The 72089-nt window shown below is 36.9% G+C and overlaps 2 protein-coding genes and 2 long non-coding RNA genes across 5 annotated transcripts; 2 read left to right on the forward strand and 2 right to left on the reverse strand.

Moving 5' to 3' along the window:
- Positions 1-17808: 17808 nt before the first annotated feature.
- On the forward strand, positions 17809-24600 carry LOC149950970 (intersectin-2-like). Its single transcript, XM_090169338.1, has 6 exons — positions 17809-18174; positions 20106-20294; positions 21121-21300; positions 21357-21557; positions 24254-24433; positions 24523-24600. Exons 1-6 carry the CDS (start codon positions 17836-17838, stop codon positions 24532-24534), a joined length of 1101 nt encoding a protein of 366 aa, XP_090025464.1. The 5' UTR covers positions 17809-17835; the 3' UTR covers positions 24535-24600.
- A 2031-nt stretch (positions 24601-26631) lies between these two features.
- LOC149950971 (uncharacterized) lies at positions 26632-37035 on the forward strand. Of its 2 annotated transcripts, none has more exons than XM_090169384.1 (13): positions 26632-26738; positions 29110-29202; positions 29442-29528; positions 29892-29951; positions 30012-30101; positions 30910-30987; positions 31050-31253; positions 32039-32233; positions 32632-32829; positions 34641-34832; positions 35451-35560; positions 36738-36848; positions 36910-37035. In XM_090169384.1, the coding sequence occupies exons 1-13, from the start codon at positions 26646-26648 to the stop codon at positions 36953-36955; spliced, it is 1557 nt and encodes a 518-aa protein (XP_090025510.1). In that variant the 5' UTR covers positions 26632-26645; the 3' UTR covers positions 36956-37035. The 2 variants fall into 2 exon arrangements, with proteins under 2 accessions (XP_090025510.1, XP_090025511.1); XM_090169385.1 differs by having other exon boundaries at positions 32632-32814.
- A 2377-nt stretch (positions 37036-39412) lies between these two features.
- LOC149950972 (uncharacterized) lies at positions 39413-40752 on the reverse strand. The gene is made up of 2 exons (XR_016479979.1): positions 40483-40752; positions 39413-39563 (listed from the first exon to the last, which is right to left on the reverse strand). It is a non-coding gene; the product is annotated as an uncharacterized LOC149950972 (long non-coding RNA).
- Positions 40753-66575: 25823 nt separating this feature from the next.
- On the reverse strand, positions 66576-69344 carry LOC149950973 (uncharacterized). The gene is made up of 2 exons (XR_016479980.1): positions 69097-69344; positions 66576-66726 (listed from the first exon to the last, which is right to left on the reverse strand). It is a non-coding gene; the product is annotated as an uncharacterized LOC149950973 (long non-coding RNA).
- Between the last annotated feature and the right edge of the window lie 2745 nt (positions 69345-72089).

A 72089-nucleotide genomic window follows, 5' to 3' on the forward strand; every position in this document is an offset into this window, starting at 1 on the left:
CTCAAGTCTGGCGGGAGGTCCTGTTCCTGTGCAACCGGTGAGGACGAAAGGAGTAGTCCGTCCTGACGAGCGTTTAACCACAACTCGAGATCCATGTTTCCGCTGTGGTCGACAGAATCACCAGTCGGACGATTGCTTCGCATAAAATAAGGAGTGCAGTAATTGCGGCAAGACCGGACACTATGCAAGTGTGTGCCGATCTGCTACCTCTTCACAAGGGTCTAAGCAACCACGATACAAGCGTGGTCACAAATCCAAATCAGACAGGACGGTGGAGACAACTGATGACAAAGGGATACCGATGCTTCTTTTAGACATTACACCGAGCCGCCTATCCTGTTGCGTAGCAAGACAAACAACGTCGAAATGGAGATGGAGTTGGATACCGGAGCAGGAGTCTCGGTGATGTCATCAAAAGATTTCCACCGGCACTTCAAATGTCAGTTGCAGCCAACCAGTGTGACCTTACATCCTTGCAAATATAAGGTCAACATACATCCACTGGGAGCATTCACCACTCGACTAACGTATTTATCGGTTTCCCGCGATCATGAATTCTTCGTGGTCAAGGGAGACGAGCCATCACTGTTGGGACGTACGTTCTTCCGCCAGTTTCATCTCAAATTCGAAGACGTACTTACCTTGTCCCAAGTGGTCGGTTCCGATAAACTTACGTTACAGCAAGTATTAGACAAGCATTCAGCGATATTCACGGACCAATTGGGATACGTCAAAGGCAAGCTCGCTAAATTAACCCTACGTCCGGAGGCAAAACCGGTTTTCAAGAAACCGCGACCAATGTCCAGTCGAACGAGAACTTAAGCGGCTACAGAAAGAAGGTACTTTGGTTCCAGTCCCAGTATCCGACTGGGCCTCAACTATTGTTCCAGTCCTGAAGCCGAACGGTGAAGTTCGGATCTGAGCGGACTACAGCGTAACACTCAACCCAAATCTAATGGTTGAGCAATATCCATTACCAACGGGTCCTGAGTTATTCAGCAAGCTCTATGCCCAAATCAAGCTTGATGAGGAGTCACAACATATGTGCACCATCAGCATGCACGTGGGACTCTTCAGGGTGACTCGCCTGATGTATGGCGTTGCTTCCACACCAGCTAATTTCCAGCGAATTATGGAGGAAGTCCTGGCTGGAATTCCAGGGTGTATTTCATTCCTGGATGAGACCTTGCTGGCGGCTAAAACCGATGATGATCACCTAAGGACACTGGATAACGTCCTGGGCATCGTGGAGGATGCCGGGTTCCAATTAGGCCAGAATAAATGTTCGTTCTTACTGCCTGAAGTCCGGTACCTGGGCCAAAAGATCTCTAAAGATGGTGTCCAGCCAACGGATGAGAAGGTGGAAGGTATTGTCAACGCACAACCTCCCAAAGATCAAACGCAGCTTCGAGCGTTCCTGGGTGCTCTGAACTTTTACGGCAAGTTTCTACCGAATCTGTCCACAGTTCTAGCTCCAGTTCACAGTCTTCTTCATGACGAAGTTCCTTGGAAGTGGACCTCGAAGTGCCAAGCATCGTTTGATGAAGCCAAGAAACTTCTCAGTTCCGCACCAGTTCTTGCACATTACGATCCGAAGTTACCAATTTAACTGTTTTGCGATGCGTCAAGCTACGATATCGGTGGTGTCCTGGTACAACTGACCCAGGGAGATGTGAAACGGCCGATTGCTTTCGCTTCCAAAACGTTGTCTACGGCTGAAGCTAAGTACGCCCAGATCGACAAAGAAGCGCTGGCCATAATTTTTGCGGTGAAGAAATTCCATCAGTATCTCTTTGACCATCATCTCACGCTCTGGACGAATCACCGACCGTTGGTTACTCTCCAAACCAAATGCATCATTACCATCGACTCTATCACTACGGATGCAGCGTTGGGTATTGTTCCTGACTGGGTATCAATATACCATCGCATTTATCAAATCGACGGATAATGTCATTGCGGATATGTTGTCTCGTCTGCCTTGCAGCGACAATAAGCAAACTTCCAATGACGTCGATTTCCACCAGGTAAAGATCTTTAATACCCTGCCAGTAACATCCGAAACCATTGCTCAAAGTACCCGAAGAGATCCAATACTATCAAGGGTGCTCAAGTGGACTAGCGAGGGTTGGCCTGATGTCAATCCAGATTCCGACCTACGGCCATACTTTCAGAAAAGGACCGAGCTGACGTTTATGTCAGATTGCCTACTATGGGGTGCTCGAGTAATCATCCCTCAAGCCTTACGTGAGCAGTTGCTGGAAGAGTTACATTCCGGACATCCTGGTATCGGCCCGATGAAAAACCTAGCACGCCAGAACGTCTGGTGGCCAAGTATGGACCAGGCAATTGAGGAATGCATCCGAAGCTGTGGTACCTGTCACGAGATCAAATCTAATCCACTACATCCATGGGACTGGCCAGACAAGCCTTGGGTCCGCATTCATGCAGATTTTGCGGGACCTATCAACGGATCGATTTTCCTGTTAATCCTCGACGCACATTCCAAATGGCCGGAGATCTTCCGGATGAAATCCACAACATCCGAAGACACCATTTGGGCGTCCCGATCTGTTTTTTCCCGTCTTGGTCTGCCAGAACACCTGGTAACGGACAACGGTTCTCAGTTCAAGTCTGACGAGTTCAAGGCCTCTACCAAGTCCTGTTTCATTCTACATACCTTTTCGGCACCGTACCATCCAGCGACTAATGGGGCAGCTGAAAACTTCGTGGGCACGTTCTAGAAGGGCCTGAAAGCCGGAGTGAGAGACGGTCATTCCCTGGACGAATCACTCATTCGCTTCGTGGGTTCCTATCGTTACATTCCCCATACGATGACTGGAGTAACACCGGCGGAGTTATTACAGGGTCGAAAGTTCTGTACTCGACTAGCTCTGTTACATCCTTCAACGGCACGCCGGGTGTATGCGAAACAACAACCACAAGTGAACCGCTATGGAGGGCACAACCGAGAGTTCCATGTCGGCGATTCAGTCTCCGTGAAAGATCTAGCTACGCCGAGGCCAGACATGGATGCCTTCTACAGTAGTCAGTCGTGACAGCGGCGCACGTAACCAATACTGGCGGTGACATGTCGAACAACTATGGTGACATAAACCAAAACCGATGTTCCAGGGGTTCCTGTGCCAACGGCTGAACCACAACCAACGACACCAACTAAAGAGCAGGATATACCAGTTCCGGAGCTGAGAGTCCGCACCAAGATCCAGAACCACGACGATCCACCAGACTCCGGAAACCACCGGACAGACTTCAGTACCAACTAAATTTAATTAATCAAATAGTCTTCCCCGATATCTAATTGTTTATTATGGTTTTTTGATACATTTGTTTTTTATCCAGAACTATATAACCTGTTTTAATTAAATAAACTAAGCACTCGTTTACTCGCAATCACTGAGTCGTGTTCATTATTTATCTCGGCAATGATACGCTATTCCAGAAGCTACCTTGGCTAGGGCGGAAGACTACGATACCACAAAGGTGAAGAGAGAAAATGTGTTCGTAGTGCACGGCCAATTTACTATAAACTATTATGTTCTGAAAATGTGATTGTAGTTTATAGAATCAATTGTTATCTTTTTATTTTGAGAAATGAAATTTCCATAGAAAATTAATTTACGTGAGTGCCTCTTACATATTAAAACGTTTTCCTGCTCAGATTTTTCCAATCTGAATTTGAAGGTATTTTCAATAGCTTATGACATAAGACTAGAACAAATAACTCATCATTAGTTTACTTTCATGCTACTTAATAAATTGAGAGTTTCATAAAAATCACTTCCATCGCGGTAAACGACTTTCAGTGGGGTATTATTCAAAATATTGTGAATTTGTTTTTAAGTATTTTTCACCCACAAATTTTTCAATCTCGTTTTTATATGCATATATGCATTTAAACAAGTGTGCAAAATTTTATAAGAATCCGCCGACAAACGGTGGTTTGACAAACATTTTAGTAAAACAATTGATAATTTCACAAATTATTTCACATGACCACTAGCGCCCGTAAAGACTCGTGTTTAGAATGCTCTTTTTTTTAAACAGCTGAATTAATTATTTAATTGCTGAACGAACCTTGGCATTTTTCTGGCATATTAGACGATCTGCTCCAGATAATCTCATTTTATCTAACTAACGAAGCATTATTCGCCGGGTTCAGCTAATTTGCATTTTCCAGAATGAGTCCCATTTGGAATGCTTTGTATTTTAGGGCAAATCACATCTTCAAAGGAAAAATGATGTTGTAAACTAGGGTTTATTTTAAGCTGCAATTCAACTATAAGGCCGAACGTAGTCAGTCGGGAATTAACTGCGAATGCCAGAGAGGGGGCTGTTCATAACTTGGTCTGTAACATTAACTATAGCTTGTAAAAACCTTTCCTCCATACTTAGTGCGTTACGTCATTTGTGAACGGGACTAAAGCTGTATTAGCAGACAACCATTTTACCGTTTTTACCAAACCTTCATCGAAAATGCTTCGATTTCGTTCACATAACGTGCATCTCTTCTACGTCTTGTTCAACAACTATGTTGTGTAAATCTACGACAATTCTAACGGTACGCAGATATGAGGGCAAATGTTTTCTACCATGCAAGCATACGTAACATAATTACTCATAAGTATGCCACTGTACCTTTATTCCAATCAAAAATCTTCACTATTTGTTTCACCACGAACCAGTAAAAAAAGGTGTACTTTAGATTTTAACCTTTTTATTCATCCAAGTAATTTTGTGAATCACACTATTGGCTACTAGCATATGTATTTAAGCCAATGGAAAACCTCTAAATTGAGAAGCAATTTTTTGTGTCGGAATTTTAGTCAACTCAATTAAGCTTTATTGAAATTTATAAACTCGCTCGGTTTGTGCGGATGAAGTTAAATAATGAGTCGTTTAGAAAAAGAAAAGGTTGTGGAAAATGACCAATACGGTTCGGTTCAGTGATCGCTTTCCGAAAATGGAACAAGTCGTCCAAGTGGGATATTAAACCAGCGTTATTAAAACCCATACCAAGCCTAGAAGAGATAGGCCTAGGCTCAAAATAATCTGCAAAACCTTGTAGATGACCCAGAACAGTTCAAACTGAATTTCAACTACTTTTTCCAATAAACCTGCTTCTTTTATTTGACAATGCAAATTTATTTTAGAACCTGAGTTTCCAAAAACTGCATAATTTGCATATTAATTGCAATAACAGCACTTGACAGTATATTGTAGTTCATTTTAGCTCCTAAGCCTTGGTTGTTCAAACAGGTTTGTTTACTTAAATAATGGCCGTTGGTTTATCAGACGTTGAGCTAATTGTGGGACGGCATTATTAATCGGCATTTGAGATTCGATGACGTCCCATATGACATAAAATATGACGTTAAATATTTAGTAGTGTACGAATGACGCATTATCTGTGAAAGTAACAAATTGTTATCGAAGAAATTATGTTACATATGATGCAAGTAATAAACGCTAGGAACCGATCAGAAATTATATAACGCAGTAAGAGGCAATGAGAGTTTACTGAGAGTGATCAATGTTACAATGGGGGATAGAGGGCCTGGCTAAAATGTTACGTCACATATCATAACTCTATACCAGAAGTAAATGAACCGAAGTTATCGAAATAGCGCTCAGAATTGGAGAGCGTTTACCTTACGAAAATGATGAGAAAATCGAGTCAAATAAAAGCTTATTTCCATCCCCGTCTTTTGAAGCGATAAATTGCACTTGGGAATTGTGGGTATAGCTATTTTCTATGTATAAAAAATGGTTTCATAAAAACAAAAACGTTCTTTTTCCGCCTAGGAGCGCTCAAAATTTCAAATTCGAAGTCAAAATGTAAATTCATAAGGAAAACGCCTCCAACATGGGTAGTATAACAGTCTGATAACTTCGGTTTATTTACTTCTGCCTATACTGGAATCTAAATTATCAACTATTTGAAGCTACACTGATAATTTAATACTATTATATTTTAGTTGGAAAACAATACATAAAATTTTAATTCAGTGGGGTTTAGTATTCGTCAGGTAATTGAAAGTAAAGGGTATTACCAATTGTTACTCTTCGTGACGAGGGATCGTGGTGTCGAAAGCTGTGAACAACCCCTTAACGCGATTTACCTCCAAATATCCCACTCCCTTCAAAAAAGTGAAGCTTTTTCCGTGGCTGCATTGAGCTCCCGCTAGGACGTCCTATCAACGAACATTGTTCCGGGCTGCGTTCAGTAAGAAACCGAGAAGAAAAGGTTTCATGAAAAACATTTTTTGAGACCGTTGCCATATATTCAATCTTGCTTAAATCTTATTTTGGCTTTTGCAAATTTTTGTAAAATGTCGCCTACCTGAGGCTACCTCGTGTGTGCAAAAACTAATTTTTCCACATATTGAATAAAGCATTTAGACAAAATATTCTAAATTTTCTTAATTATTTGGGTTATTCGTAAATATTTTGTTTATTCTTCGTAAACTTATTTATTTTATCTTAAAGGGGAACGGCCAAGCTTTTCCGTATCAAAATATTAACAAGACGTTCAATATACTAACACGTACCTTTTTTTGTCTTGAAAAAATAGCTTTTGGCCCAAAAAGTTGAAACGAAAAATAACGGCAAGTGTTTGGGTTTGAATTTTCGCCGCCATCTTAGGGGCTGCGCCCCGTTTGAGCGATTTGCGAACTAGCATAACTTTTGAAATCGCTCAATTTAGGCTTAGGTCTCTTATAACTGTAAAGCTCCGCGCGTGCAATTTTAAAAAAAACCCTGAAACCTTTCGCATATACAGCACCGCGAGCTTTTTTTTATCAATTTTAATCGAGCCGGGAGCGTCTCACCGCGCTTTTCAATTTCCCGAAATTTCTTTATTTTATTAAAAATTAACCACTCAATATTTTTTGATGCGGTTTTTGCCATAAATTTTAGTTTTCAATGGGCTATAGGGCTATCTAACTGGTTAAAGCTTGACCGTTTCCCTTTAAATATATTGTTGTTTAGTTGTGCAACCGTTGAGTAGCCTTTGAGCACCCGTTGAGCATAGGGACGTCGAAACCGCTTATTCCACTGAACTTAGCACTGGGAATCCAGCCAAGAAATCCCTCCTAACTTTGATTAGTGACTCGTTTCTTCCAGCACAGTTATACTAGCTCACTATGCCAATTGCCTGTCAAAATAACTTAAACCTCTTTGAGACGAACCTTGGCATATTCCCAGATCTTCACTCCAGATTCCATGAGTTGTGCAGATTGCGCTTGAGTTTCCTTTCAACACTGTGTCCTCGTTGCACGTGACGTAACATTTTATTTCGCCTTCCCTCCGCAGACCGCACGCGGAGCAAGCACGCGCGGGGAACAGAGCGCTGTTAAAGCCTGTTATAGCGCGAACAGCGCGTGATTAAAGTCCTAAAACGTCACCCCGAAACAAAAAATGGCAGATCGCTTGGCGGTATATTTCGCTCGTTTAAAAATTAATTTCTCGTCATTAAAAAAAGATACAATTTTGCGACTGATATTTTTGAGTTTATTTAAACATGATCTTTCAAATATACCCAAGTTTTACGAAACCTGGACTTTTCCTTTAATGGTACTTTTTCTGAACTTTCCAAATTTGGACAAAATATTCATTTAAAAACATAGTGCTTTCGTAGAAATACTAAACGACAAATTAGATGAAACTATAAATTAGGGGGAAATTATCGAAGGACGTTCGATGCTCTCGCAAAGAATTTCACGCTTTTGCCACTAGGAGAACTGATTAACTTTGCGGGTGAAACGCTTATAGGAGCTTCTATTCCTTATACCATATGTAACATAATTACTCATAAGTATGCCACTAGCTCTATTTCTTCACTAACGGTTTGTTTCACAGATATTGCGTCATCCGTACTCTACGTAATATTTGACCACGGTTGAGGATCGACTCACCTCTCCTCTGCTCTACCAGACTAATGGCGTTTTCCATTGGGACTGCTCCGAGCGTGATCCGGATTTGCCTTCTACGTCATCGCTCTACCACGGAGAACTCTGCTAGGTGCTCGGAGGACTAGACTTCCAGCCCTCCCAATGGAATACGAATTTTTCTCGGAGTCACTTTGCTTAAAAATTGCTCTTTTTTGGTTGCCCCGTCCCTCGAGTTGGGGCAGCTCGGATCAATCCGCGAGGGAGCAACAGTGCCAATGGAAGACGTGCCTCCTTTTTGGAGTTGCCCTTTTTGTCCCAATGGAACATGTTTTATATTTAGGAGCGCTCCAGGAGCGCTCAGAGGACTCCAATGGAAAACGCCATACGACACAAGACGAAATCCAATCCCTTCGTCGTCTGCTCGAAGGTTTGCAAGAAGACGTTAACGATCTCAAGCGCCGCAGAAAGTTTAGCCCTTCACAGCACTGCAATATCTGTGCACGAGACGACGATCGCTCTTCCATCGTAACTAATTTAATTGTATTTTATTTAATTTTTGTTTTGTTTTTATCAAGTGCCGGGCCGGCTCTTTCTTAGTCACGCGTAACTAAGGATAGGTAGACGGACCCACCAAGCATCATCGATAAGACGTACACTTTATAGTCCGTTATAACAAAGGGGCCGAAGGTCACCGGCCACTATAAAAGGCCGGGTCTCTCCGCAGTCAGGGCGACGATTCTCGGTGAAGGCCGAAGAGGAGAGACATGAGTCGAATAGGCTGAGCCTTCTCTGACGGGACGACTGGACCGCCTGCTGCAAAAGCTCGCCCCAGTCGTCTGGGTAATAGCGAGAGGACTAACGCTGAACAAGCGCAGCCTCTCGTGAAAAGCCTCCTACGGCGGGGATTCCGACTCCCTCGGCTGACCCTTCGTCGGTCGGCCCGTCTACCAGTTCACGCTTCACGCTATTTTGGTATTTTTATAAATTAAGTATATTTTGTATTGAATAAATTGTTGTCGTCTCATCCTACCGTAACAATATTTTCCAATTATTTATGAAGTGTGATTTTTACGCGCTAAAAGGGTGTAAAAGGGGAAACTGAATACAGGCGCTTCTCCACAAATACAATTTATAATAAGATAAAAAAATGAAAATACTCAATACAAGATATTAAATAGTACTTAAAAGAATACACAAAAAATTAATAAAAAAATTACAAAAATGAAATAACAATACAACAAAATGAAATACAAATACAATAAGAAATTCATAATATTATATACAAAATATTATCAGAAGAAAATAGGGGAAGTACGTATCTGTAGCTTTGAGCCATAGAAGTCGTCGTGTGACCCACGAAAATGCCTTTTTACGCATAATAAACCAAACTGAAAAAGTAGTTCCACTTTTGTTTTGATTCAACTCGGCTATAAACGACGAAAGCAAATACGCCTTAGCTCAATTAGCAGAGAATGAGAAGGACATTATGTTACAATTGTTCTATTTAAGAAAAATTGATTTTTTAAACGATGTATTCATCCGCGATTTCCCGCCAAACCGTTTTGGCGCGAAAATTCGTGAACTGGAAGACAGCCCAAAACGTCAGAATTCTGTTACTCCGAGTGCGACAGAAGTAACTTAAACAAGTCGGCCCAGGCCGTCATATTAGTTCCACATCAGTGTATTCGAGTGGGCAAACCCAAACCCATACAGGTAGGCAAACTAATACAAAAGCTGTTGAGGCTACGTGATTTCTTATCGTTTGATATATAAATTGCCATCCTAAGTTAAAGAGTGGATGCCGCCCACCATCAGGAGACCCGGGTGGGCAAACTAATATAAAAGCTGTTGAGCCCATGTGATTTCCTATTGTTTGATATATAATTTACCATCCTATGTTAAAGAGTGGGCACCGCCCACCCTCTGGATACTTTTGTGGGCAAACCAATACAAAAGCTGTTGAGGCCATGTGATTTCCTATCGTTAGATATATAAAATTCCATGATTTCCATCCTAAGTTCAAGGATTAAAACTTGGGCGCCAACCACCCTCAGGATACGTGGGTGGGCAAAGCAATACAAAAGCTGTTGAGGCCATGTGATTTCCTATCGTTTGATATATCATTTACCATCCTATGTTAAAGAGTGGCCACCGCCCACCCTCAGGATACCCGGGTGGGCAAACCAAATTAACCAATACAAAAGCTGTTGAGGCCATGTGATTTCCTATCGTTAGATAGACGGAAAGTATCAAAGGTGAAATAGGTAAGCAAAACACGACGAACATAATTCTTTTAAATTATTGAAATTATTGGAAATATGATATAAAGAAATTCTTAAACTGGGATTAAAATGGGTTTATTTTAGGAAATTTTTATCAAACATTTGGGTAGTTTAGGCACCAAAAGTCATGTAAATAAGCAAATTCATAAAAAAATACCCATGAATTTAATAATTTTTCGATCACGCTCCCTTTAAGGGGGTTGGTCGGAGGGGGTGGAAATTAACGGCACTGCGTGCGCGTCAAAGAGTTCTATCGAATGAAACCAACTGTTTTTTTTCGGTCACTCTCCCTTTAAGGGGGTTGGTCGGAGGGGGCGGAAATTAACGGCACTGCCTGCGCGTCAAAAGGTTCTATCGAATGAGACCAACTTGTTTTTTTCGGTCACTCTCCCTTTAACGGCACTGCGCGTTCTATCGTTTGATATAAAAAGTACCATTCTAAAGGCCTTTCACACGAGCCAACTTTTTGATCCAACTAGATAAGTCAACTTGAGTTGAGTCAACTAGTTGGTTCGTGTGAATAAAAGTTCGATGAGTTGATCCACCAAAAAAGTACGCGAGAAAAAAATGGATCACTGATCCATTTTTGCTGACTCAGCATTTTGATTTGAAAAGTTGGCTCCTGTGAAAAGGTCTTTAGTTAAAGAGTTAACTTTAACGTATTAAAGGGGGGGGGGTCGAAATTGTGCTCCCTGTTTACCTGACAGACCTGAAACTGCCCATTGGTAAAAGTTGTGTAGCCAAACACTGTAATTCAAACTTCCCACCACGCCCGTGTCACCCGTCGTGAAAATTCACTGGGTGGGGGGAGAGGCGAGGTTTGAGGTTCACTTGACCTTAAACGCCGTAAATATACGTAAAATAACGCGGTAAAAGGAACGACAATTGTGACAACGTAACTAGCCAAATACCCCCGCGTCGCTAAACACGACTAGAAGTTTCGAGTATAATTTGTAGAGAACGGCGTAGCTCGGTTGGTAAATTGGTTGGTATTCAAGTTTATGCGGCCAGCGGCTATCTGGGTTTGAATCCCGGTGTCGCCAATAATATAATGTATTAAAATTATTTTTCGCAGCTCCATCTACCATGTCGTCGCTTTTCCACGCCAAACAAACTACAACATCCATAGCAATAGTCTAATAGTGGAACTAAAAATGAGAATAATTTTGACTAAAAGAGTGCGCGATCAAGTCGCGTTGAAACTCCTGTTAACTAAACTTAAGAAAGTACCCCTCGCCTGAAACCCTCGCGCAATGTCACGAACGAATATCTCATCGCCAACCACCCAGAGGACATGCATCCAGGACATTCCGATCAGAAAATGATGGTCAAAGCAGCAGTGAATCGACGAAAAGCAACGTCTTCTCCATCCTCACCGATTATTTAGCAGTTGCTAGAGAACAAAACCAAATGAAACAGATCGATTCCCACCTCGTCTAGCCCGTAGAATTTCGTGGTCGTCATCAGGGCATCCGTACTGTAATCCGGTCCGATTCATTCCGTAATTTGGGAATCCGTTCTGTAAACCGAGACGGGCTGTCATTTCGAATCCAGAAACCCCCTCAGTTGGAAACGCGTGTGAGTGTACCTTGGGAAATCTGGGATTCCGTAAGAAAAGAGCAACATTGAAGAAGAATCTATTATTTGGGTGTAAGAAACTATAATTCCATAGATTTCACGGAAGCGAAAATATTAATCAGTTTAAAAAAATTGTTCAAAACTCTAAGGCAGTAATAAAATTATTGTAGCATATACATTCAGAACGAAAAACAATGTTACATGTATGGTATTGAAAATAACCGATCGGGCTCGAAGCACTGTATCAGAGCTGCAGCCTGTTAGTCTTATTAAGTAGAAGGAAAGTAAGGGCGAGACGCCACTCCCGGGTTCGGGTTTGGGTTCGGGATCGAAATCCGGGATTTAAGGGATGAAATGGGGGTAAAATCGTCGAAACGTCAATGTATTTAGGGTATTTCTCGCGACGATTGGTTTTCTCATATATCAACATATTGTGTCCAGGCCAACTTGTTCATTTATCTACGCTTATCTCGAAAGATACTTGAACGTATATCTTATCAAGTTTTATCGTACGGAATAAGTTGAAATGATGTAAAAATTGATAACCTAGGCGACGCGTGCGCAGATTACCCCGGGGGACGCGGTTAATTTGAATTTAAGAGTGTTTTGACGTCATGGAATATTCGTTGTTAAAGTAGAATGGAAATATTTTTAAACTTCATTTTAATAACATTATCACGTAAGTGGTACTTAAATATGCTTGGCACTTGAACCTATCTCACGAGTATTTCTTAAAACGAATATCTCGATCGCGTTTTATCGTACGAAATAAGTGGAAATTATGTAAGTTGTATGATACTTGATAACCTAGGCAGGAAGATAGCGCGCGCGTGCGTGGATTACCTGGGAGGCGCGGATTGCCCGGGCACGCGGTTAATTTGAATTTAAAACATGGATTCCCTCTCCGAAATAATTCATGTACCCAAAATTGGACCGCAAGTTTTTTTCTTTTTAGGGGAATCTCTATGGGAGTTTAACATTACAATAAAGCTAATAGGTCCAGTTTGAGGTACTTTTGGTCCGAAATGGGGTACATAGGGCCGAAAATGGTGACTTTGGTCGTTTTAAGGGTACTTTTGGTCTATTTTGGTCCATTTTTGGGTACATCAGAAAAGCAGTTGGAAAAACGACGAGCCTTATTTTTTTTCCACCCATCTCCAAACTCCAAAAATTTATTGCTATAATTTATTTATCCCTTCCGTAGGTATAAAATAAGATAAAAACCACTTACCTATATTTTAATTACGGTAAATTAAAAATACTTAATTAGTGTACTAAGTTACGTTTAAAAGAACCTTTTGTAACAATTCCAATATGTAAATATAGGTATAAGGATTGAAAAAATACTTAAAGTGGTTTCACTGATAAACTCTAAAGGAATTTAACTTTAAAGGTATCTTAGATTATTGTTTTTAATTTTATTCAAGTTGAAAACGTATTAAGAGTCCTTCAAAGTACTATAAAAGGATTTTATTTACGAACTTAATTCATATTTTCTTCAAACTTTCAATTCGCTTTTATTACTATTTAAATACGGTAAAATATAATTCTTATACACAAATATAGTCAGAAAGATACTATAAAACATTAAAATTAAAATTAAATTAAATTTGTGTGGATAAGATTTGTAAATATCATTTTGAAACTAATAACTTTCACGCTTTATTTAAGTCAAGCCAATAAAAACAATTACCTATATTTTAAATTCGGTAAAATATAAATACATTTCCGATATGTAAATAGGTAGAATAACACTATGAAAAGTTCCTTTTTCTTCTTTTAATACGACAACACACAACTCTGATACGCAAATATATAAAGAAAATATAAAAAAAAATTTACTCTACGTTCGATACGTTAAAATACATTTCCGATACACAAATATAGATAAAGAAATACTATAAAATGTAAAAAGGTAGAAAAATACTACACATTAACCATTATGAATTTAAGCTTACAACATCCTTCACGTATAGAGCATAACATATATGTTCAGAGTTAACTTGTTTCCTCGTTATCTTTATCGCATGTGTTTTAAGTTAAGAATGTACTGAAATGGTGTATGTTTAAACCTCGTAGAATAAAGAGTAAAACATATGTTCAGAGTCGGCTTGATTACTAAAGCGAATAACACAGAGACGTTTCCGGTGTAGTCCCGTAGGAAGAAAAATACTACTATACTCTACATTCAACACGTTAAAATATACTTCCGAAATGCCAATATAGGTAGTAAATACTACAAAATCTCTATACTCTACCTTCAATACGTTAAATTACATTACATATATATATATATATATATATATATATATATATATATATATATATATATAAAACCGTGATAAATAGTAAAACCCACTTATTTTTCAATTAATACATTTCAGATACACAAATTAATTAAATAAAAGTATTTAAATAAGAATTGCTTCACTAAATTATGCATTTGTACTTTAAATAATACCTGATTTTGAAATTATATTAGAATAATTATATTGTTAAACTTCTTTCATTTTTTAAAAATGTAGTAGAAAATGAAAGATATTTTAATTCAAACATTTCTTAATTTCTTTATTACCTAAAAATATTTACAATATTTACAAATTTTTATATTGTTTAACTTCTTTCATTTTTAAAAATGTAATTGCTTGACTTAAATAAAGCGTGAAAATTATTAGTTTCAAATGATATTTACAAATCTTATCAACTCTAAAGTCTGTTTGTTTTATTTAAAAAATAGGCTTGTTCACTTTCGATTATTTAAACATTTAACAATTTTTATTTAACTATTGGTTATTTAAATAAATACCACTTTTATTCAAATAAATGCTTGGTTGGGTAAAAAACACAATTAAATAAGTTAAAATGATATTCTTTTTACCAACGTTTTTTAAATAAATCGGAAAATTTGTGGATAAAAATTAATCGACTGCCGAACACTAGAAGCAATTCTAATTTAAATGCGTATATTTAAATAGGAAAAAATTAACGATTCGATCGGAGGCATATCATTAATTTAACGTATTGAACGTAGAGTAAGAGGCTTTTGTAGTAATTACTACCTATATTTGCATTTCAGAAATCTATTTTAACATATTGAACGCCAAGAAAAGAGGCTTTTGTAGTATTTACTACCTATTTTTGCATTTCAGAAATCTATTTTAACATATTGAACGCCAAGAAAAGAGGCTTTTGTAGTATTTACTACCTATATTTACATATTGGAATGTAATTTAACGTATTGAAGGTAGAGTATAGAGATTTTGTAGTATTTACTACCTAAATTTGCATTTCAGAAATCTTTTTTAACATATTGAACGCCAAGAAAAGAGGCTTTTGTAGTATTTTTCCTCCTATATTTACATATTGGAATGTAATTTAACGTATTGAAGGTAAAGTATAGAGATTTTGTAGTATTTTACTACCTATATTGGCATTTCGGAAGTATATTTTAACGTGTTGAATGTAGAGTATAGAGAGTGTTGTAGTATTTTTCTTCCTACGTGACTACACTGGAAACGTCTCTGTGTTATTCGCTTTAGTAATCAAGCCGACTCTGAACATATGTTTTACTATTTATTCTACGAGGTTTAAACATACACCATTTCAGTACATTCTTAACTTATTCTATACGCTATTTAAAACACATGCGATAAAGATAACGAGGAAACAAGTTAACTCTGAACATATATGTTATGCTCTATACGTGAAGGATGTTGTAAGCTTAAATTCATAATGGTTAATGTGTAGTATTTTTCTACCTTTTTACATTTTATAGTATTTCTTTATCTATATTTGTGTATCGGAAATGTATTTTAACGTATCGAACGTAGAGTAAATTTTTTTTTATATTTTCTTTATATATTTGCGTATCAGAGTTGTGTGTTGTCGTATTAAAAGAAGAAAAAGGAACTTTTCATAGTGTTATTCTACCTATTTACATATCGGAAATGTATTTATATTTTACCGAATTTAAAATATAGGTAATTGTTTTTATTGGCTTGACTTAAATAAAGCGTGAAAGTTATTAGTTTCAAAATGATATTTACAAATCTTATCCACACAAATTTAATTTAATTTTAATTTTAGTGTTTTATAGTATCTTTCTGACTATATTTGTGTATAAGAATTATATTTTACCGTATTTAAATAGTAATAAAAGCGAATTGAAAGTTTGAAGAAAATATGAATTAAGTTCGTAAATAAAATCCTTTTATAGTACTTTGAAGGACTCTTAATACGTTTTCAACTTGAATAAAATTAAAAACAATAATCTAAGATACCTTTAAAGTTAAATTCCTTTAGAGTTTATCAGTAAAACCACTTTAAGTATTTTTTCAATCCTTATACCTATATTTACATATTGTAATTGTTACAAAAGGTTCTTTTAAACGTAACTTAGTACACTAATTAAGTATTTTTAATTTACCGTAATTAAAATATAGGTAAGTGGTTTTTATCTTATTTTATACCTACGGAAGGGATAAATAAATTATAGCAATAAATTTTTGGAGTTTGGAGATGGGTGGAAAAAAAATAAGGCTCGTCGTTTTTCCAACTGCTTTTCTGATGTACCCAAAAATGGACCAAAATAGACCAAAAGTACCCTTAAAACGACCAAAGTCACCATTTTCGGCCCTATGTACCCCATTTCGGACCAAAAGTACCCCAAACTGGACCTATTAGCTTTATTGTAATGTTAAACTCCCATAGAGATTCCCCTAAAAAGAAAAAAACTTGCGGTCCAATTTTGGGTACATGAATTATTTCGGAGAGGGAATCCATGTTTTAAATTCAAATTAACCGCGCGCCCGGGCAATCCGCGCCTCCCAGGTAATCCACGCACGCGCGCGCTATCTTCCTGCCTAGGTTATCAAGTATCATACAACTTACATAATTTCCACTTATTTCGTACGATAAAACGCGATCGAGATATTCGTTTTAAGAAATACTCGTGAGATAGGTTCAAGTGCCAAGCATATTTAAGTACCACTTACGTGATAATGTTATTAAAATGAAGTTTAAAAATATTTCCATTCTACTTTAACAACGAATATTCCATGACGTCAAAACACTCTTAAATTCAAATTAACCGCGTCCCCGGGGTAATCTGCGCACGCGTCACCTAGGTTATCAATTTTTACATCATTTCAACTTATTCCGTACGATAAAACTTGATAAGATATACGTTCAAGTATCTTTCGAGATAAGCGTAGATAAATGAACAAGTTGGCCTGGACACAATATGTTGATATATGAGAAAACAAATCGTCGCGAGAAATACCCTAAATACATTGACGTTTCGACGATTTTACCCCCATTTCATCCCTTAAATCCCGGATTTCGATCCCGAACCCAAACCCGAACCCGGGAGTGGCGTCTCGCCCTTACTTTCCTTCTACTTTATTAGATTTGGCCTGTCATCTCAAATGTAAAACCACGAAGGGAGCAATAAATAAATAATATAAAATAAACTTCGGGTATGCCTTTTTTTAACAGCATAGTATAATTAAGCATTTTCGTTCCATATCTTTTTTGAGGGTATGGAACAGTTTAGCATTTCATGTCTTCTCTTTTCATAATAGCAAATTAAATTTAGGTCAAACGTTTATGGTAGCAATAGCCTAGCATAAGTATAGCATTTTAAATTAGCAAAGCATTTCAAACACAGCTAAAAACTTTTGAAATTATTTTTACTAATAAATTCAATATATAAAAAAGGTAATAATTAATCATTTCTTTAGGGTGGGCCCCATATGTTATAATTTTTAATAGTATATTTACAAAAGTGATTAATTACAAATAGTTAAAAAAAACTTTAATTATTACACTTTTTACAGCTCCTGTCAAATGTATTGAGTCGAAACAATTTATGGACATAGTTATACGGCTGTAAAAAATGTTTGGCATCGATTAAGCAAGACAAAAACATTTTTTCTTATTTTAGACGTTTCACTTTTTTTCTCCAAAAAATTACACTATCCGTGCTGTTCGCAGGGTTTATCCGTATTGATGTTATAGCTACAAAAACACTTTATTGAAATATAAGAACTGGCAGCTCTATAATGGAATCGAGCCTAAGTGACGGATACGAAGCTTCTGGGGAGGCAAGTCGGACAAATTCTAATTTTAACGATGGTGCTGAAACTGCGGAAATAAGTCCACGTGTAATTGATGAATTTATCCACGAGTCAAACGGGCTTTCAATTGAGTCAATCGCTACTAGCACAAATTTAACGGCTCTCGACGAATTAAGGGACTTATCAAATTACGAATTTACAGATTTTGATTTTTCAAACTTCACAAATGGAGGTCCGGACCCCGATGTAGAAGGCACGGGTTTGCTAAATGATGTAAGCCAATCCTCCATCTTAACATCGTGTAGAGTGAGTGAAGAAATTAAGGTGAGTCTTTTTGTGCATATTAAGTTTTCGATTTTCATAATCGACAATATTATTAAACCAATTTAGTTACGGTTTGTTGGTCACGAACGTTGTAAAATGTCGTCGAGCTGCTTACTTTTCGTAATCGATGCACCAACCTGTAGCTTGGACTCTACAAAAGTTCTAACGTAATTGATTACGGATTAAGCCTTACCAAAGGATGAATTCAGGTTCAAATACCTGTAAGCCATGGGGTACCCAAATGGAAATCACGAAAACCATATTAAATTTCACAATAACAATTGACCACTTTAAACATGGCAATCAAATAAAATGTTATAATTAGTTAGTTAATCAATTATTTTTTTATTTTCTGAAAATATTTTTCTAATATCCTGTATCGGCCAATATCGATCTAGCCGATATTGGTCTATACCGATATTAGTTAAATAGCCTGATGTATCGGTGCATTCCTATATGACTAGAACATTTTTAATAGTTCTTTTTATAAAGTAACGTGGCCTTCTGGTGTCAATGTGGCTCTGACGTCACAGTCTCTTTCTTTTACAAGTATGAGAGCGCGCGCTACAAGCGCCAGAGGAATATAGCTTTTTCTAGAGCGCGTGCAAATAGCTCGTGCGAAAAATATACTAATAAAGCTGGGTCTTGTGACGTAAGATCAACATTTTAACAAGTTGGGCAAGAACACTCTTTATTTTATAAATGAACTATTAGATAGGCTGTATGGATAGCTTAAATTTTGTGAACCAGAAACACCGTGTCATAATATCGGAAGCCGATAAAATCGGTGAAACACAAATCGGTATAAAATATACGCATTTAGGAAAGTTCTGTGTATATAATGAAATAATAATTTTTAAAATAAAAATAATATTTTTAGTAATATCTTATATTTCGCTCAGTCATTTTATCTGAAATACATGTATTTCTGTTTTCGTATGAACCAAAAATTTTAATATTAATTTATCCTATGAGCCGAGAAATAATGTATTAATTTTTCCTATGAACCGAAAAATTATACATTAATTTTTCTTATACCGAATTTTCGTTACAGAAAATTTCCTATACACCGAAATTACCTAGACCCCAATATATCATATACAGTTTAATTACACGCAGACAGTGAGGTTAAAATGACGGCATAGTAGCAAAGTCTGCCTGTCAAGTAGCACCTAGTATTAGAAATAAATGACAAGAAATTAATCTTATAATATTTTATAATTAATTATAAATCACATTTTATGAAACGCTTCGACGAACAACAATTAGCCCTTACTGTTCAAACTATGAAAACATATTTGTGTACGATAACAGACATCCTTTTGGGAGTTAGTTTATTTAAACACTTTGAAATCATGCGACCATACAAACCGCTTCAATCGAAGATAATATTGACCTGGTACCCGAGGGGTAAGACAGTCTCATATAATCTGTACACCGAGTTCGTGCATTTAGCACTGTTAAAGGTACATATTTTCAAGAGTTCGCGAGTTCCATTTAGCACTGTCAAAGGTACGGCAGTGTACACCGAGTTCGCAGAGTGTCTTACCCCTCGCTGGTACCCTAGATAATAAATAATTTGCACACTTCCTGCCCGAACTCCGAAAAAATTAGCTTCATAGTTTCTATGGTAACCAACTGTAAATAAGACTACTGCCAACTGCGCGTCATCAAAGTTGGCCATGATAGGAAGATACAACATTACGATTTTAAAGTTAAATTACATTGTACAGGAAGAAAGTGCTCACGCTTAAAAAAACTTTATTTTTCTAAACGATTAAAGGTACAGAAAGAAATGTTGTTGGTTTTGTATTTAGGAACCGTAAAACCACTATGACTGTATCAGAGAGTTAGCGTTATTGGATGAATTAAATATGATTGCTAAGTTTAAGAACACAGCTCTTTGATTAGATTTTTCTTTTGCTAACTAGGATCCCGCCAGAACAACCAAATTTACGATTGAAATCATCCAAGATTACGTTCCACGCACAGACGAAGAGTTGGCGGTTGCAGCAGGCGATAAGCTTACCTTGTTATTAAAGAAACCGTTCTTTTACTTCCTCAAAAAGGATAACCAGAAAGGGTTTGTTCCAACAAGATGCATCAAGATTGTTGATTCGGTAGGTTCCTGATATGTAATCAACCGTTTCAGTAAATGCTTTTGGAATTGGTTGTCCTTTATTTAATTTTAAGATTTATTTTCGGATTACAAATTTAATATAACTTATTTATTGATATTTCTTCAAGACGTTTTCATTGAAATTTTATTTAAATTTATGCTATTAATGGGATATTTTATAATAAATATTTCAAGAGGGTTCTATGAAATGTTTCGTGAAAACACATTTTTTATATTAGAGCCAACGTCTGCAGTTCTTCCAAGAATCAGCTACAGTTTAACCTACTTTTTCATATATTATCAGGTTTTCTTTTAATCATTCTAGATAATATTATGATGGTTGGGTTTAGAAGAATTGGTTACGTAATTAAGGAGTTAAAACAATCTATTAATATCCTAAAACTAAAATCAGTTTTGTATACCTCGAAATGCCGCCAGTAAGTTATTTTTTAAAGGAATTAAGTTATTTTAAAAGGCTAGGGTCGTTTTGACATTGGGACCAATAGAGCAATGGATGGGTCTGCACCATTCCAGGGACTTCGTTCGGTGATCTTGGTGGTGTTCCGGTTCAGCGCATTGCTTGGTCCCTGAAGCCATCAACGCTGAAAGGCGACAATACCATAGTAAACGCCAAATTTCTAGATAATTAAGTTTTTGTAATGTCAGTGACATTGGTAAACCTTTTAAATTGAATATTTTGGGTAGTTGGAATAATTGCAATAGGTGTACAATTGGTATTTAAACTTACTCGCATTTTTCAAATTTGAAATTTACTAGGTCTCACCAGGAGACAGCAATAAGTCATAATCGAATTCCGTTCATTTTAGGATGAAGATGGAGAACTTTCGGAGGTAATTGTAAGGTACACGTCAAAGTCTTGGAAAGAATTGTCCATCGAACAGGGAGACAAAGTCAGAATCCTTTCGAAGAAGTTCCCCGAATGGTATTATGTTAGAATAAGGGACGAAGAAGGTGTCATTCCCAGATTTTGCGTTCACGGCTTAAACGTAAGTAATCCTTTATTAATCTCCATTTATTGTGGTTAATGACCTAGTGTCTTTAGTTTCCAGAACCAGGATTCAGACAAGTGGTAGCAATTTGTGATTACAAGAAAACCTCAGATGAAGAACTTTCATTCCGAAAAGGGGATGCCTTTTCATTGATTTCCAAGAATAGAAATTTAAATCATTGGTTCTTAGTCAAGGTTATTGAAAAAGAAGGCTATGTTCCCACGGCATGCTTAGAAAAAGCTAATGCACAAGATGTAAATATTTACTCTTACCATTAGGTGGGGCAGATGTTTTAAGAATGGGGAAGATCGCACCGTTGTTTTAGAAGAATGTCACAGTTTCATATCGGAACCAAAATTATCAATTATATAAACTTACATTTGCAATATAGTACTTGTTTTTCTCATTTATAGTGGGTTACTTTTCTTAAGACACTACCATAAACAAATAGGTTTAATTTCGTTGTTTCGAAATAAATTTCAATGATTGAACTGATTTTCCACCGAATTGGTCGGTTTCACCTTTACGTAAAATCTTGCAGGGGTTAATGGAAATACTAGGTTTACGGAGCTGTTGGCTCACGTGGCATGAAGGCTAAAACCCAGCTAGCCACCTGAATTAAAAGGAAGTTCGTAGTTCAGGGTTAAAGCCGGATTTTCATGGTAGCTTGTAGCGTGTAGTCGAAAAGAATGAGATATTTTTATTTTGCGTGAAGGCTTATTTTGGTTTTTTAATTTACTCGCTTTGCGTTTTTATAGCCCGGGATTGGTAGCGATGTGTTGCGTTCACAGTGTCAGTCACCTCTACAGTTTACCGATTTTGCATAAAAGTGTATACAAATAAGGTCGCGTTGCTCATTCAATAGACGATCCCAAATAATTGGCTTATCTCTTATAAATCCCTTCGATTTCTTATTTCTTGTTGTTCATTTTCTTTTATTCGTTTCTTTGTCAATTTCCCACTAGATTACATTTTGGTAATACCGGTAAATATTACAAATAAACCTTGTCCGATAACACGCCGACCTCGTGATGGCAAAGAAAAAAAATTTAACACAAAATTTCCATTGGCTGAATGTAGTCACATGGGCAGACGTCCCGCTTGAAACTTTCGCTTGTGCGTGAAAATAACTAGTAGGATTTGATCGACGCTAGAAGCGAGTTCCGATCTAGTTTCACGAGCACACGCAAAATACAAGCGTGGATGATAACTGAAAAGTGAAAAGCTAGTAGCGCTAGTGTATATTTTTAATTATTTCTAGCTCACGCCAAATTTATGCACGCTAAAAGCTTACATGAAAACAAGGCTTAACGAAAGATGTTCCAATTTTGATCTTTGCTTAAGCTGAATTTAGTAAACGAATTATATTCCTTATTTTTCCTATAGCAGCTAGCCTTTAAACACGCTAACGAAGGGTTGTGTACGAATTTCATTGGACGAGCGTCACAAGCCTTTACGCTGAACGTTTTACGGGCGGGGGGAAAGACAATTTCCGAATTTTCCCCTTCCGACGGCAGCAGGCGCTAAAGCGTCTAGCCAATGAAAGATGTACACAAGAAAATCCACGACTTTTGACGGGTTGCGTTCTCCTTGTGTGGGGTGTTGTGTTTGTTGCTCCTAGGTGCAATTATCTAATGGCAGTTAACTTGTTTCCTTATAAAAATGTATTTCAGAGTCAGTATCTTCGAAACAATTACTTTTTACGAAACGACTGTTAGATAACTTGCTAGAGAATTGAAAGAGTTAATCAGATCTGTGAAGCATCGCAAATTTATCGATGTCCAATTATCCCTGTAACAAATTAGAGTCGGGCCGACGTCGGCAAAAGGTACTAAACACTAAAGTCGGCCGACCTTTGGATTGAGGGTCGAAATGTCCTAGGGGTAAAAGGGTCGGCCGACTACAATACGTCGACTCTTTACCGCCTTTTAATAGACCTAAGAACCGACTCCGAAACGACGTGGGGCCGACTTTATATTAATGCTTATTTCCGACACAAAACTGATCTAATTATTAGATGCCACGTTTTTCGAATACAAATAAGTTTGAAGAAAAAATAAAAGTGAATAAAACATTATCTCAGAATATCATCAAATAGTCAGAAAATAATTAAAATATCCCCTTTTCCTAAATAAATATGGTTTGTTTCATAAAGTTAATGTTGAATCCAATAATTAAATGTAAGGTCTATTTTAAGTCAGATAATGGTCGGCATACCGACCATAAATAGTCCCAAAAAAGGATTTACGGCTTTAGTGTCGAAAAAAGTTCGGGCGTTTTTAGGTCAGCATTTGGTCGTAGACTATAAAGCGACTTTTCGACCGTACCCCGACCCTAAAACGATTCCATGTGCTACAGGGGCTAGGGTTAAAGAAATTCGGAAAAATTTGAAACGCATGTGAATTTGAAACAATTAAAGAAATTGACTATTCACCTTTCATTTAAAAATAAGCTACATGAAATTCAACGCACCAATGTACGTTTTCTAATCATAATGGAAAGACAGCAAAATGAAGATTACTGACTGTTGGTCATTTCTACATTATTATTTCCAACTTACAATGTTTTTTAACTGAAATTTTTAAATCCTGATATCATCACAATTGCCATGATCAGTCAAAATACTCAGCTTACACCACGAGTCTTATTTCCGCCCCTATGTTTGTATGGCAAATTATACACTGAAATAACAATTACCCATTAATTGTATTAGTATTCCTTCATAACAACATAAGTTTGCTATCTTAAATATCACATTTTTGAAGGTCGGGGTCATCATTATCAAGGTCGAGATTACTATGTTTACACTTTTTAATATTTTTATAATTTTTTTGTATATTTCGGTGATAAATATTTTTAATATCGAGATTGCAAAAGTTATTCTTCATTAAAATATATTGGTATATTTTCACCAATAAAGTCGTTGAGCTTCTTAAAATATTTTTTTAAGGTGGACAGTAAAACTCTCGTGGCCACGCGGGACTATGCCAAGACTTCGTTAAAAGAATTGAGCCTTCGAGAAGGTGAACTGTACACACTGATGCATCAAACTAACCAAGACTGGTGGTTCGTCGAGGTCAAATGGAAAGAGGGTTACGTGTCGGCTCGATGCATCCAATTATTCGACGACGTAAGTTGGACGCAAAGATGCGCTGAGGGCTGTTTGAAAAGTGAATAACCTTGTGATTTAACCTGATTTTAACCTTCTACAAATTACAGGGAAAACTTTGAAAGGAAATTGCTATTTCTAGTTGCAAAACATTTCTGTAAGAATACCAATATTGCCTTACCATCGACAATAAGAAGAATTGATGTCATCATTAGAAATAATGATGTATAATTAATAAAATTAATTCATAAGCCATGGCTTTTATTACATAAATTGTTACTGACAGTTTTTCTTACAAGGCCACATTTGGGGGCCAGGTTCAAATTTAACTAGTTTCTCGCCTTAGTCTGCGGAAATAGAACCAAGCAAATTATGATTGGTCATATCCTACCTGAGGTTAGAGCTGTATTTTTCAAATTTCCCTTTAATTAGGAACGTGAATGTAGCATAGTCGCTTTGAACATTTCCGAAGGAAAACTTACTTTCACCATTTATTCCAAAATCAATGTTGGGACACATGCTGATCACATTGGGGTGCTGGAGTGGTTAGCGAGGGTTTTATCCCAGCTTGTGGCACTGGATGAAAACTCGGAACTACTCCTACGCGTTGTGTTTGCAAGATCTCTCCCCACTGGAAGGGGCCCTCCAGCGACCGTAATTACTGTATTCGAAGGCATAAACCTATAATATCAATCGAAATTTATATTGGGGAAATTCCTAGGTAGAAGATTTGGGTTTAAAATTACAAAAATTTCTGCCTGGCAGTTTACGGACGCAGCCTTAAATCGAAATGCTGCATAATTATCGGATATTTAGTCGACGATTGTTAAGAGCTTTTATTTAGTAATATAACCGGGAAATTCAGGCACAGCCAGCTAGTTCCAGGGATCAGAGAAAATGCAGCGCGTGAAAAGGGGGCCCAGACTCCTTATCCGCTTATGGGCTCAGGATCTCTAAGTCCGGCCCTGCTTTAGATATAAAAGGGACTTTATAGTGATGGGATAATTGACACCTAGGCAACTGCGTGGCACTGTAGTCGGTACAGTTTACGGAAAACAACTCGGGCGCCATCTCCTACGTTCTTGGTTTCTGTGAGTCTGTTGTGTCTCTACTTCTTCTTCATCTACTGTGTGACTCAAGCAGTCGCAACTTAAAAAATCAAATATTGAAAGACAACGGGTGACGTTGAAAGTAAGATTTTCTCTTTTTCGTTGATTTTATTTGTTTCGTCAAAATTTTTAAAATATTGGTTCCGTTACATTTTTGTTAAGAACAATTGATATTTACAATACGTCTTTCAACAATTTTTAAAACATAGCGGCTGATTAAGACTTATTAATCGTTTAAAGTTGCCTCAGCTGGACAGTTAGGCTAATAGACCTCGAATGATCAAAAATTAGGTGCAGTAGAGGTTAAATAGCTCAAAATAGTAAAAAAATCAAACGTACAAAAAATTTCCAAGCTTAAAATTTTTAATATTACATAAACGTCTATTTTTTATACATTCAAAATTAAATAATATTATTGTGTGTAGTAGGATACACAACGACTAAACGTGTGTTTGGACAATACTACATTCCAATTTTAAGCTGATTTTGGTAAAGTAATATCAGCTTGTCGCATGTCGACGTTACCCATGCTTTTTCGTAGATAAAAAACTGCCCTCAAAATGGCTGCCATAGCCCAAAGCTACATTTCAATTTGCGAAGTGGAGTCGCTTACTACCTACAATAAGATTATGGGGACAGTTCGAAAATCCAGCTTACCTTGTTGAAAAATAATTCGTTTTATATTTTCTCCTATAATTACTCACATGGAATCTCACTAAAAATATAATACATTAATTAATTGTAGCATTTATTCGTTGCGTATTGTATAAGTAAGTCTTACGTGAACTTTCAAATGATAGACGAAAACGGAGCTCCTCTTTATTCCCCTCATTTGAGAGACGAAAACGGAACTTGCTTCAATTCAATTTGTATAAATGATAATTTACCACCCAATTTTGCTCTAAATGACAAACATCTCTCAAATAAGCTGAGCGGAAACGTAGCGCCCGCCCATGCCACTGCCTTAAGGCCTTGACACGCTGTAACCAAATTTTAGTCTCGATTTTAGTAAAGATTGTTGATCATTAGCTAATTTTTATTAATTTATATAATTGTTTTCATTGCCGTTATAGAATTGCTTTAATATTTTGACACATAACAAATAGTTCTAAAATTAAGAATTTATGGAGAAGAAAAGTTCAAAGGAAATTTGTGCTGATAAGTCAAGTACCTTTAGCTCCAAGAATGAAGCTAACAAAGAAGTGACTAAGGATAAGGCAAGTAAAATTTATGCAACATTTGTCGAATCGAATATTTGGAAAAGCACAGGCTACTCAGTTGACCAAAAGACTACTTTTATTCATCAAAACCCAGGCCAATGGCAAAGTGACTAATAGTGACCAATAGTGCATAATAAAGACATAATGCAGTTTGAAAGCTAAAAGAACTAGTGAGATTGAAATGTTTTAACAATTTATTTTAGAGTACTAACATTATAATTTGATTCTTAATATAATTAACCATAATCAGACCCTCGGATATATTTTTTTTACGTTTTTTTCATTGTAAACTATATTTCCCACGATTGGCCACATTGGCCAGGCTAGGATTTTCCCGCCTCGAAACACTAAGGTACACTCTGTTTGAAAAGTCTTCGACAGCTGAAATTTTTGCCCTCTTTTTAATTCTGCTAGAAAACTATAATAGATAGTTCGATGAAACCAATTGCAACTTTTATTTTTTTTCCAATATCTTTCGTTATTTATTGGTTTCGTCCGCCAAAAATTAATAGTTTGGCGGGAACCGTCAAAACTCATTTTTGACAACTGTTTAAATATTGGTTCTACGGCACTGACTCGCGCGTTTTTGAATTCACAATGGTCGATTCATATTTAGAAAGTGGAAAAATTATCCCTCTACAACCAACGGTTGAGAAGTTATAGCGTTTCAAAACTTACCTCTAAACTAGGAAACACCTAAAATGCATCAAGCGATTATAAATAACGCAACTTCGACGACAATTTGGAAACGCGATAGCTTCTCAACCGTTGGTTGTAGAGAGATAATTTTTCCACTTTCTAAATATGAATCGACCATTGTGAATTCAAAAACGCGCGAGTCAGTGCCGTAGAACCAATATTTAAACAGTTGTCAAAAATGAGTTTTGACGGTTCCCGCCAAACTATTAATTTTTGGCGGACGAAACCGATAAATAACGAAAGATATTGGAAAATAATTAAAAGTTGCAATTGGTTTCATCGAGCCATCTATTATAGTTTTCTAGCAGAATTAAAAAGAGGGCAAAAATTTCAGCTGTCGAAGACTTTTCAAACAGAGTGTACACTGAGACAATAAAGAAACCAAACAAACATTTTATACACTTTTGGTAAGTGTAAGTTAAGTAACAGTTGGACATCTGCAAGTAGTCACTAAAACAATTAAATAAAAACCTCTTTCTTCAACTCGCCCCTCTTCGTAGCTAAAACTGGATTCCATTTTCGGTTTGTCGGTTACCAGGCTAGACTGACTAGCCAAAGAACCCAACTCCAATTAAAAAAAGGCAACTAGGTTTGAAAGTCGTTTTTTTTCCTTGAGGCTTGTTCAATTTTAAAAACGTTTTCGATGTAAAGAATCAACATTTATTTTAACCGAATTTTGGTTGTGTCGATTCTGGTTGCTACAACCTTTGCCCCCCTTTGAAATAAATTAACTTATTCCAAACAACACATCATATGCGTTTTAAAACGTTGATCAAGCCTCCAATTAACCTAAATAACACTAACATTTAACTATCAAGCACGTATGAATGCTTCAAAAGTGTTATTTCCATTTCTGTGTTCATTTGTTCCATTAAAAATTGGCTGCCAATTTGTTTTAAAAAGGCACCACTTGTTACTTGTAGGGCCACTTGACGGAAGAAGCCAAAACTAACTTTATAGATAATTACGGCGGTGCGTGGTTAGGTCTGTTGCCATGGCGCCGCACGATAAACCGAGATAGTCCTCGTTTGTCTAAATATCAGAAGTATCATGTCCCCCTATTCCCTTGGCTGTTACGCCTCTGCTAATCACGATAACCAACTATTATGAAATTTATCAACGTTGGTTTTGATATTTTTGGAAAATTGATTGTGTCTTACGTTAGGTGGAAATTGGTGGCGTGAAAGAGTTTGAAAAGTCTAAAAATATTCAGTCGAAGAGAAAAGATTAATGCATCTGCTCAAAAAACTTAATGTTTTTAAAACCAATTGAACTTATCCGTTATATACTTGCATGCAGGGGCGTTGAAATACATGGGAACAAGAAACCCGCGTTCTTATTGGAGCCAAACTTGTCGAGATTTAACCTATTTTTTACTTTTAAGGTCATAAAGTTCTCAAAATAGGCCAAATTCTTAGAAAATATTACGTTTAATTCGATACAAAAACAATATTAATTTAAACCAAAGACGTTACGTATTCTATTATCTCCTATTGTCTAAGCCTTATTTATTGGGTAAAATTAAAGTTGTGAACCAATTGAAACGTTGTAGGAAGCATTAACATTAGACTTCCATCCCAGTAAAAGTTGTGAGGGCATTGCCCTTTAGCGGCCCTGCATGTAAGCTACTTAAAATACTACTTTAATAATTGGTAACGCTTTCCCGTAGAATGAAGACCTTACAGATAAATCAAGTTCTTCCAAATTGGAAGCTATGTCTTTGCCACCTCCACCAGTGAAATCAAATTCTACGAAAGCGAAGGTTGCCGTATTTTTAAACGTTTTTTTTATTATATTGAACTTAAGCATAAAAATAAGTAACCAACATATGACACAGGAAAATATTTATATTAAATAACTAGACGACTAGTTTTCGTACCCTGAGCTAGCTTCCTAATAGGTGCAAGGTAATGTGGAGTTGTTCAATGGGTACTAAATGTTCTCGGGCTTAGAAGCGCCAAAACTGTTAATTCTGATCGTTGCTTGTGTAATTATCCTCAGAATGAGAAGAAGGAACAGGATTTAGTGTCTGGGCGGGAACAGTCTTCAAGACTTACCAGTGGATTATCAGCGTTAAAAGCCGACAAGGTAATTACCGTGGTGATTTTAAAGAAGTAAGTGGAGTAACGGAGTGGTTAGCACATTCTGCTCGCAGCAAGAGGAGCCAGTTTCGATTCCACCTTGCGACACTGGTTAAAACATTTTAACTATTCCTTCACTATTGAATTTGCAAGTTATCTCCTCACTGGTTAAATAAGGTTTCCTCGAGCTTTTCGTTTTCCCAATTTCATTAAACTTGTAGAGGTTAACGGCAATAGTGAGTATAGGGAGCTGTTGCTTCGCGTGGCATGAAGAGTTTGCCACCACCCTCATACGCATTGTAACCCGGCCACCTGATTTAAAGTTCTTACAAGTTATTATTATTATCATGTATTATAAATTATTTTTAAGGGTGCTGTTGATCGTGGCTCACGTTCAGTTAAAGTACCTTCGACTGGAAAAAGTATTAAGGTCAGTGCACTAACAGTTGCAGTAGAAATGGATTCAATAGTTTTAATATTTTACATTTAGTCTAACAGGTGCCAAGATGTTGACGGCTCAAAGCTCAGTCGTTCTTCGGTTCCGCAAAGAAAAGCATCGGTTGTCGAGAAAGAAATGGATGTATGCGTAATTGTATATTTTATGTATTTAATTTATTTATCCGATGTCAGAATAACAGCATGTTGAAAGGATTCGAGTCTTTTCGAGAGCATCATTGTCAAATATTTCCATGGCACGAGTGGGAGGAAACGTCACTGGAGCCTTTGGGATAGCCTGCTGATTTGATTTTTTAGGGGGACTTTTTTCAACTAACCTATTATTCAAATATGATTAGTATTTAAACCATGTGTGCGTGGAAGACACCTATAAAATATCGTGAAATTTATATATTTACTGTACGTAGGTTGGGTGTCGGCTGGAGTTGCTACAGCCTCCACTCGTAATCCCACTTCTGTGTGCGAAGTGGGAAATGGTCCACCCATTGCTGCACCTTCTGCTGGGTTGAGTGGCTTGCGTCAAAGGTGCGACCATCAGTTGTAGGGTACTACTATCCATTCTGGATTTCTGGACGCTGGCGTAGGGCACTATGATTATAGACCTCCGGTGGTATGGTCTCTGTTACTAGGTACACCGGGCTATAAATTACTGACACACTGTACACGCTGATTGACGTACCTAACCTTTTATGCACGGAATCATAGTTTCTCATAGATTCGCTTGTTATAAACTTCATCCTCTTATATCTTAGACCACAAGCTTAAAAATTTCGTCCCCATTACGGCACAAAACCTCGATTTATCTAGTTGCGTTAAAACTTTCAATGAAATCAGTGAATTTTTACCGTGGCTACGACGATGACAAACATTTCGCCATTTGAGTCCATGATAAGGGAGCTTCACTTCATTTACTGGCTTAATCATTTTTATAGGATGAAAGCGAAGTTGGGATTGGGGTTCCTGGTGGAATTTCCCTTTCACAGAAAGAATCCGTGAATGTTGAAAATCAGGTAAAAGCTCATTTTTAAGGTAAGTTCTGTCCAACCAGATGTTTACATTTTCTAATAAATAGGACGTAGACCAAAAAGACCTCAAGCTTGTGGTAAAATCTTACACAGCCCGCAGTTCCAAAGAATTGACCTTAGTCGCGGGAGAAAGGGTGACAGACTTGGGAAAGGGAACCGACCAGTGGTGCTATGTTAAGAACCAAGACAACCAGAAGGGGTATATTCCCATTGGTTGCATCAAGGAAGATAACTCTGATCTGAACGGCCACGTAAATATACCATTCCTGCTAATATATTGGATGCTTTGGAACATTCAACTCTAGCCACTGTCCCACTCACTTGAAACAGGTTTTCAATTTCATTCGACAAACCGACTTAAACTGGGTTTTAATGTCTGGTGTGACTAAGAAATTAAGTGTTCCGCATATCCCTCCATTTCTACACCCAAAATAAATGTTATAAGTGTTCAGTTCAGTGAACGAGAAATAACGTAGATCGTCAACGTCATAACTTGACAATGAATTAAAATATACGATGTACTGTAGCTATTTAATTTTCTTTCAACTGATGAAAATATCATGATATTTTTATAGAAATTCAACAATTTCAATATTCCCAAGTTTACTAGAATTTTGAAGGAATTTAAAAGCTAGCCCTTTCGTCAGAAGCGTAATGTGCTCCTGTTAGGGAGAATTGTCACAGTTCTCGTGGCGCCATTTTACGACCATTAGCGTTACTAACGTACTTTTTACGATTATATTATGAAAAAAACTGCACACTACGGCGCGCTATCTATCGAATTTTAAGATTTTAATTTCAATTTTTTTTATTTCATTATTCCATGATTTAATTACAAAAAATTAAAATTAAGTTTGTTGCTTCATTTGAATAATTTGCTTTATATAAGTCTTTATATCTAAATTTGGGGTAACAGTTTAGATGGCTTAAAACCGCAAAATATAATATTTCCTGCCAAAAACTGACGAAGGAATGGCAAAATATTAGGCCAGTAGGCTGACCTCTCGATAAAAAGATCCTGGTAATATTTTTTTAGGATGAAGTTGAAGAGGTTATGGTCGCTAAAGATAATTACATATCAAGGTCATTGAAAGAAATATCGGTCCAGGAAGGCGATTGTGTGACAGTCCTGTACAAGAAACACGAGCCCTGGTGGTATGTCAAAATTGGCGACAAAGAAGGGTACATTCCGTCAGTGTGCTTGACTGTTGAGTCAGTCGTCGTTGCTAATGTTCGTCCTCTCACTACTATCCCAAAATCGTATACGGTCATGTGAAATCGACCACTCATGCAACTATGGGTGAACCGATTTTAAGGAAATTTTCGTCACGAATCCAATGCGCAAAATAATACTAAACTCTCAAGTTTTAAGGAAGACGATTAACCGATTGTGAAACTAGAGCCTTTCATAATTGGTCAGTTTATTAAGAGGGTCAATATTCGATTTTCGTGCCCCAAAGATTTCTTGAAAATATTTAAAACGCTCTAGTTTCAAAACCACTTCATCATTTTCGTTAAAAATTCAAATAGCATACGTGATTTAATGTTTCATAAAAATCATTTGATCCATGGTTGCGTGAGTTGTGGATTTGACGTAGAAATACCTTAAAACATATCTTTTGAAAATAGGTTCATAATAATTTAAAAACAGTAGTTTCAACTCACGATTACGAAAAAAAGTCGCCCAAACAAATATCAATGCGAAAAGGTGATACATTTGTCGTGATTCCGAATGTAGAGAAGAACTCATATTGGCTTTACGTCGAGCTGAAAGATGATGTCGGATATGTACCGGCGGTGTACGTTCAAAAGGTTGTTCCTGATAATGTAAGTTATAATGCCAATCAATTCAACGTCAACAAGGACGGGGTTAAATTTCTTAAAAAATTTCATCATTTTTTGATACTAAGAACGTTTCCAATACGACTCTTCAATCGTGAAAGAATTTCGACGTGTTTTTGATTTAACGATTGAAAACCCTGCATTGTCGGGTTTTGGAGTAAATTAGATTTGTAGGCGTTTTTATGGACACCCTAGCTAGGCCATCGTGAACTTACATCCACGTCAGTTTTATGTAAGTTTCCCCCCGTCTTCTTTGGATGAAAAATATGGTGAAAATCTTTATTAATTAAAATATTCCCCATTTTATGTCTCAAAAATGCAATTTTTAAAATTTTCAATACTTTTTAATTGAGGTGTTCAAATAAAAGGTGATAGGGAACCAGAATGTGTTCGACGCCTCTTGCTCCTTTCCCTACACTGAGCGGTTGAAGATAAAGCCTGGGGTTAGAATTGGTGTGATGATTGAAAATCTTAACAAGATGTCACGGACATTTAAATGTACACAGAATCCCCCCGATGTATTAAATTAATATTAAATTCAAATTTGAATAAATATCTTGCACATTAACTTAATAAACGCAAGAGGAATAACCTGGTTTTAGAAATAAGGTTGCGAAACGTGAACAAATAAATTTAAATTAATTTTAGGTAATCCGAATTTTTGGAGTTACCTGGTTTTGGAAATAAGTGAGCGAATCCCGAACACGTTAATTTATATTAATGTTTAGACATAATTTTTCGAGTTACCTGGTTTTGGAAATAAGGTAGCGAAACACGAACTCAAGCCGAAGGTTTTTGGGAGTTAGATGGAGCCTGTATGAAAGGGAACGAAATTCAAATATAGTGCATACCCTGGTTGTGGGGTCCCGCGAATTGGCCATAAATCTCACTTAAAATTAAAATTTCTGTATGTAACCGAAAACGTAGGTCAGAAATGATCAGTAATAACTAAAAATATAATTTTCAATCAAGTCGGCCTTAATTTAAAAAGTATATAGATTTAAAGTCTAAAATCTCCAAAAATCCCTAAATTGGTCAAAAAACCAACTTCATGGGCTCCGATTTTAAAATTAGTAATAATGGCAGTGGGGGCTTGATATTTTCTGTTGATTGATATATAATTTACCATTTTACTGCAAACGGTTCCCCCGGACGGGGGCGGCAACGGCGGGTACATACCAAGAGAAAATAGTACACTTAAATCCCGTAGGGATAGTGTGATGAACCCCTATACTTTACTCAAAAACACCCGTATGAATCTTTCTGAAAATCGAAAATTAGCTCTTTGCGGGTTGAAATACCTTCTTTAAATAAAAATCTAATATATGGTTGATATGAATACGTCACTGTTCCAATACCCATTTTGGAAGCCTTGTTGGTTTATGTTGGAGTGTGTATTTATAGAAAACTAAATAAGATACGTCTAAATAATTTCAAAGATACAGTATTTCGGCCGCCAACTTAGATCCACATTAATATTTTGTTGTTAACCCTAAGTTACTGCAAAAACCTAAAACGAAAAAGTTTGCCACTTTGATGATGGGCAAAGCTTATCTAATACAATAAACCCTTCAAGATTTAAATAACTTTGTTTTCTTATTGCTCATCCTATTGATTTTGCTCCAATTTATTTGATGCAAAATGAGTTGTCGGTGTTTTCAGTATGAAAATATATTTAAATTATCATTTCGGATATTTCATCCTCTATAAAGGGTGTTATTTTCTAGGCGCGTGTGAGCCGAAGTAAACCTCTTTCATGAGTCCAAGGTGTACACGACATTGTTCTGTCCTTGTAGGAGGAAGATACAACTGTGATCGCCAAATGCGATTATCAGAAGAGATCTTCTAAAGAGCTAAATCTACGAAAAGGGGAACGGTACACGATACTTTGGAAGGACCACGTCAAGTGGTGGTACGTTGAAGTTCAGAATAAGGGAGGATTTGTACCTTCCAAATTCGTTAAAATGTTCAAAGACGTAACCCAAGATGTAAGTTATTAAGATTTTTTACTTAAACATACACGTTATCGCTTTGTATATATTGCTTTAATTTGTTAGTTTTTAATGTTTGAAAGTATGCCATATGCTATTTCTGTAGTTCGTTGAATTTTGACCAAATAATGTATGAACTAGCCACTATAACACTGACCTAAAGCTACGACCATACTTAGTCATAAATCTTTGAAGGTCGTTGTCGTTATATAATTAGAGTTCCCATTGAAACAATCGAGGGGTAAGACAGTTTCAGATAATCGGTACACCGAGTTCGTGGATTTAGCACTGTTAAAGGGAATATAACCTGCAAAGCAATCTTTACGGAAGACCCCTTCAATTTTTCAAATGTCCCTGTACAGTGGCGCCAAACATTTTTAAAGCCGAAGGCAAGAGCGGCCAGAGCTGCAAGCGTTGGTGTTCCACACCAAATACCTGAGGTTATATTCCCTTTAAGGTACGGCAGTGTACACCGAGTTCGCCCGAGTGAAAAGCTAAAATCAGGAAATTCCTTGGTCCGATAACATGCACTTGCAAAACAAGTTTTCCTGCTCAGCATCCTCCAACATCAGAGATTTCCGGACTTGGGTCTTCATTAGATATTTACTATTACAGGGAAAAATGATTCCTGAATCTAGCGTCATCGACGAAACCACTAAAGACACGACAGAGCAAACGCCTAATCAAGCTGCTAAAAGGAAATTGCCTTCTCCCTCGACATCCAGGTAAACTCACCAGCTTTTAATAAAGCGAACTCAGTAAGCGAAACGCTTTTCATTGTGGTATTTATAGTAGGCCTAAACATTAATCAATTGAAATTGAAATTTGTACATACGTTCAACCGGGATTATACTCTTGGATTGTTCGAGTAACCCTGATTATTCTCATAGAATCGGGCGTGGTTAAAATATTCTTTCTGATAACGTGCTAAGTTAAACTCTGCACCTAGTCGACATTAGAAATTCACTTACCTTCTGTGCTTTTTTAAAATCATTTTACGCGGAACTAGATCAGTTCCGTGGGAAAACATCACAAATTCTACAAGATATTCAGCGTGAAAACTAATCTTAGTTTCTTCAAATCGATTTCTGGTAAATTTTCCGAGTATTTGTCGTTCATGTTTTCCCCAGCGCGGTGGTTTTTAGCCAATTAATTTGATAAGCCAGACCCATTTCTCGAATCGCTCTCGGAGCACAGTGGCAATGGAACCTTCTACAATCCAAGTGCAAATAAGTATAGTTTCTTGGTTGAACGAGCTTGATACTAGGTCGTCAGGAAGGCTCAATTTTATGGCACGATCGGTGATCTGAAATATTTGAAGCAAACGTTCACTTCCCTTGTTGAGGATAATAATAATAGTAAGTGTTGGAGCGACCTTCCTACGCATTGTAACCAGGCTACATGTACCTGAATTAATGGCATTCACAAGCCACCAGAGGACTAACGCCAAAGGTGGTACTTTGTGCATTAGCCAAACTATTTTTATTATTATCCATATATGTAGCGTTTAAAATATGAAAAACACCCATAAACAGAACTTCTCTGGGTTGCTCGAATTTTCAATTTGATATGCGGTCTGAGATATTTAAAAGTAAACGTTCTCCAATTTAACAAAATGAGAATGAACATCCACATTAATTAATCAGTTTGAATCAAACGTTTGAGGGTATTGGGTGCAGATTATTTGCGAAAACGGCTCGATACTTCGTCCAAATTTGGATCCAAGAGACATTCAATTCTGTGTAAATCGAATAATTTTGATCAAATCGGAAAAAGTTGCATTTTAAGCATTGTAATTGGGTCCAATCTAACACATTTTGAATCCAAATTTAGATCAGAATCTAATTCGGGTCTGCCCAATTTTGGATTAAAATTAAATCCACCTTATGATCTTGATTATAGATATCACGATGGCGCGGAAGCAAAGCGAAGGGTGGTTAGACCAAACACAGATTATCCAATCGAGGGTGCCGATCCATTATCATTAGAGGGCGAAGAAGATGACTTTTTCAGGTACTGTAAATAAAAACCACTTTTAGTGTATAAGGTAATGAGATATTCGTGTGGATTATAGCGACATTATGACGAATGGTGCAAATAAGAAGGACAAACGAGGATAAATAAGAGTGCCTATTTGGATTTGTTAATTTTATAATGTTTAATATATGTACTAGAGAAATATGAAGAATAAATATATTTGGTTCTATCAAAATAGATGTACATTTTTATCGTGTTGATGAACATTCATTACTTACTCTCCACGTTTTTGGTTTATTTAATTTGTTTGTTATTTTCGAGGAAATTAAGGGAGTCATCAAATTCTCAAGTACTTCTGATAAAACATATTTTTTTAATACCGAAACTTACAGACGCGGCTTAACCTTGTTTATTTTTTTATGCTCCGCGTAATGAGTTAGCTATATTTTGCATGGTCATGTCTTTTGTGATGGAATTATCCTTCAGTTGTACAGGATTCTTTAATTTGAGTGATGTCGAGTGAAGAATTCGTTCCAGGGGCCCAATTCTGTAACTTTAGTCGATTTTGAATTCGATTTCGAATTGATTACGATTTCGAAGTTCCTGATATCGAACGAGAACGAAAAGGCGAATTCTGTAACCAAGATTTCGATATCGTTATGGGGGAATTCGATTTTCGATACGCTGTCACAACTCGATTTTATCGCGTATTTCCAGTTAGGTTCGGTATTCTCGTACTAATCTGTAATCACCCGTTATCATTCTGAAATCACGCGTACTCATCTGTAATCATTTGAAATAGCGCGTAATCATCTGTAATCACGCGTAGTCATTGGAATTCTCCCGTACTCAATTACTCATCTGTAACAGTTTTAAAGTTTTTGGTTGCCTGTGTACTCATTGTAATCATTCTGTACTCATCGTTCTCATGTGTACTCATCTGTACTCATTAATGATTACGTAATCGGTGTACAGGTAAATTCTTACTGGTTAGCCCCTCGGGTTTAGTCTACTTTTGTTCTAGCAAAAATAACAATACAACGTTAATGGCTTAGTACGAAGAACGGATGACTATAATCGAAGGCGTTGTTTCCCATTAGATTAAAAAATGCACCTTAACGACCTTAACCACGGTTTATATTTTTATTTAAATTGGCGGTTGGAAACAGCGGGGTACCCAGTCGGTTTGGCGTTGCTAGCGCGAACCCAAAGGAAGCGGTTGCCGCACAATCCCCTGTCTGACTAGTCACTGCGGTTTAAATTTAAAAAGGTTCATTTTCAATCAAGATTTTTTTAACATTTCTCAGTCAAGAGTAGTTACCAAAAGCGTATGGTTTCAATCTTGGTGGTTTCCAAACAAAACTCAAATTAAACTTGAAAGTAGAAAAAAACTCGGTTATTTAAAATTTTTTAAATATCTTAAAGTGAGAGACAAAACTAATATTAATAATAATCAGCTAGGCTAATACCCAAGGCACCACCTTAGGCCCAAGTCATCTAGCGACTTTTAGTGCCTTTAAACAGATGGGCGGGTTACAATGCGTAGGAGGGTGGTGGCAAGCCCTTCATGCCACGCGAGCCAACAGCTCCCTACGCTAACCTCAACAAGTTTTAATGGAACGGGAAACCGAAGAGCTCGGGGGAAAACCCCTTTATATATATATATATATATATATATATATATATATATATATATATATATATCTCATTGTTTCCATTCTCGTCTCTTTTCCTATACAATATTAATTGTTGTTGACGTCTTTTAGTTTTTCCCAAATGGAATCGAAACTTGCAACCGGCTATAGCTCCTCAACCGTTGATGGTAGAGCAATGACAGTGACACTTTCTAAATATGAATCGACCACCCTGAATCCGAAAATGCCGGTTTAATTTTTCTATCGTTTACACGTTTCGAGAAAATTGAAAATAAATGCAAAAACTCCCTTTGTCGAAGACTTTTGTAACAGACTGTACAACCATATAATAAAAATAAATTTTAAAAATAAAGAAACCATTAAACTGTATACTAAATGCAAAAAATCTAATAAATTACAAGAGTAAGAAAATTATATATTCAGAAGAAACTAATTTTCATGCACTCTTTTATTGCTTAAAAAATATTTTGGACAACCTCTCATTCTTCAAAAACTGATGTGCTGTCTGACGTGGCTATATTATAAAAATATATTTTATTAAAAAAATAACGGATTAAACTATAAAAGTTCTAAAACCTATTAAAAAATAAGAGTTAGAAAATTATTAATCGAAAGAGCCGGGCTTTTACCGTCAAAACGCAAGCCAACAATAACCACGTGATACCTTTTTGCTTCAATAATCGAAGCTCTCTCCTATTGGTCCGTGACTTTTGTATAAAAATTCAGAAAAATAACAGCGTCGCCGATTAACAGGAATCGCTGAAACGTCTCTGCACCGCGATTTCGATTGCAAAATAAACAGCTCGCTAAATCTGAATCGCAAAATAGCAATCCTGTTAAAATTAACCGGAATAAAAAAACGTCTCTGAGATGTCGACGATTTATGGCAGCGCATATTTGATGCATGTAAGCTGTAACGCGATTGTCAAATAATTCAATTTCAAATCAGTTTTTAATATTAACTTTAATAAAACAAATCCAATATATATTTCGAATTTTCTAACAACATTTATTTATTTTGGACATATTCCCTTCTCACAAGGCTTGCTTTTGCATCTAATAGCGAAGCTTTGCTCCTCGCATTTCATTCCAACAGCTGAAACGGGAAGAAAATTTAAGAAAAATTGATTAAAAAAATTATTGTTATTATTATAGTTTGGTCCTACTGTCATTGATTCACAAAAATATAAAGACAAATTCCGCAATGTTTGCTACATAAATAAATGATAACAGCTCAATTTGAAGTTCACATCTAACAGACTAGACGACCAGTTTTGGAACAGCCGAAAAACCAAGCAGCTGGGAAATGCGAACATAAAGGTTTGGGTTCGTGTGATAAGTAAAAAATTACTTTGTAAACAAATCGAGGTAACCATCGTTAAAAGGTAACTTAAACAGTATATAAAGTCCCTGCTGCTTGGTTTTGCGCTTGTTGCAGCATACTTCCAGGGGCTAGTAGGCCACACTTTGAAGCTCTTTTAACTCATCGTAGGAAAATGCCAAAAAACAGGCATACTTATCAACTCACCCCCTACAACTCCTTAAATTTTGTGCATAACTTTTTGAATCATCCTGTATAAAACACTGTCTTACATAGTTGGTGCAATTTTGTAGAAACCAGGGCTGGTATTTAAAAAATCACCTTATTTTAATTAAGTTTTTCCAATGCATTTTATTTCTTTTTTTTGTTGTCAAATCAATTTAGATCCATTATGAAGAAATTTCAATATTTTTATTTTATATAAAAGTAGAAATTGTTTTGAATTTAGATTTTATTTTTCACAAATAACTAATTTCATTCAACTCATGTTTCGACCTCAGATGAAATATGACGTAAGTCGTGTTTTTTTTTAAATAGTTAATTTGAAACACAATTTTACCAGAACAGTAGCATCAAACTATTTATGTTTGCGAGGGTTATTTAAAGACGTAAATCTCAGTCATATTTATTTTATAAGCAACGGATAATACGCTGTAAATAGATAAAAATAAAATAATACACAATGAAATATTACCGAGCAAACACGAACTGCAGCACGGTGGAAGATTGTTGGTGCTACGTGGAACGAACTCACCGCCAACTTCGTCACAAGACGTTTTATCGGTCCCTTCACATCGAACGTTATTGCAGCTAATTCTTTGTGAGTGAACGTGACCAAAGATGAAAACAGCGGCGAATATTGTAGCGAGACAGAGCAGCGAACCCATCGTTTTTCGAAACGGCGACGGAGTATATTGATGAAAGCGGTATAGTCGCGATAACCTTATAGAAAAACCGTTGAGGAAATAAAACTAGTTTGACTGACGCTTAAATCCATGTTTTGCAATCTGGTTTTACTCGGAAGGATTTACCTCTACTGTGTGAAACGACACGCCACGCGAAACAGGTGAATAGTTTATTAAAATTATTTTGACATCCTGTTTCGTTGGATTGTGTAAGAATGCTTCGATTACATTTAATTTCAGCTACGGTAATTTTAATTTTTGAATAGGCTGACCTGTAAAAGTGAATGGTATTAAAAAATCAAGACTGAAATTTATTACTTTAATTTTAAATAAATTACTATAATTAAAATTACTTAAAACCCATAAGTCTTTTAGTTTTCAATAATTCTTTGTAATTTTTAGAAATTTTTCTATTCACGTTTTGTGTTAGCATTCACGAAACATGATATCTCAAAATGCCGGACGCATATTTTATGATGATTGTAGAGCTCGTCTGTATCTTTCTCTAAAAGATCTGGTCTTCATTTTTTAGCCTGACAAAAATAACTTATGTTCTGTAGCACTGCTCTTTCCGTTTTGGAATCTGAAATAAAGAAAAGTAACGTTTTACCTTCCGCCCAATTTCTGATAACAGTATTCATGGATTTCATCAGACCATTACAAGTGTAAGTCATAATTTTTGTAATTGTAAATATAACATGGTTTTTTATTCCATTATGTTAGGGTTTCATATATTTAAATACACCAGGTGAACTAGAAACAACTTGAGCAATCGGAACTGATTTAAATTTCATTTTATGACGCAAATCCCCTTGAACGTTCTTCCCTTTTTGGTAACAGATATGGTTAGTGTCTTTATTAAGTTTATGGGTTTCAGAGATTTACGCCCACAAAAAACCAGGACCTAAATCAGAGAAATAGCGCTGTATCGACAATTCATTATTTTATATACAAATTTAAGATATTTTTTGCTAATTAGCAATTCCATATGTATAAAGGCCAACGGGAGTATACTTGAGGATAGGGACGGGACACCAATGGTGGAAGTACGAAAACCACCCGTTGGGATTACAGGACCACGCCACTGGTCCCGGCATTTGAGATTAGTATGACGCAGCTTAATAATTCTGAGTACGCGCACCTGCACCTTATTTACGGGCGGGCTCAAGAAAATATTGTAGAAGCCCAATGATTGTTACGAGTACGGTTCCCTCAAAGAACGTTACTAGATCAACACACATTTGCCGCTGTTGACAAACACTTGAGAGAACACGGACAAATTCAACCAATTTGATTCAACTTATTTTTTATTAAATCATTTTATTCGATATGATTCGTCTTGCCTTGTAGTTAAGTAAATTACTTTTCCACAGTAAATTTAAACAATAAGTCCTTTATGTTCTTACCATTGTCGAAAACGATCCTGGAACAAGTACCAGGCAAGTTGGGTGACAATTGGGTGTAAATCACATAATGGTTTGTAAATTCTGCATGGTCCTCAATTTCAAACGTATCACCTCGAAAAGGTTGAAGCTCTGAACGTCGCAGACTATCATAGGCGAGTGGACCTTTCTCAGTGGATTGTTCACAAAGAAGGTCGTGACCATCCGTTAGCGAGTATTCTGTTAACAGCCGATGAAGCCCATTTTTCCCATGGCGGTATACTCAACTTGCACTACACTCACCAGTGGAGTCCAGATAGCCCCCACGGGACTAGTGTTAGATCTCATCAAGTGCAGTTTAACCTTAATGTTTGGTGTGGTATTGTTGGTGACCATTTAGTTGTTCCTTTTTTTCTTCCGTGTAGGTTAAATTGCCAGGCATACTTACAATTTCTGCAATATAATTCAATCAATCAATCAATCAATAACTTTTTTTTCAAATTCCATTTAATTTTACATTTTGGTGTAAGGTCAAGTCTTAAAATACTTTTAGGCGTTTCTCTGGCAGTGAAAAAAACCACAGTAATAAAAGAAACCAAGTATAAAATATAAATTTTAGTGTAATAGAAAGTTAGAGACCGTAACTTAAATTGGTTAATTTTCTAGGTGGAGTGTTTGAGTGGGTTTTTTAAACATATAAATATCTGGCCAAAAACCTGAAGGTCAAAATTCGCAAGGTCCTCTGCCAACACTACGTCCTAATGTCACAGCCCATGAACGTAGTCGGTATTTGGACCCAAATCCAAAGCGACTTTTCGACCAAATTAGAAATATAGACTAGTTCTATATGGGCCGGTTCATAACTCTTGGTAAAGAAAATTCCGCTTATCACACTACTTGACATCAAGTACGCTAGACCTTGCGCCGCCTTTTTTTTCCTAACACTTAATTTGTTAAAGTAAAACAATGATTTGGCTCAAAACATGTTCATTTTTCACAGACAATCATTACAATTACATGAGGCGTAAAAACATTTGGGTAGTACCAGCTTGTTACTTTTCATGACCTATTATTTCAGTGACAAAATGTACGATTTTGACCATACCAACTCCATTAAAGGTTTTCGAGTATGCTCTACAACTTACTCATTTAAACCTTTCGTCTACCAACTAGCGTTCAAAAACTACAAATTCTAATAACAAATAACAACGATATCCACCGAGAGAGTATATTCCGATAATTTAACATTTCTAGAAGGTATAGTTTTAGAGAAAAATGCCGGGACCGATCAAATGTAGACACCCTGTATAGATTTAATGTCTAAAATCGCCAAAAATCCCTAAATTGGTCAAAAAACCACCTTTTCGGCTCCGATTTTAAAATTAGTAATAATGGCAGTGAGGGTTTGATATTTTCTGTCGATTGATATATAATTTACCATTTTACTGCAAACGGTTCCCCCGGACGGGGGCGGCAACGGCGGCTACGTTCCAAGAGAAAATAGTACACTTAAATCCCGTAGGGATAGTGTGTTGATCCCCTACACTTTTCTCAAAAACACGCGTATGAATCTTTCTGAAAGTCGACAAATAGCTCTTTGCGGGTTGAAATACCTTCTTTAGATAAAAATCTAATATATGGTTGATATGAATACGTCACTGTTCCAATAGCCATTTTGGAAGCCTTGTTGCCCTAAGCAATTTCAGAATTTTGGTGCCCCCCCTCATTAGTTAGTAGACGCCGGACTCAGGAAATCAAAATTCTTATTTGGAATCTTGGATAATACTAATACAGATGCATTTATATTTTATTTATATTTTACTCCGTAAATTAATTGTTTTAACGTGTATGAGATACATTTTGTAGGAATTTTTTTTTATTTTTTAGATAAAATTTTATGGTAAATCCGCCACTGAAATAAAGCGAAGTGTCTACAGCTGACATCGGAAATTCACCAAAACGACTACCTCAGTACCTCTATAAATTTATTAGATACCGCAAAACTGGTGGAGATAACAAAAAGGTAACACGAAATGTTTTGACTTTACTAAAGTATAATAGATGATGCCAGACTACCATTATTTCAAAATGTTTTCAGAGTTAAATGTATTTACTTAATTGTGAGTTTTAATAAATAAAATGTTACTAAAATACGTGACTTTAGTATATTTAGTATAGTCAAAACATTTCATGTAGCCTTTTTTTCCCGCCACCAGGCCTGCGGTATTCAATATATTTATGGAGGTAATCGTTTTGGCGAATTGCCGATGTCAGTAGACGTTTCAAAGGAGTATATTATTATAAATATTATATATTTATACTGATATAGTTATTTTTTATTTAGTTTTAGTTCCATTGTATCATTATCACATTTTTTAGTTTTTCCTAATGAATAAAATTTCGATGGTGCCCCTAATTTCTATATTTATTGATGCCCTAAGCAATTGCTTTTTTTGTCTAATGGTTAATCCAGGGCTGCTTGCTGGTTTATGCTGGAGTGTGTATTTATAGAAAACTAAATAACAAGCGTCCAAATAATTTCAAAGATATTTTTGCCGCCAACCTAGATCCACATAAATATTTTTGGAATCCGAACTTGTTGTTAACCCTAAAGTCAGTTGTTCAACCTAAGTTACTGCAAAAAACCTAAAACGAAAAGGGTTGCCACTTTGATGATAGGCAAAGCTTATCTAATACAATAAGCCCTTCAAGATTTAAATAACTTTGTTTTCTTATTGCTCATCCTTTTGATTTTGTTCCAATTTATTTGATGCAAAATGACTTGTCGGTGTTTCGCGTATGAAAGTATATTTTAATTATTATAAATATTTAATTTCTGTTCCATGGTAAACTTATTTTAAATTAATTGAAGAATAAAAGAACGTCGTTATATTTGCATATATATAACTTTTTTATTTAATAATAAAAGCAATTAAATACCGTCTGACCGATTTCGTCGGGCTTAGCCCTTCATCGTTAGGAAGGCTGAATTTTATAGCACGATCGGTGATCTGAAATATTTGAGGTTAAATTTGCGTAAAATATGTTGAGGTTAACGATAATCGTCAAGACCAGTAATATCAATATCCGGTGGCAAAGCCCCAAGCTCGGCAAACTGCAATATATTTGTTGCCAGAGTCTTGTACCCAGCATTTCGAGTGCTAACATTCAAATTACGTGCGGGACACTCCAATCGACCACCATCTTTCTGGCACAGACAGCACTTACTCCAGTCAATTGGTCTAGGGGAAGAATCTTGGGGCGTTGCTAATCGTATTTTCTTTCGACACGACATACTGCCTCTGAAGAAAATTAGCTTGTGTTTTGGAATTTTATATTTTTAAATGTTCCAAGTAGACTTGTATTTTACTTACAACTGAGAGCTTGTAAGGTTTCAATTAAAATATTTGCAGTTTTTTCCGTTGCTATGCAAGGCGTTTTGAATTTTTTAAAGTTTAGGCGTAGCTTCTCTTTTCGGTGTAATTGACCGATTTCAAAATTACGTTTTTGCACGCGACATTACCTTTACATTATGAGGTATAGCAGGCTTATTTACCTGCTTTTATACATTAACATGGTGGCGTATTTTCACGCGCAAAATGAATTTTAAAATCCACCAATAGACGCAATCCAGATTTCCCGCATGGTACTGATGAGTCAAAATTAGAACGACACCGGTCTATCGTTGGAATTTCTGTCTTTTTTATTTATTTTTAGATTTTCGCGTATTTATAAGTATACTCAAAGACCTATTGGTACGAGTTATTTGCAAGTTTTTAAATATTAAAAGAAATTAGGTTTGGGGCCACAGTCTAAAATTATTCTAAATATAATAGAGTTGGTGATAAAACAATTATTAAGAAGAATGGTTTTGACTTAATAGCAAAATGGAATAGTATTTTAAAATTTAAATATGTTTTGAGTGTAAGACGGTCATCGATCACTATAAATCGTACTCATAGAAAGGGAGGGGGGTGTGCGTTTAAACATAATTGCTTGTGTAATTAAGGTATAGTGTTAAGTAGTACCTTAAAATAAAGCAATTACGGTACGTAATTAGTAACGGTAAGTAAAACAAAAACTAAAGTACTATAGCTTTGCCTTAGAGAAACAAAGTGCGGGATCATAAGATGGTGGAAAAACACATTTTGGCCTTTAAAAGCAAAGCTGTTCCATTTCTTGGCAAATTTAATAATGACGAATTATAATGCGTGCAAAGACCTTTCATATGAGGTATGACATGGCGCGGTATGGTATGTAGCGGCTGAGATACATTCAATTAAAATTATCATAAGCCGCCATTTTGAAATGGCGGCCATTTTTAATCCTAAAGGAAATTTAATTGGGGCCTACTTCTAAATTAACTCGAAATAAGTTGTAGAACATTTGTGATAAGTCTCTTTTTTGTATCAAGTGCTGTGTTTCATCATTTTTTAATGGATTAGTACATAAATCTTTCTTATGCCGCGTTCACAAAGACATTTTGTTGAGGAGAATTCTAAAGTAAAAGGGGGAAGAGCATTAAGCTTTGGGCGGGGTGATCCGACTTCAGCCTTTCTCTTTCTCCTTCTGCACAAGGTCAGCAGTTCACAACTCGCGCTAACAGTTACACAGTTTTATTTGTGGCAGCCATAACGCACCGAAACCACGAGGTAAACTCCACTCTCTCTCGAGAAAACCGTTGTTTGTGTATCACATGACCGACACGACGTCATAACCGCTTCTCTATTGGCCAAAACTGGCACGTGATTTCCAGCCGAAGGTCGAAATATCAAACTGGAGTAGAAACGGGTTGACCGCCGATTTCCCACTCTTCTTGAGAAGTTTTCTGTCCCGTTTCGACTTTCGGCGGGTTTGTGAACCGCCGATTTCTAACTTCGTCTTCTACCTTTCGCTTTCAACTTCAGCTATTTACCCTTTTTGACGTCTTTGTGAACGCGGCTTTAGGGAACAAGCGATTTAAAAACTTTGTTAAGTTAAATAGATTTTGTATTAATGGATTTAAAGTCATATTAACAACCGCTGATTTGATCAAATATTGATATAATTTTTAAATTTAAATTAAATAATTATATTTAAAAGTACCGAGAAAATTCGTATTTCAGTTCAGCAATTAATATAATGATAATTATTAATAATATGGAGTTTAATTATCGATAAAATTAATATTTTTCCACAGTAAAAACGTAAATTGTGATTTTACCTACAATAATGACATCATTTATACATAGACGAAATAATAAATATGTCCAATAATGACATCATTTATACATAGACGAAATAATAAATATGTCCAATAATGACATCATTTATACATAGACGAAATAATAAATATGTCCAATAATGACATCATTTATACATAGACGAAATAATAAATATGTCCAATAATGACATCATTTATACATAGACGAAATAATAAATATGTCCAATAATGACATCATTTATACATAGACGAAATAATAAATATGTCCAATAATGACATCATTTATAAATAGACGAAATAATAAATATACCCAATAATGACATAATTTATACATAGACGAAATAATAAATATACCCAATAATGACATCATTTATACATAGACGAAATAACAAATATGTCCAATAATGACATCATTTATACATAGACGAAATAATAAATATGTCCAATAATGACATCATTTATACATAGACGAAATAATAAATATGTCCAATAATGACATCATTTATACATAGACTAAATAATAAATATGTCCAATATCGACATCATTTATACATAGACGAAATAATAAATATGTCCAATATCGACATCATTTATACATAGACGAAATAATAAATATGTCCAATAATGACATCATTTATACATAGACAAAATAATAAATATACCCAATAATGACATCATTTATACATAGACGAAATAATAAATATGTCCAATAATGACATCATTTATACATAGACGAAATAATAAATATGTCCAATAATGACATAATTTATACATAGACAAAATAATAAATATACCCAATAATGACATAATTTATACATAGACGAAATAATAAATATGTCCAATAATGACATCATTTATACATAGACGAAATAATAAATATATCCAATAATAACATAATTTATACATAGACAAAATAAAAAATATACCCAATAATGACATAATTTATACAGAGACGAAATAATAAATATGTCCAATAATGACATCATTTATACATAGACGAAATAATAAATATGTCCAATAATGACATAATTTATACATAGACAAAATAATAAATATTTTCAATAATGACATCATTTATACATAGACGAAATAATAAATATGTCCAATAATGACATCATTTATACATAGACGAAATAATAAATATGTCCAATAATGACATCATTTATACATAGACGAAATAATAAATATGTCCAATAATGACATAATTTATACATAGACAAAATAATAAATATTTTCAATAATGACATCATTTATACATAGACGAAATAATAAATATGTCCAATAATGACATCATTTATACATAGACGAAATAATAAATATGTCCAATAATGACATCATTTATACATAGACGAAATAATAAATATGTCCAATAATGACATCATTTATACATAGACGAAATAATAAATATGTCCAATAATGACATCATTTATACATAGACAAAATAATAAATATACCCAATAATGACATAATTTATACATAGACGAAATAATAAATATACCCAATAATGACATCATTTATACATAGACGAAATAATAAATATGTCCAATAATGACATCATTTATAAATAGACAAAATAATAAGTATACCCAATAATGTTGTTTTTCTTCCTCCAATAATGACATAATTTATAAATAGACGAAATAATAAATATGTCCAATAATGACATCATTTATACATAGACAAAATAATAAATATATCCAATATTGAGCAAGCTTATGTTAGATCTAAATAGGGATTCAAGTATTTATTAAATCCAAAAATTAAATGTTCGTTAAAATTTAATACGAATAAGTGGATGAAAATTTTATTGAATTTTATTAACCAGAAGATTGAGTGGGCTCATGAGGCCAGATAAGCTGTATTAGTGATTTATTGCCTGGCTAACCATTAAATAACGCTTACATCAAAAATTCAGAGGAAATTCATTGTTTTTCCGCAATTCAAACATCTCAGCTAAGTCTTGTGCGGAAAATTTGAAAGCATCTGTACGAAGATTGGGAACTAAAATGTTTAGTAGGCCTAAACTAATCGTGAGATCGGCGCTCACCGCCAATTTCCCGCTTTATTGGGCTTGAATAACTACTGTATTACTCCACCAGACCAAGAATCCTGAAATACACAATTAATCAGCCTGTGGAAAAACCTTCCCACAGTTTCAAATTCGATTTTAATGCGCCGAGGCTTAACTTAATCGCTAGATAACTTAGCATAAGGTGGTGCCTTGGGTATTAGTTAAGCTGAATATTATTATTAATTCTCCAAGGAATAACGCTACCGGGAAACTATACTACATATTCGGATCAGCTTTTTCTAATTTATCGCTTCCCCAATATGCATCAGCGAACATATCTCCATCTTAAGTTCAGTCTTTGTATAAACTATATTTGTGTCTACAGTTTTCTTCAAATAGCATAGGACATGCTGAACTGCTTTCGAATCTTCGTCCGTCGCTCAGTCGTTAAATTGTCTCAAATACTGCAAATGTCCAATCAGTTACAGCAAACTTCCTATGGCTTTTCCGTATGGATTGTTCGTTAGTATGTTTGGATTTACTTCTGTCGGCAAGTACTGTTCCAGGATCGACGGGTGTTGCAGCTCCACAACAGTCGCTCATTTGGAATACATCTTAGATTTGTTACGCGTATTTCGATTGGTCTAATGTGATAGTTCCGGCTTCAGGTCGACTAACTTTAATTGATAGTACAGGCCGTCGCACACTGGTCAAACTTGGTTCAAGTTGACCATGGCCGCTGGCTATACAGGGTGTCTGAAAATATTCGGCATGGACATTTTTCTCGAATACCACTTATACTAAAAATCTGAAATTTTTAGAATATGTTCTCTAGTAATAGACCTCTTTAATCTGTAAATTTCAGAAGAATCGGAAAACATTTCTCGGATTTGGAAAAATTATTTTCTCACCGGCAGGTGGTAGACAAAAAGGTTCAATGACAAAGTTAAAGAGAATACTCTGCAACCTAAGAATACAGTTTGTTCTGTGAATTTAGGGCTGTTTGGACCTAGAAAATCGGTCCCGAAAAATAACAAGTTGGTACTACCTAAATTATCCTTTTGTTTTAAAGGTACTTAGTTTTTAGCATATCAAAAATAATTCGAAAGATTATCAACATTGAAAATTTATTTGTTTACAAAAATGGTTCAATGATTCCCCCTTCTGCTGCTATATGCAAGTTTCGCAACGATAAACCAGATTTTGGAAGGTTCTTCGGAGCATTTCAGGTGTGACCAAACGGCAGGCTTGAATTATCCTTTGGCGTAAGACATCTTGGTTGTCGACAGGCGTCTGATAAACGTACTCCGAAACGAAACCCCACAGGAAAAAGTCAAGCGGGCTCAGGTCGGGTGATCTTGGTGGCCCTTGAACCGGACCATTCCATCCTATCCATCGCTGGGGATACTCCGCATTTAAGTATTCGATCACATCGCGGTGTCGATTCGGTGGAGCACCGTCCTGCTGAAACCAAAGTCTTCGAAGATCGGCCAAAGACATTTCATCCAACTCGGGTGCCACTTCGTTTTGTAAGAAGGCCAAATAGTTTGCTCCAGTAAGCGGGTTGGAAGAAACAATGGTCCAATTACCTACCAGACCAGCCCATACGTTTAGCCTAAACTGGACTTGGTGGTGATGGGGAAAATGCCAGTGAGGGTTGGAGTCGCTCCACATGTGGTTGTTCTGGCGGTTGAACGGGCCATCTCGCGAAAAAGAACCTTCATCAGACACTAAAACTAAGCGCGGAAAATCCCTATCTTCGTGTGCCATATTGCTGATCCAGTTACATAAGTCAAATCGTCGCGCCATATCACCTTCATGGAGTGCTTGATGGAGAATCACTCGGAATGGATGATAGCGGTGACGATTTAGGGTTCTCCAGATGTAGTCCCTTGATAAACCAATTCCGCTACTTGCCAATCTTATGCTCGACCTTGGAAATGCCATGAAATAAGCGAGGACATTAATTTCCATGTCAATGTTGTTAGCACCTTCACCTCGACCTCTTGGATTAATATTTCCATACACATTAAAGTCACGAACAGCACGAAGAACAGTATGCTGATTAGTATTGTTATTAGGATAGCACCTTCTAAATAAACGATAAACTAAAGCAGCGTTTTTATTACCTTCACCAAAATACAACTCGACCATTAACGCGCGCTGTTCTTGAGTATAGCGAGGCATACTTGATGCGTTGTGATTGAATAACGAAAATTGGTAGAAGCACTTGCTTTTAATACGTTTTAAAAAAACTTTGATCGAAAGAGATGAAAATTGGTTTAAATTATTTAAATCCATTAAAACGTTATTTAAATAATTTACACCTATTTTTTATCTCCTTCGATCAAGGTTTTTTAAAACGTATTTAAAGCAAACGCTTCAACCAATTTTCGTTATTCAATCAGAACGCATCAAGTATGCCTCATTAATACTCAAGAAGAGCGCGCGTTAATGGTCGAGTTCTATTTGGTGAAGGTAACCAAAACGCTGCTTTAGTTTGTCGTTTATTTAGAAGGCGCTATCTTAATAACAATCCTAATCAGCATACTGTTCTTCGTGCTGTTCGTGACTTTAATGTGTATGGAAATTATTAATCCAAGAGGTCGATATCGTCCGAAGAACCTTCCAAAATCTGTTTTATCGTTGCGAAATTTGCTTAGCAGCAGAATGGGGAATCATCGAACCATTTTTTTATACAAATAAATTTTCAATTTTAATAATCTTTCGAATTAGTTTTGATATGCTAAAAACTAAGTGCCTTTAAAACAAAAGGATAATTTAGGTAGTACCAACTTGTTATTTTTCGGGACCGATTATCTAGGTCCAAACAGCCCTAAATTCACAGAACAAAATGTATTCTTAGGTTTCAGAGTATTCTCTTCAACTTTGTCATTGAAAATTTTTGTCTACCACCTGCCGGTGAGAAAATAATTTTCCAAGTCCGAGAAATATATTCCGATTCTTCCGAAATTTACAGAGAACATATCCTGAAAATGTCAGATTTTTAGTATAAGTGGTCTTCGAGAAAAATGTCCATGCCGAATATATTCAGACACCCTGTATATGTTTCTCCGAATACTTTTTCTCGTCACCGCCAAATGTGCGCATTCTGTTTGTTTTGATTGTCGTTACTTGAATGAGTTGAATTTCGTTTCTGATTACTCAAACCTTTATTTTAAATACTCATAAATAATAATATTTAACTATAATCATGGGAATATTTTGCATTTTGAAAGTAAATATAATTTGAAAAATCCTCAAATATTGAATAACAATTATTAAAATAGTAAAAATTTATTTAGGAAAACAACTTAAGCTTTTGTAATGAAAGATTTCAGGGAATTTGAAGTTCCTAGACTTGGAATTACAAAAGCTCTGGCGAATATTAATGATGGCTTAATATTAAATTGCTGTAAGCTAGACGAAGGAGGAAAATAATACAGAAAGGGGGATTGGTATTTGCTATAGACACATTCACATATTGTCTACAGGGAAATATACCCGAGGTACCTTCCTATTTAATAATGTTTGAGGAAGATGGCGACACTATAGAGTTTATGAAAAATAAACTTTTTTAAAAAGTTATTAATTATTTACTCAATTATAGTACTTGAAATTCTTATTAAAAATATATAATTTTTGTAATTTAAATTAACAATTAATTTTAACAGTAGTTAACACTCTCCGCCATAGATGGCACTATTATATAATGGGTGTGTCTGTGTGTCTGTCCTGCGAACGCGTTCGCATTTTCGATGCAAAGCGTAATCACTGCGTACGCAGTTTCCCGAATTCACCGCGTTCACAGTGGCTTGGAATGAGATAAAAGGTTTTTACAAAAACGTCTCTCTTCGTCATTGGTTGTCGTATAATAGTTTCTTCGGCTGCGTATTGTAATTTTCGGTGTTTGTGACGGACCGAGCGCTAAGGGTTACGTTAAACGTCTTAGCATCCATATGGCAGGGTTTCCACCAAATGTTCACGGTATTTGTCTTAAGGCAGATGCACACATACGGTCGCGAGCGAGTTTCGCGCGAAATTTTCGCGCCCGCGCATGCCCCGTGGCAATTTTTAAATTTCGCGAGCGAGCCAGCGACACCTCACTGAGAATGGGATTTCTCTCTATTTTCGCTGGGGATTCTCTGGTCAGCCAATAGATAGAGAGTACTCGTTCACATGATCAAAACATTGCGCAATACGTCTACCACATTATTTTATTAAGCCTAGATCAGTTTTGTTACCTTCGTTAGAAATTTTAAGTAAAATGGAAAAAGAAATCAAACTTATAGAGACCGTACGGAAATTTGATCACTTGTACAATATGAGAGATAAATATTTCGACCACAGGGACATTAAAAAAACTCATGGAATACAGAAGCAAAAGAAATGAATTTATCAGGTAGGAAATACAATTGAAATTTTAATTTTGTGTGCAAGTTTGGTATTCTGATTAGTGATTATTATTAAAATTTATAGTTGAAGAAGTACATAAAGAATGGAAAAAAATAAGAGACAAATTTGTAAAAGAAATTAAAAAACCTAGTGGCTTAGCTGGAAAGACTTGGCCCCTTTTTGAAAAATTATCATTTCTATGCACAGTGTTTCGAAAAGCCTAAAAAGCGGCAGAAATTAAAAAATTACCAGACACATATAATATTTACATATTTATAACCAGGAAGTGAACAGGAATAACGTAGCACCAAAATGTTAATGCTGCGCCCCCTAGCGACGAAGTTAGCTTCCCCCTAGGAACACATGGTTAACGTTGGTGAAATTCGATAGCACTTAAAGAGTTTAAAGAGTTGACAAAGTTTTAGGATTGGAAAAGTCCATTTTAGAGCATGTTCACCCGAGATTTCTTCCGAAACACGCAAGTGGATACCCAATATTTTTCGAACGTTTTCTAGTAAACGTTCCATTATATCCATTCCATAAATATTTTCGGTTTCCCTTCGCGACCATTGAAGAAAGTTGAGTTTTAATATTTAGAAATTAGTAATAAAATTCCTAGCCAAAATTTGGCTAAAACGAATAACAGAAGAAAAGCCCTACCGTTATGCAAATTTGTATTACCCTAGCTTATACTTATTTGCAAAAATTATGTTATAGAAAACAGTTTAATCAGGCAAAACATCACTTGATAATATACAAAAATTATGTTAACAAATATCTTAATTGCTTATTTTTATTAAAATATATGAAGCAAACATAGATATTCAATATTTTCAGTTGCTAAACGCATATTGTTCAGAAAATATTTGTCGTTTTCATTACACAATTCTATCTCGTCTTCAGAATTATTTAAACTGACTGGATAAGGTGGTTCATTTGGTTCTTTAAGTCAATCCATAACGGCTCTCAGAAGTGGAATTTGTTTTTGCTTTTCTATTCTTTTGCTGAGGGAAATATTCGAAATAATGGGATCACTCGAATCCAGAGCTCGATTAAATATGTCACGTAAATTTTCAATTCTAGATGTTTTCCTAGAATGCATTTCCCTGTCTCGACCGTATATTTTATAACGGGACTCACCCGCCTGTTCACTTAGGTAAAGTGGACTGCTGAATAATTATTTCACCATGAACAAGGATTTTATGTAGGGTTACAGGCAAATTAAACCACTTATAATTGTCAACGTACTTTTTACTTAATTCTAGACAATACTGGCCAAATTTTTCGGAATCAATGGGAAAATTTGAGGATATGGCACATAAAATTACGTGCAACCCCTCCAAAAGCCAACGTTCAATGGAAAGAATTTTTGCAAATATTTCTTGATTAGAAGGCGAAAAAGCCCTTCTGGCCGTGTTTCCATCGTTGCTCGAGCCAGACCCACCAGGATTAGGAAAGTCTACCCTTAATGATAACTTCTCCCACATCAAACGTTGAATATCTTGTTTTCTTTTAATAAAGGTCGGGTTCTTAGCTCCCCCCTTAATGCGCCAGGTCTTTAATCCATCAACGTTGCGGTACCCCAAATGTAAGCAAAACTCCATAAACCGTATCCAGGCGTGCAATGGACTCAGTCCATATCGTAACAGAGTTCCATCTTTCGGTAAAACGTTTTGACGGTGAATGTCGTTAAATTGGGTAGGTGTTGCCCCGCAGATTGGGCAGCATTGCTGAGACGAAGCACCTGATAAAATACTAAGCACTTTGTCGACGATTACAGTAAGATTAAGACTGTACGCGACTGACACAGATATGCCCGAAATGTTTGAAGTTAAGATCTGCAGTTGTTCAATTTGTTGTTTTACCCAATCACTTTCTGCTAATATAGATTTCTTGGATTCTTTAATAAATTGAATTCTTAGGGGCCGACAAAAGCGTACTGACTGCGGGGTTCTGTTTTTCCAGACGGTATGTTCATATTCTAAACTTAGGCTCAAAGGAATAATTGTGGTTACAAAAAGGCAGGCATCGCTAGAGTCGATAGAGCTACCGAAGCTCTGTTTATACCGCGATTGACCGGTGCTTCCATCAAAGCCCCAAGAGACTGAAAGAGTTAGATGTAAACTTTCCTGATTAATGTCCTTTGTGTACCTGATGATAAATTATCCTTGATGATTTAAAATCCGGTCTACAGTGTGGTCTAAAAGATTTTGAAGAGAGACGAACGCTACCGTTTCAGATACATTCACAACAGCCGGCCTGCAGAGTAATTTAGCCTGAAGCACTTTATAGTAAGATGGGAAGAGAGAAGAGCCATGAGATAAAGCCGTTTGCCTGATCATATTATAGGTGTTTACTGATAAATCGCCATCTAAAATCAATGCGAGAGCTTCTGTGTCAGAACAAGACGTTGGCACATCCTTGGGCATTCTTTCGGGTACAGCTGATGCTGAATTCGAACGGTTCATCAGTTCTTGTAAGCCCAAGGTCAATCCAGTTTCTCCTTTCCGTTCAACCGCTACTGCTGCTGCTTTTATGATTTTCTCAGCGGGTTCGTCTTCCAATAAGGATGCTTACTCACTAACGTGAACTCGTTTTGCGCGAGCAGATGCAACCGAAAATTTGATAATTGGCCTTCCTACAACAGGAACTCCTAAGGGCGTATTTGGATCAGAATTAGTAAGAAGAGTTTCAGGAATTTTAAAAGCTGTCTGCAACCAGACGTGGTGCTTCCTCTCAAAGTTAGCCATCACTCTACCAGCTTGTTTCCACCAACGGTTAAACGTTTTTTTTGCTCTCAATCGCTCTCCGTAGAATTTCCATTCCAAGTAAGATTCGGATACTCGAAATACAGTCACCTAGGTTTTTGTGTTCCTTGAAAATTCCAACCAATTCCCTTTTAGTAATGGGAACTCTCGGGTCGCTCTTATCAATTGAATTACTGTTGGCTGGCGAAGAACTTAAAGAAGGTAACATATTACTACTGAATGAGACGTCGTTTGTTATTGTTGCGTTGAAAGAGCGGTCGTGGCGAACATTGCCAACAATTTGACTTTGTGGGTTATCCATATGTGAACAAACACGTTATTCAAATAAGTGAAAGCGCGTTAAATTTAAAAGTAACTTTCGGTTAAAAAAAAAACACACACACACATTTTGGCGCTTTAAATATTGTTATCTCGCTTCAGTTTGTTTTCTTCTTCAGAAAGCAACTACGATCTACCAAAATGTATTCGGTAATGATTTTAAACAGTCATTGAAATTCTACATAAATAGCGATACGTGTGGGGTAACCGGCTCTTTAGTACAAATATTCAAAATGATATCGTTTTTTTACAAAATAAAGGTACCTTAATCTTTTATTCTATTTAAGATCGTGAAATTTTTAATTAAAAATTCAGGAAGTGTAATGCAATTTTACTATATTGCAATAAAAAATTGATTTATAGCGTTGATAACAGATTAGAACCTCATCAAAAAAGCGGTTAGAATATTACGCGATTTTGGCTTTCAGCCAACGATATTTACTTTTAATTGACATCTGCCAAATCGTATTACCCAAATTGGTATGCATAAGTTGCTTTACCCGCTTATGAAATTTATAGCCAAATATGGCGGTTTCAGCCTAGATTTACAGTAATATTCTACAAACCTTCCAAGTCAACTTTCTTCAACGGTCGCGAAGGGAAACCGGAAATATTAATAGAATGGATGTAATGGAACGTTTACTAGAAAACGTTTGAAAAATATCGGGTATCCACTTGCGTGTTTCGGAAGAAATCTCGGGTGAACATGCTCTAAAATGGACTTTTCCAACCCTAAAACTTAATTTTATTAGTATATGGTAAGACTTACGACCGTGAATTTTTATCAACTCTCTTTAAGGGCTATCGAATGCTACCAACGTTAACCCTGTGTTCCTAGGGGGAAGCTAACTTCATCGCTAGGGGGCGCAACATTAAAATTTTGGTGCTACGTTACTCCTGTTTACTTCCTGGTTATAAATATGTAAATATTATGTGTCTGGTAATTTTTTAATTTTGCCGCATTTTGGGCTTTTTGAAACACTGTGCTATGGGACCACGTTCAACATAGACAGTATGTTATTTAATAACTATATGTATATTAATTTTATTTGTAGTAAAATCATTATTTTTCAGATCTGTAGGGAATGTTGTCAGTGATGATGAGGCTGCAAAAACAATTGTTTTAGCTATGGAGAATCTGGGGGAAGAGGTCAATAAAAACATTGTTGAAGTACAAAATTCAGAACAAATTTGTCCCGTGGAATCAAATAGTCAAAACAATACTAGTAGTTCCAATAATGATGTTCATTTAAATCAGGAGTGGATCCAGGCCATCAAGTAAGGAGGGGCGATCATGGGAATTCAAAAGTCGTCTGCTATTTCTTCACAAATTTTGTTGGCAGGTATTAAAGTAGATGGCGCTATCGTTTCTAAGCTCGAAGCCTATATGGAGCGTGAAAATGTAACGTGGAGCTCTCATTTTCGTTTGCTTTAACGAAGTTCTTTCTACAACTAGAATTTGTGTTATAAATTGTCTTTCACCAAATAAATATATTTCAATAAGTTCAAAGATTGTTGTTTTTTCAAGTATTCTAAGGGGGGGGGGCGATCGCCCCCATCGCCCCCCCGATGGATCCGACCCTGATTTAAATACTCAACTTCAGTCTAGAAGTTCATGTAGTAGCCCTAATGCAGATTTGATAAATTCCAAAAAAAGAAATGCCACAATGGAATTTAACCAAAGTTATGGTGAAAGCTCATCAAAAAGAGGAAAACCAGAAGGGAAAAAAAGTGAAAAAAATCTAAAAAAGAAGCTAAAGATGAAATTTTTAACTCTTTAAAGACCACTGATGAACTATTTTTAAAAATGGTCAATCAATCAAGTCCAAGATCAAAACCAAATAACAAAAAAGATCTTTTCGGGGCATATATTGCAGCCGAGTCGAAAGAAATGAATGAACATGACAAGATACATAGCATTGTAAAAATTCAAAACATAATTAACCAAGTTAAATTAGAAAATTTAGATGAATTATAATTTTCTTAAATGATTGTCTTAACTGTACATACAAATGGAGTATCAATTTATTTTGTGTATCTGTTATGTACCTCCAAATTTCAATTTTGAAAAATATCCTAGAATAATTCAGTTCTCTTTACCTGATTAAAACTTTTTAGTAATGCTACCTTTAAAAAATATTTCCTTTTCATTTTCATTCATTGCTATTTTATAAAAAATAAACATAATCAAGACAGTATTTAAAAAAAAAGATTTGCCACTGCTTTTATTCATTTTAAAATTATTCGATTAGTGATGCTTAATTAGAATTTTTAGGTTTAGTTCCTTTCAAAACATAATCCCTTTGCCACGCAACCTCTCCAACTGGTGAATTAATGAATCTGAGAAATTCTTCTCTGATGTTTATGGCATCTCTGGAAGATCTGTTTGAACCAAATTGACCACGATTAATTAGGCCTATTGTTTCCTCCTGTCTCCAAGCACTTTCTTGGGATTCTCCTACAGCGTTTTCATAAAGCAGCACAATCGTGGCTTTGACAAAACTTTCAACGTTTTTTGTGTCCGCAATTATGGCTTTCCTATAAATTCTCCACATCAATCATTGATTCACCAGAAGCAAGAAATCTATAAAATATTATTAGGAAACGAATATTATTTACAGTTGCACACCGTATATCTGTAAAATATTACCGTAAATAACAAAGGCTTACCTTCTTTATCTTCCATTCTCATTTCATTTACCAAATTGTGATAAGCTCCTTGTGGTAATCTTCCTAAAAAAGTACTCCTAACCCATTTTTCTCTGTTAACGTTTTTCTGCCTTTTAAGTCTAGCTAAAGAGAGTAATAATTTTCTAATTCGAAGTAATAGTAGACACATAGCATTTCGATCATCCTCCATTTTACGTCGACATTTCTAGCTTTCGAAGTTCCAACAATCGCGCGAAAAAAATGATGTGTGTATGGTTGCCACGTGAAACAGCGCGAAACTAGCTCGAGACCGTATGTGTGCCTCCGCCTTTAGTATCTATTTGCAATTTATTGGCGCCGGCCGGGAATCGAACCCGGGTCTGCTGCGTGCAAAAGATTTACTCTAACCACTGAGACACCGACGCTTGTTAAGCTACTATGTTTTTCGTAAAACGCTTTGGCGAATGTCCTTTACGAAGCTAAAACGTTAGGTACTATAATTTAATCTACATCATTTTAAATATTTATAAATTATATTAATCTTATATTTAATTAAATATTTATAAACTATATTAATCTTATATTTAATTAAGTATTTATAAATTATATTAATCTGATATTTAATTAAATATTTATAAATTATATTAATCTTAAATATCCCAACAGATACTTTGGGTTTCATACTTTTTGTTAAAATCACCCCGTTTAAACATGATCAAATTCTATCCTAGTCAAAAACTTAAAATTTTCCGTAAATAAGTAATCATAATGTGTAGTATTGGTTAAAAGTTCACTTTTTTATTAAAATTCGGCCAACCCAACCAAATACAATCTTAAGGTATATTGAATATAACCTGTCATAGTTGCTCTTTTCATTTTCGACTGTATATTGTAAATCTTAACAAGAGCCCACCATAGCTTCCAAGTCTTAAGAATCTAAAGTTAGGTAAGAACAATTACCAATGTCCTAGAACTTGTAAAGCCCGCATTTGCATCCGCAAATGTAGGCTTTGTCCATAACAGTATTTCCCTTTACTTCTGAGAGTTATCTCGTTGTTATGGGCCAACGCTGCTCGGGAAGGTAGGGATGACTCATCCTCACTCGCGTCGTCCACCTTTGGAATTCTCCGAAAGTGGCGACCTCTGACCCGAAGGGTTAAGAGCGGGGTAAAGTTACCGGTGACGCTTACTATTGCACCACAGTGAGTCCGCAAAGATTTCTTGGCGGGCTTTCTCCTCCAGCCAATTAGGTTGGAGACTGGTAGCGTCATCCGAGGGGCCCGCTATATAAGGGACGTCGGGACAATGGATTAACTCTCTCTTGGTTACGGACTCCGACCTAACCAGTCACATCTTTTATATTCTCTCTTCTAGAGAAAGTTTGTTTAGTTGCCATAATTTGTTATCCTTGGTAAATATATATATGATTAATAAAGGTTCTTTTATAGTGTAACTCTCGTACATGGTTTTAGACATAAGCCGACAATTCCAGGCTTCACAAATGGCGCCCAACGTGGGGCCTGAGTTGTTGAATGTACGAGAGTTTAGGTTATTTTAATTTTTCATTGTAATTTTTAGGAATGGGTTAGTTAAATTTTTAGTGTTAGTGTATTTTTTATATTAGTGTATTGTGGGTACTTTTGTTTCCCAGTGGGGTTTCCGGAGGGGTTTTTGGGTTAGGCGGCTCCAGGGATTTTAGAGTCGCGGTTTAGGTCTTAAACATTAAAACCAGGTCCGGAATGGTTTTGGGAAATGAAGGGGCTACTGGTGCTGGAAACCCAGCCCAGGAGGATAGGGCGCAAGTCATGGCTCGTGCTTTGCGCGAGGCCTTGGACGGTTTTGCGACCAGCCGGGATGCGGGAGCACGCGCAGCCCAAATCCGGAGGGTTAAGTTAAATGTAGAAGCGCCGATCTACATGGGTCCGGTCGACGAGAAGTCTCCGTTGGAATTCCTGGAGGCTCTCAACCGGTATCAGGTGGCTACGGGGTACAGCGAAGGGGATATCCTCTTGAAGGTACTACCTTCGTGCATGCGGGGACCCGCTGCACTTTGGTGGTCGTTTCAAGGAGTGTTTGCCTCCTTGAACGTTTTTCGTCAGGCATTTCGCCACGAATATTTAGCCACCGATTATGCCAGGCGTATCCAAATTGAGTTGGATACCCGAACTCAAGGTGCGGATGAACCCCTGACGCAGTATATTCACTGTATAGCTGAATACTACCGGCGTATTGGGGGAAACGCCACCGAGGCTGATAAGGTAGCTCGAGTGTTAAGGCAATGTCACCCGACATACCCTCATCACTTAAAGGGAAAGGCATTCGCCACCCTGAAAGAGTTGTCGCAGGAGACCAAGATTATTCAATCTGACCTTCTCGCGCAAGCCATTTATCGCCCCCCGCCCACCGCTTTAGAATCCCTAGAGCCAACTCTGGCTCACGGGGGAATTTTAGGACAGGTTGGCCGAGCGCCCCCTGTTACTGGTGAGTTTAGCAGCCACCGGAGTGCCGGCTAATTCTAGCCAGGTATCTCTGGGTGTTATGGGAGTAGGCCTAGCTTCTCTGGATCCTTATTGGCATTATAGGCATCAGAGGCAGTCTGGTAATTGGTCGAGCGCGGCAATCGCCCCTCAACCAATGCAGCAAACTTTCCCGCAGAATCCTGTGGAAAGTGTTAGGCCGGTACACCAGAATTTAGTTTGTTATGGTTGTCGAAAAACCGGACATATCAAACGCCAATGTCCCGAGCAGGGAAACTGTTGAGGGAGGCCTTCCAATTAAATGGGTATACATCCAGGAAAGGGAGTGAGCCTCGGCAAAATTCTGACTTTTGGATAGACGGTAACGAGGGAGAGCTTCCGAATACTCAGAATTGCACTCCCTTGGTCAACCGGTGTGCTGACGGAACATTTGGCGGGAAAAATAACCCCTTTGTTACGGTTCCGAGCTTTGGAACATTCGTTTCTAGGCTTGTTAGACTCTGGTTCCTCCGTCTCTCTCTTGGGTGATAATTTTATCCCCATTTTTGAGAAAAAAGGGAGGAAAATGAGCGAAAATAGCACTACAGTTAGATTTGGCCGTGGCACGTGTCGTGTCGCGGGCAGTATCAGGCTTTCCATAAAGTGGGCCGGCGGCATTCGCCGCCAGCGCTTTCTTGTAGTTCGAGGTCTGACCCCCCCTGTTATCTTGGGTAGAGATTTTATTGGGGCGGAGAGAATAGACCTAAGAATGAGCGAGGGAGGGTGGTCAATCGGCCCCCTACCTCAGCGCGACGTTCCCTTCGATTCCGAAGAGGAAGGCGAAAGGGTAAATTATTGTCAGGTAGACAATGAGAGTCCCGGCGCCGTGGGAACCCCCACAGCGTTGGAGACGTTGGCGGTTTCAGAGGAAAACTCTTCTGACTCCGCGGAGGAAGGAAGAAAACTCTTCCAAGGAGTGGGGGCTTCCTTTCGACAGGAAAGCCATCATAAGTTCGCAAGTTACTGATCTAGGGTTAGCGAGGATTATCGCTGAGTTAGAGTGGGTTAGAAGCTCTGGAAGTCCGAATACGGCATTGGAAGCCGGGACAGTACTAGATCAGTATATAATGGACAAAGATGGCCTATTGTTTAGGTACTTCGCTCCTTGGGACGAGGAAGATGAAGACGGGCTTGAAAATGCTTGGAAAGTGGTAGTACCTAAGAGACTTAGAGTACCATTCATTAAGTATTTTCATGACGATGCACTTGCCGGCCACCAGGGGGTTTGCAAGACGTTTAAACGTTTGAAGATCAGAGTCACGTGGTCGGGGTTGAAGCGGGACGTTATCAAGTATGTGAGGGGTTGCGGGGTGTGCTAGAAAAGTAAGCCATCCCAGCAGCAGTTAACCCCCGGGTTACTTTCTAGCGTCCCCAGTGAAAGGCCTTTTGAATTGGTAACCGCTGATTTAATGGGTCCCTACACTCGAAGTGCCAAGGGAAATCAGTACCTACTCGTCATAGTAGATCATTTTACAAAGTGGGCAGAACTCTACCCGCTTAGGAAAATGACGACTGAGAAAATATGGGAGAAAATGTATGAAGTTTTCTGTCGATATGGATTCCCACGACAGGTTATAACTGATAATGCATCCGTATTTTCTAGTAAAAAGTTCAAAAGGGCCTGTTCGGATTTCGGCATTCGCCCTAAGACGACGGCCCCTTATCACGCTCAGGCAAATCTGACTGAGCGGATGAATAGAACTATAAAGCCAATGATAATTTCTTATGTCGAACGACATAAGGACTGGGACGCCCGTCTCCCAGAATTAGGCTTTACTTTGCGTTCAGGCGAGAGCAAAGTGACAGGGTATTCGCCCGCCGCTTTGAACTTAGGCCGAGAGCTTCGCGCACACCTGAATTGGGAGTTGATACCAGGAAATACTTCCGGTAATCGAAGCGCAGGCACGTACGCCGAGAAACTGAAAATTAGGCTGCATGATGCAATCGACCATGCACGCTTGAATTTACAGGATTCGAAGCTCATGCAAAAACTGCACTACGACAAGCGTCATCAAGCCGTTTTTTACAAACGTGGAGACCTCGTATTGCGCAAAACTCATCTTCATTCCGACGCTAGTCGTGGTATCACGACTTCGTTGGGGGATAAGTTTGAGGGGCCGTTTGTAGTGCAGGAAAGGACATATCGGCTGGGGGACCCGAACTCCGGTGATTTCATCGGAGTAACACACGTGTCCCAGCTGAAGACTTTCACCCCGCCGTGGCAAGGAGATGACCCTCCGTGTGACGAAACTGGTAGGGGGTGGAAACGCCCGACGAGAAGAAGGAAACCCTCTCTCGTCCCAAGAGGAAGAGGCAGCGTAGAAGGGGTGAGAGCACTGTAGACCCCCCTAAGCATCGCTAAAATCTGCGTTCAAAAGCAAATGCCTAGTAACACTTTTTGGGTGGGGGTCTAACTTATTGCGTTGAATTTGAGATACCTTGAATTGTACGTAATTTTGGCTGAAGATTGTTTCGCATTCGCGCCATCTTTTAGCAATTGTAACCAGGATCGGGGAGGTCGATCCCGATCTCGCCGCCTCCACCAGAGGCCTAGCGACACGAGGACGTCAGAATGGGCAGACGGCCTCAGGAACGCCGGGGCAGACCACCCTGTCGAGAGGAGGGCAACCAGCCCAAACCACAAGGCAGACGGCCTTAGGAGGACCCTTAAGGCATACCGCCCAAGGATCCAGGGGGCAGGCCGTCCACTCCGCAACAGCGTCCTTTGAGGTGAGGCATACGCCCCCTCAACGGATGTCGAGGACCGTGGCTACCTGGGTGGCACCGATGGACGTTGGCCTGTTGACCTATTTCAGTGCCGCCTGGTGGCCCAAGCAGCAAATGCTTGGGGTAGTGGGACGCCCCACTCCCCATGTCTTCCAGGGGTGTACTGTGGGAAAAGTAGCTCCGAGGGTGTATTCTTGGGTAGCGGTCCCTATGGTGCAGGGGGTTACCGTTGCCAAGTCAGTTGAGCCGATTCCGGTCGCTGAGCTTGGTGCCACCCCCGCCCCAGTCTCTCCCCCACAAGTGTCAGGATCCGCCGTAACGATGGATCTGGACACTTTGTTATTGGGGGATAACGACGTCTCTCCCCTCGATAGCGCCGACGACCACTTTATCGACGCTATGGACCACCTTGACCTCACACCCGACGCCTAAAGTTAGGTAAGAACAATTACCAATGTCCTAGAACTTGTAAAGCCCGCATTTGCATCCGCAAATGTAGGCTTTGTCCCTAACAGTATTTCCCTTTACTTCTGAGAGTTATTTCGTTGTTTTGGGCCAACGCTGCTCGGGAAGGTAGGGATGACACATCCTCGCTGGCGCCGTCCACCTTTGGAATTCTCCGAAAGTGGCGACCTCTGACCCGAAGGTTTAAGAGCGGGGTAAAGTTACCGGTGACGCTTACTATTGCACCACAGTGAGTCCGCAAAGATTTCTTGGCGGGCTTTATCCTCCAGCCAATTAGGTTGGAGACTGGTACACTAAAATGTAATACCACTAAGTGCAAAACCAGAAATAAAGCCGATAATTCCTATTGTTGCTTGATTTCATTTGCCTTCAACTTGTAACAATCTTGACTCTAAGGATCTCGAACAAATAAATTCAATACATACGGCACGGGGAAATATGTATTGAAATTCCCTTCGATTTTATTGCGTGGGTCAGATTTCGAAAAGTTGCTAATGGTACTTTTTGGATCTTCCCTCCTTTCAGATTTCCACAGCTTCACCCCCCTGAAAGTCATTGTGTCGTAATAACTTAAATGACTGTGAGCCGCCCTTGAGGAGATCAGACACGAGAGTCAGGCGAAAAGCCTTGACTTTGGTCTCAGCGTGAACTAGGCCGAGTCCGCCCTAGCACTTGTCAAAAGATGGTTTTTTCTCCAAAATCCAATGGAAACCGTTCCAAAAGAATTGGGAAAAAGACCTGTGCACGGTAGGGACCTTGAGCCAGTGGCAAAGATCCGAAGATGCGAGTTAGTTTATGAGTGAGACGTGGCCATAAGCGGAGCAGAGGTGTCGAAGCGAATATGAAAGTCTGTAGGCGCGGCGAACTTTAGCGGCAAGATCAAAAGTGGTATTGTTACCGAGGAAAACCTAGAGGAATTTTCCACCATCAGATTACTAATGCATAGCATGAGGTTGGTAGGACCGACTACGCCACGCACTGCACCACATACCGAAGGGAGGGGGCGTAGTGTATCAGATTTGTAGCCCGGTGTACCGCAAACAGAAAAAACTCATTTTCATGCACTCTTTTATTGGTTAAAAAAATATATAAAAAAATATTTAAAAAAATAACGGATTAAACTATATAAAAGTTCTAAAACCTAATAAAAAAGTAGAATAAGATATTTATTAATCAACAATAACCACGTCATACCTTTTTGCTATTTCGAAAAAAATAACAGCGTCGTCGATTGACAGGGATCGCTAAAACTTCTCTGCACCGCGATTTCGATTGCAAAATAAACAGCTAGCTAAATCTAAATCGCAAAATAGCAATCATGTTGAAATTAACAGGAATAGCAAATCGTCTCTGCATCGGGCTCTTCGTCCAAGATATCGACGATTTATGGCAGCGCATATTTAATGGATGTAAGCTGTAACGCGATTGTCATATAATTCAATTTCAAATCTGTTTTTAATATTAACTTTAATAAAACAAATTCGTTATATACTTCCTATTTTCTAACAACATTTATTTATTTTGGACATATTCCGTTCTGACAAGGCTTGCATTTGCATCTAATAGCGAGGCTATGCTCCTTGCATTTCATTCCAACAGCTGAAACGGGGAAAAAAATAAAAAAAAATATAACATTTCAAAAAATTTTATTTAAAAAATTATCGTTATTATTATAGTTTCGTCCTACTGTCCTTAAATCGCAAAAATATAAACAAAAATTCCGCAATGTTTGCAACATTAATAAATGATAACAGCTCAATTTTAAGTTCACATCTAACAGACGACCAGTTTTGGAACAGCCGAAAAACCAAGCAGCTGGGTAATGCGATCATTAAGGTTTGGGTTCGTGTAATAGGTAAACCAAGACGTACGACGGTCAGAATACACACAATCCTTCTAATTTGTTAAGTTTGTTTGAGCTATTCACAGCAACCTGCAACGCCGGTATCACAACCAAATTATATCCACGGTCACAGATGTATACATATTTACGCTTATTTGTTACTTCTAGTCATACTTTGAAAGCATCGAAGTTTCCTTCGATCAGTGTCACTCTTATTTTTTACTTCTGATCACACCTATTTGTTACTACTAGTCAGCCGTTGAGTGTCACACTTATTTCTTCTGGTTAATAATAATAATAATAATAATAATAATAATAATAATAATATTAATAATCAGCTAGGCTAATACCCAAGGCACCACCTTAGGCAAAGGCTAGTTCGATCCGTTTCATACTTATTTGTTACTTCTGATCACACTTATTACTTCTGGTCATACGCCGAAGACTAGGTCGATCAGTGTCATACTTAATTGTTACTTCTGGTCATACATTGAAAGCGCGGCGCACTCTGAACGACCTTGAAAAACGCCAGAAGGAAACTGGAGCGTAGACCTCTATCAACACGCGGATTTACAATGTTGGAAATTGCGGGGCTCCGTATACGCTGCCCAAAAAACCTTACTTAAATTTAAAATTAAGGAACGTATTTGCAACTCTTGGTTATATGTAAACCACAGCTATTCGAAAATATAACTTTCATGAAAATCGGACTTAAATTAAGGAACTTTATGCCGACTTTCAGGCGGAAATATAAGTGTCACACTTATTTGTTACTTTTGGTCATATAAGAACGGCCTCCGATAAGTGGCATACTTATTTTTTACTTCAGGTCATACGTTGTAAGCATCGCGTATTACTCCGATAAGTGTCACACTTATTTGTTACTTTGGGTCATATTAGAACGGCCTTGGAAAATGCCAGAGAGAAATTCACGTAAAGTCTATAACCACGCGTATTTCCAAAGTTAGAAGTTGAGGGGGGTACTTATACGCTGTCCAAAAACCTTACTAAGAATTAAAATTAAGCAACGAAATTGCAATTCTAGGATATATGGAAACCACAGCTATTCAAAAATATAACTTTCATGAAAATCGGACTTAAATTAAGGAATTATAAAACTACGAACATTGGGGTCCCGTAAATAACCCCGAAAACTATACTTAAATTCAATATTTACTGATATAACCGAAGTTGTAGTTCAGATGAATCCTAACCTATCCAATAATATTTTTTAACGTTACCGGACTTAATTTTTAACAAAATATCAACCACACAAAGCCAAACTACCGAAAACGGTAAATTGGGCAAATGCCCAACTTCTTGGGCTTCGATTTCAAAACTTTATGAAAGGCTATCAATGGCGATGCATGTACATTCGAACGAGATATCATTGACTCTTCTAGCCTTAACCGTTGAAGAGGTATGCGCGACACGGCGGCATCGGCATCGGCATCGGCATCGGCTACACTGTACGTGAGACTAATACACACAAATCCTTAGGATTATGTGTAAAAAGGACTATGTAAACAAATCGAGGTAACCATCGTTAAAAGGTAACTAAAACAGTATTTAAAGTACCTGCTGGTTGGTTTTGCGCTTGTTGTAGCCTACTTCCACGGGCTAGTAGGCCACACTTTGAATCTCTTTGGCGCTCTTTTAACTCATCGTAGGAAAATGGGGAAAAACAGGCATACTTATCAACTCACCCCCTACAACTCCTTAAATTTTTGCGTAACCTTTTGAAACATCCGGTATAAAACACAGCGTTGTCTTACATAGTTGGTGCAATATTGTACAAACCAGGGTTGTTACTTAATAAAATCACCTTACTTTAATTAAGTTTTTTCGAAGCATTTTATTTCTATTTTTGTTGTCAAATCAATTTCGATCCATTATGAAGAAATTTCAATATTTTTATTTTATATAAAAGTAGAAATAAAATCTTTCGGAATTTTTTTGAATTTAGATTTTATTTGTCACAAATAACTATATTTCTTTCAACTCATGTTTCGACCTCAGGTTAAATATGTCGTAAAGATGTAAATCTCAAATTATATTAATTTTATAAGCAACGGATAATACGCTGTAATTAGATCAATTGGAAATAAAACACAATGAAATATTACCGAGCAAACACGAATTGCAGCACGGTGGAAGATTGTTGGTGCTACGTGGAACGAACTCACCGCCAACTTCGTCACAAGACTTTTTATCGGTCTCGGCGCATCGAACGTTACTGCAGGTTATTCTTTGTGAGTGAACGTGACCAAAGATGAAACCAGCGGCGAATATTGTAGCGAGACAGAGCAGCGAACGCATCGTTTTTCGAAACGGCGACGGAGAATATTGATGAAAGCAGTATAATCAGGATAGCTTTTGTAGAAAAGCCCTTGAGGAAATAAACTAGTTCATGTTATGCAATCTGGTTTTACTAGGAAAGTTTTATCTCTACTGTGTGAAACGACACGCCACGCGAAACAGGTGTACATAGTTCATTTAATTTATGTTTACATCCTGTTTCGTTGGATTGTGTAAGAATGCTTCGACTACATTTAATTTCAGCTACGGTAATTTTAAATTTTGAATGGGCTGACCTGTAAAAGTGAATGGTATTAAAAAAATCAAGACTGAAATTTATAACTTTAATTTTAAATAAATTACTATAATTAAAATTAATTAAAACCCATAAGTCTTTTAGTTTTCAATACTTCTTTGTAATTTTTAGAAAAATGTTTATTCAGGTTTTGTGTTAGCATTCACGAAACATGATATCTCAAAATGCCGGACGCATATTTTATGATGATTGTAGAGCTCGTCTGTATCTTTCTCAAAAAGATCTGGTCTTCATTTTTTAGCCTGACAAAAATAACTTATGTTCTGTCGCACTGCTCTTTCCGTTTTGGAATCTGAAATAAAGAAAAACAACTTTTTACCTTCCGCCCAATTTCTGATAACAGTATTCATGGATTTCATCAGACCATTACAAGTGTAAGTCATAATTTTTGTAATTGTAAATAGAACAAGGTTTTTTACTACATTATGTTATGGTTTCATATATTTAAATACACCAGGTGAACTAGAAACAATTGATATAAATTTCATTTTATGACGCAAAGAAAGTTTTGCTAAAATTTCATTTTATGACGCAAAGAAAGTTTTGCTAAAGTGCTTTTGTTTTAATTTGATCGCACGGGACCATTTCTTTAAAACTCTTGTAAGAAATGAAATCGCCAAATCCCCTTGAACGTTCTTCCCTTTTTGATAACAGATATGGTTAGCGTCTTTATTAAGTTTAAGGGTTTCAGAGATTTACGCCCACAAAAAACCAGGACCCAAATCAGAGAAATAGCCACTAATGTGAAGTTCGGAATTTTGACTTGTGCCCAATTGTTACCATTTATTATTCATTTGATTTTAGACGGTGAAGCGATAAACACAAAAGCAAATTCCAAAAGTTTATAATCGAACTATCAGAAGTGTGCTAAATCCTACAATGGTTTTATTAATGCCAAGATCCATTATTTCAAAGAATCGAGTTTAATCAACACTGTTAAACAGGGTCAGAACTAATAGGTGATTATGAAAAATATCGGTGGTCACGTGATTTGGTTAAGTACTACCAAGTTGAAAGTATCAAAATTGGCCCTTTTTGTAAATTCGTCTGGCTAGTTGGGCAAGGGTTAGCGAGATTTTTATAATTTCATTGTTCAATCGAAAGGATTTTTCGTTTTTCGTTTTGAGAGAAGTATGCCAAGTCGTTAAATTAAGGTAATTGATTTATTAAATGAAATATTTTTAAATTCTATCCAAATTGATTTTAATTCATTTTCAGGACTAATGGAAACATGTATGTAAATATAACTTTGTGTCTTCTATTGAAATTGGGCTTGTTTCTTTATCAATACTTGGTCTAGAACTATAAGAAATAAAAAAAATATATAATAAATTTGTTAACTTTATGTATTTTTAATAATTTTAGAAAAATACTAACTTTTCAAACAATCAATAGATGGTTGGTGCTTTTTACTAAACGCGGACGACCGCGGGCCTCGGTAGGTGCAGACGAATTTAAGCAGCCGACGCTTTGTCAAAAAATAACCAACTCCCGTGAGCCTCTGCGCGCAATTCTTTTTCATAATCACCTATTCGGAATTAAACAACTTGTATGAGGTGAATGACAAGTATTTTCCCCGATAGCTAATGGGATAGTGCATCTAATTTTGGAAAGCGCACATGAGCAAAATATGAGTGTTAAGGAAACTGTTGAAGACACGTAATGGCACTGGTACAGTTTGATTTGCTTAAAGCCTGACCATTAAGCCTTGGCAGAAGCAATAAATTACACTAACAATACCACACCGAACGTTTTTGACGAAGCTGTACTTAAGGAGACCTAACACTAGTTGTGTGGGCGTTATCTATTTTTATCTCCTCTGAACGCATTGGGTCAGGGGGATAAATTTCAATTTCATTATTTGACTTTTTTTAAAGTCAGCGAGGCCCTTTAAACTTTGTTCTTTACCATTAAAAGTAGGGCGCTTTTTACAGAACAAAATAAAGTGCAATATCGACAATTCATTATTTTATATAAAAATTTAACATAATTTTTGCTAATCGGCAATTCCGTATGTATAAAGGCCAACGGGAGGATACTTGAGGATAGGGACGGGACAACCATGGTGGAAGTACGATAACAACCCGTTGGGATTACAGGACTACGCTACTGGTCCAGGCATTAAAGATTAGTATGGGGCAGTTTAATAATTCTGAGTACGTGCACATGCACCTTATTTACGGGCGGGCTCAAGAAAATATTGTAGAAGCCCAATGATTGTTTCGAGTACGGTTCCCTCAAAGAACGTTACTAGATCAACACACAGTTGCCGCTGTTGACAAACACTTGAGAGAACACGGACAAATTCAACCAATTTGATTCAACTTATTTTTTATTAAATCATTTTATTCGATATGATTCGTCTTGCCTTGTAGTTAAGTAAATTACTTTACCAAAGTAAATTTAAACAATAATTACTCAGTGTTCTTTCCATTGTCGAAAACGATCCTTGAACAAGTACCAGGCAAGTTGGGTGACAAATGGGTGTAAATCACATAATGGTTT

This window comes from Leiobunum rupestre, chromosome 3 (genome assembly GCF_980474605.1).
Source record: "Leiobunum rupestre chromosome 3, qqLeiRupe1.1.hap1, whole genome shotgun sequence".
NCBI lineage: Eukaryota > Metazoa > Arthropoda > Arachnida > Opiliones > Sclerosomatidae > Leiobunum > Leiobunum rupestre.

Bases quoted from the DNA above. Each gene is read 5' to 3' on its own strand.
- LOC149950970 (XM_090169338.1), top strand. From the start codon at position 17,836: ATGGAATCGAGCCTAAGTGACGGATACGAAGCTTCTGGGGAGGCAAGT. The intron at 21,301-21,356 runs GTAAGTAATCCT...TAGTGTCTTTAG, and splicing joins TTTGCGTTCACGGCTTAAAC to TTTCCAGAACCAGGATTCAG. The intron at 21,558-24,253 runs GTAAATATTTAC...TATTTTTTTAAG, and splicing joins AAAAAGCTAATGCACAAGAT to GTGGACAGTAAAACTCTCGT.
- LOC149950971 (XM_090169384.1), top strand. From the start codon at position 26,646: ATGGAGAAGAAAAGTTCAAAGGAAATTTGTGCTGATAAGTCAAGTACC. The intron at 26,739-29,109 runs GCAAGTAAAATT...GCTTTCCCGTAG, and splicing joins AAGAAGTGACTAAGGATAAG to AATGAAGACCTTACAGATAA. The intron at 29,203-29,441 runs GTTGCCGTATTT...AATTATCCTCAG, and splicing joins CAAATTCTACGAAAGCGAAG to AATGAGAAGAAGGAACAGGA.